Here is a 63747-nt window from a genome sequence, read left to right as displayed (position 1 = left end):
TACTTAATACTTTAAAGTCGCATTTCGATTAACATGAAACACCTACTTAATATGCATGAAAAACCTGTAAATCCTTTAAGAAGATTTGCAGATAACGCCATTTCCACACAAATTTAAAAAAAAAAAAAAAAAAAAAAACAGAAGCTTTAGCCCAACTACAGAAATGAGGAAATAAACACCATAGTGTTTTCCGTGTTTGTTAAAAATTCGTTTAAGAAAGGGGGAAATGCTTCAATGTGGGAAGCAATAGTACTAACGATGCAAGATGCAACAAAGTTTCAAACCGTGAGGGAGATGAGATTTTTTTAAAAGTTATAAACTGAGGTAAATAACTAACGCTTATTACTAATTACCACAACGCTGATGTAAATAACTAATTATTTACCTCAGCGTGAGGTCTGATATTAATTATTCTTAATGATGCCAAAACGGCATCATATTGCGTTATACGAAGTGCAAAAGTTTACTGACATTTCACTTCAAGTGTCAATAAACTTTTGACACTTCTAATAAAGTGGTGCTGTGGTAACGGATTCCTTATGTAAGCTTCCTTATTGACATCCCAAGAGCTCAAAAAGCGATGAAATGTGACCGAGTCTTGCTTGCAAAAGTTATATAAAATTTGTTAAGTATTTTATCTCGCATGTTTTCCTGTATCGTCTTAGAGTACTGAACTTCAAAACGCATGCTCACACACTTCTGACCTAACCTTCCGCTTAACGTTAGTTGTAGAAACGCACACAAGCCATTCAAATTACTACATCATTTGTAAATTATCAAGGCTGTGATTCACCAAAAGGCATATCTCTTTAAAAGTACTGTTTACAAAACTCAGTGCCGCAACTATTATGACGGCTATGGACTACTATCAGAAAATGCACCTTTGCTTTCTATAAATATTTATTGAATTATAATTATATTATATAATAAAATAATCATTATTGAATTATAATTATATTATATAATAAAATAATCATTATTAAATTATTAACCAAAAAGTTTTATATAAGAACTACAAGCTTATAATTTATTTAGATAATAGCAATGCATGTAGCTTTGATAATAAGGTACCTAAAGATTGCTTATAACCGCCGTGTATCTCTTAATAAGCCTTAACCCAGTGGTTTCAACCGGGGTGCCGCGGCACCTGAGAGTGCCGCAACAACATTCTAGGGGTGCCACGTAATTTGGGTTTAAGTTACTTAAACTTATTATTATTTTTTAATTTATATGTTTATTTCATTATAAAAAGATGTACAGTATCTTTTTAATTTTGTGGTGATTTATAATTGATGTTTACTTAGTACCTCTATATAAAGAATAAAATTATATACTGTATATATATAATTTATATTATGAAATGTAATAAATAAATATCATATAAATGTTATATATTTATTATAATAATATAATTATTATAATAAATATCATATAAATGTTATATTTTTAATATTTTATACATATATATATATATATATATATATATATATATATTAGTGATAAAAAAGGAAAGAAAGTTAAAACGACAGTAACTGTAACTAATATTTATGGGTCAATGCAGTTGCAAACAATCATGCAATACACCCATAATGTCTATAGAATATTAAGGATAATAGAAAATTATTAGAAAAAGTAAATCAATCCAATAATAATACCATCAGGGACCTAAGAAAACGCAAAAAAAAAAAAATTATTATCGCTTTTTACCGACAATCTAGATGACTTTAACTGGGGCCAACCACCCAGAATGAAGGCAAAAAACGACAAGAGGTTCTCTGTTTATATATATATATACATATATATATAATATATTGAGAAAATTGAGTAGGGATGCCGCAAAATAAAATTACTTAGGGGTGCCGTTATTAAAAAAGGTTGAAAACCACTGCCTTAACCAGTCACGTATGTTGTATATCTTTACCGTATATTCCGGCGTATAAGTCGAATTTAAGTGCTAAAAATTCGTTTAAAAAAATTAAGATCAACTCTTTCATTCATCCATCCAATCCTTTTTCGCTTACCACTTAACTTAGTACAAACAGTTATGAATCAAATCAAGCAGCACACTTGAACGTACTGGAATGCCCTACATCATCGGGGGGGGGGGGGATCTACTTCTAAACGTGGTTTTGGCGCATTATAGCCTTAGTTGCTAATGCGCCAATAAAACCCAACAATCAACTTCTAAACGTGCTTTTTTTGTTAGATCTTCAGCCTCTTTCGCATTGTAATAAAACAGTACACTTTCGTAAATGAAAGGCTCAATGTGCCGAAGTCTTAAAAAGTAAAGAGAGGACTTTTCAAATAGATGAGAAAACTCTACAGAAGAACACCAAGATTACAAAAATATATACAGTATATAGTATGATTGATAACTATGATGAATATTTAAAAAAAAAAAAAAAAAAAAAAAAAAAAAAAAAAACGAATGTTTCTTTTTTTCTGTAAAGTGCTCAAGTACGTATGACCATTTTATTAGGTACCCATACCTAATTAGCAAGTAAATCTTCCTTTAGGCCTCAGAACACCTAAATTCTGTTGTGGCATGGACTTAACGAGGTGTCGAGAGTGCACGACAGGGTTACTGGTCCATGTTGTTTCAACTAATTCCTGCAGTTGTTGCAAATTGGATGGTTGCGGATCGCTACTCCGAAGAGTTCGATCTACTTCATCCCACAGGTGCTCAACTAGATTGCCTGGGGGAGGGGAGACCACAATAGTCTGAATTAATTCTCATGTTCAAAGCCATTACAATTGTACAAAACTGGTTCCTGGAAGAAAACATTCGTGGATGGATACATTGCAGCCATGAAGAGATGTGCTTGGTCGTAAACAATATCCAGGTAACCTGTGGCATCTAAACGTTGCTCCACTGGTATCAACAGCCTAATATGTACCATAAAAACACTCCCAGGCAGATAGCATTGTTGACACCTAGTAGGATGAGTCCATGGACTCATGCTGTTTTCTCCATATTTTGATTTAATAGAAGGACATGGACACAGAATATGTTCTCCCATCAACGTGAAACAGCAGGAAATGGGATTATTTAGACCATTAAAATTTTTCCAATCATACAGCCCACTACCCAATCATTTCCAATCATATAGCCCACTATAATCGTACCTTCCTGTTTTATGCTGGCAGAAGTGGAACCCGATTCGGTGGTCGGCTGCAATATCCCATTTACCACAAGGTAAGTTGTGCTTTTTGAAATGCCGCTTTGGGTATCACTTTTATGCTGGGTTTTTGACTAACTGGTATTTTTGTTGCGATGCACAATTCTTGTCAGTTTCCATTGGCTTCTCGGATCAAAAAGTTGTTTCCAACCACAGGATCTGTGTTGGCTGGATGATATTCGATTATTGGACCAATCTCGATACACCTAAGACAGCAGTACATGAAAACCCCACAGGGTTCCTCTGTTTCCAATATACTCATACCAGAACGTCTTATGTCGAATATTGTGTTGTGTTCAAAGTCATGAAACGCTTTCGTCTTGCCCATTCTCGCACTGAAATGAACATATATAGCTCCCTACGTATCTGCTCGCCTATAATCACATGGTATGAACACGTGACGCTATTGTTGAAGGAACTTTTCATTTCATGAAAAGGGTACTTGTATCAAATAAATTCCAAAAACGGCAGCATGGCGAATGGCATATTAAACAGCAGTTTAATAGTATATTAAACACCAATATACATGCTTCTCTACTGTCCTCAGTGACAGCATAGCGGTTTCGCCACTTGTCACTCGTTTAGAAAGGTCTGGATTCGATCCCTATCATAGACTAAATGAATTCTGAAGTCCTCTTCAATCATGGCAGTAGCCTTCAGAAATACCTAATAAAGTAGATCCCTCCCTCCCTCCTTTTTATCTCAAAACAGCCTAGATTCCTCACTCTAGAAAGTGTTTTGAAGCGTGCGCAGAGGATGTTGGTTCATGTTAGCTCAAATGCTTTGCACAAATTTCGCAGAATGGATGTTTGCGGATCTGCACTCCATCTCATCCGCAAAGTGCTGAATTACGTTAAGACCTGTTGACTAGAGAGGTCACCACAGTAGGCTGAATTCACTCTCGTGTTCCTGGAACCAATTCTGTACAATTCTGCCTTTGTGACATGACGCATTATCCTGTTGGAAGAACCCATTCGCAAATGGGTACACTGCAACCATTAAGGGATGCACCTTAAATAATGCGCATGGCTTCCACGAACACGAGAAGTTCCAGAAACATGACAGGGGAGGGAGAGAATTCGGCCTAGTGCAGTGGTCTCATAGTCATCAAATCTCAATCCTGTGGAATTTGTTGGAACGAGCTCTTCGGAGTAGAATTCTGCAACCTTCCAATTTGCAATAACTGTGGGAAAAAATTGGGTCAACATAGACCAACGTTCCTATGGTACGTTTTACACTTTGTTCGGTCATACCACGACGAATTCAAGCTGTTCTGAAGGCTAAATGGGAGAACCTACTCGTTATCAATAAGTGTGGATATATGGGATGTGTTAGGGTAAATAAGAATAAGTGCATCTATACTTGCATGTATACCAATGCTAGAAGTATAGTAAATAAATTTGATGAATTTGAAGTGTTGGTCAAGACATCAAAGGCGGATATTGTTGGGATAGCAGAGACGTGGTTTCACATAGATATAAGGAATGCAGAACTGGAATTTGGGGAGTACAATTTGTACAGAAAGGACAGACAGGATAGGAAGGGAGGAGGTGTTATGCTGCTAATTAAGAAAAACAAAATCAAAAGAAGTGCATCCAGTTTATATGGATGAACAGTGCACTGTTGGGTCAGTTTGGTGTGACTTAAGCACTGCGAATGCAAAAATAAGAGTAGGAGTGTGTTATAGGCCTAATGACTCGAATGAGTACAATGAACAATTGTACAGAGAAATAGAGTGGGCCAGTAAATCAGAATGTCTTATAACGGGGAATTTTAACTTCACAGATATTGACTGGAACGTGTGGATTGGTCACTTGCACACTAGTACGACTTTTGTGGATTTATTGGATGATTGTTTTCTGCAGCAGCATGTTCGAGAGGCAACCAGAGAGGGTAATACTCTTGATCTGGTTATCAGCAGTGATCATTCGTGTATTAAGAATTTGCTGATAAAGGAATCACTAGGTGGCAGTGATCACAGTGTACTGATGTGGGATTTACTTAAAGATATAATTACAATCAGGGGTAAAGGAAAGGGTTTTTGCTTCCGTAAAGGTGAGTACAGTTCTCTCAGACAGTTTTTAAATTCTGTACAGTGGGATCAACTGATGATGTTACCAACAGCAAAATCTAAGTGGGAAGCATTCAAGTAATTAATCGTGGAAGCTACTAAAAGTTTCATACCTATTAAGAAACATTGTTCAAGGTTTAGGCCTAAATGGTTGTCAAATGAACTAATGAGACTCGTGGCAGAGAAGAAAAATGCATGGGATGCATATAAATTATCAGGTGACACAGAAGCCTACGGCAGATATAATCTAGTCTGTAATCAAGTCACAAAGGAGGTTAAGCAGGCGAAGGCAGATTACGAGAAATCTTTGGCAAAGAATGCTAAGAAAAACAGCAAGGATTTCTTTACTTATATAAACTCTAAAAGGAAGGGGATGAATCTGATTGGGCCATTTGATATCGATGGTTTGACTGTTGATGATCCTGCTCAGATAGCAAACAAACTGAATGAGTATTTTGCATCTACATTCACACATGAGGAGTTATAAGGTTTGAAAATGCCAGAAGGTTATTAAATTGTAGCAGGGTGCTTAATGATTTTGTAATAACGGAGAGCAAAGTGGAAGACAAATTGTTGAAGTTAAACATAAGAAAGGCACCTGGGGTGCATGGGATCTATCCAGTTATATTAAAGGAGGCGGCAAAGGAAGTAAGCAAACCCTTAGCCATAATTATGAGAGTATCCTTGTACTCAGGGGAGATCCCCACGGACTGGAGATGTGCAAATGTATCCCCAATTCACAAAGGGGAATCGAAGGGTGACACGAGTAATTACAGACCAGTTAGTTTAACTTCTGTTCCGGGTAAAATAATGGAGTCACTGGTTAAAGATGCATTGCAGGATCATCTGACAAGACTGCAGCAATAATTCAGACACAGCATGGGTTTGTTAAGAGAAAGACTTGTCTGACAAATATGATTGGTTATTATGATGTGGTTACAAAGGAACTGGATGCAAAAAATAATTTTGATATCATATACTTGAATTTCAGGAAAGCTTTTGACACTATTGACCATGGAAGACTACTGTACAAATTGGAGCAGAATAGTATTAAGGGTAAGTTGCTACAATGGATAAAAGGATGGTTGAGTGGGAGAATACAGAGAATGGTAATCAATGGGTACTACTTTTCGTGGACTAATGTTATTAGTGGAGTCCCACAGGGTTCGGTGTTGGGTCCACTGTTGTTTTGTATTTCAATGATATTGATGAAGGTGTATCATGCTTAGTGTCGAAGTTTGGAGATGATACAAAAGTTGGTAGGGTTGTTAATGGCAGTGTGCTACTGCAACAGGATCTAGAAAATTTGGGCAATGGGCTGAGGAAGGGCAACTGAAGTTTAACCTTGACAAATGCAAAGTACTGCATATGGGTAGAAGTAACCCCAGAGAAACGTACCTACTGTGTGGTACTACACTTAAGGTGGTAGAAAACGAAAAAGACATGGGAGTAATTGTGCAATCATATGAAGTTTTCTGAGCGATGCAGACAGGCTGCCAGGGCAGGTAATGGGTTTTGTCAATGATATATAGGAATTTTTCTAGCAGGGAAAAGGAGGTGATTGTCCCTCTGTATAAGGCAATGGTCAGCCCACGCTTTGAATACTGCATACAGGTCTGGAGGCCTCATTTTAATTTTTGGAAGGATGTAGATTTGCTTGAGCGTGTACAGAGAAGGGCAACAAGATTGGCGAGGGAAATGAAGGGATCCTCTCTGCAAATTGCAGTGGCTGGAGACTAGGCACCTGCGAGGTGATCTGATTGAGGTGTATAAGGCTTGAATGGATTGAGAACGCTGAATTCTGATGGGATTCTTCCACTTGTTCAGATTACGAACCTAAGGGGGCATAAATTCAAATTGAGGAAAGATAGAGGTAGAATTGATGTGCGGAAATTTGCCTTTAGCTAGCGGGTGGTTAATTGCTGGAACAAAATTGCATCTGTCGTTGTAGAAGTTGATAGGTTAAATAAATTTAAGGAGGAACTGGACAAACATTTATAGGGATTTGTTTTGTAATTTTTTTTTTTTTTTTTTTTTTTGGCTGATGCCGCATAAGCTCATACACTTGCTTTCATGCATCACATGCCACTACTACTACTACGCTTAGTTTAGCATGTTTTTGTTCAGCTATAAGTCAGAGATGTAACATTAACGGTTCTGTTTAAAAATAATAATTTTAGTAATTGAAAATAAAATAAATATTTATCCAATAAAATATAAACTATGATTATTTGATCTGTGGCCTTCAAAGAATTTGACCTTGATAGTGATTACTCTGAGGAATGCATACATTCCACTATCGAAGGGCTTACCTATACATACTACGTTACCTACCAAAAACACATTACGTCAAATAGCAGATGCAAATTGAGTTCAGGTAAATATTACAACGGAAAATGAATAAAAAAAAAACATCGGAGGCTATTCAGATGTTTCGCATTACTCAGACTTCAGTGCTAATATCGAGTTTAACAACCTAGTGTCCCCACGACCCACGTCGAGAAGGGAAAACAACTGCATCCTCCTGAGCATAAACATGATAACTACCTGTATACACCTGTTGTTTAACGAGTTCAAAAGACTATTACAATAGCAATGGGTGGGTCCTGCGGAGCTAGCAACGATATCCCCGTTCTGTGCAACGCAAAACAAAACTACCCACGTGTTAACGATTCAATTCCATATCACAAGGTATGTGTCGAAGCCGACCTTTGCTGCTAAACCCCCTTTTTTATGGGATACGCCATGTGACCACCTACAATACTTAGCCAACTACAACTGCACGCACTAGTAGAATAGCATCTACAGGAGCAAATTTTCCCACGTTTTGCTACCTAAATACTTTCTACATTGGTTTAACAGAAATTAAAGCGAACTACGTAAAAATTTCTGAATTTTTAGGAAGAAAATGTAAAAATTCAGAAATACTGTTTATATACTCGCTGAATACACACCTATATAAACACTAAATTACTTGAGTCGGATCTGCGCTTGAAAGAACTGAGACTATGACGTCGATCTCGATATAGAAGAATGCGAGTTGTTAAAAGATTTGTAAGAAGGGAATTTGATTAATTCTAGAATTGATGAGGACGAGTTTTTAAGTTGTAAGATACGATTCTCGAAGACGATTAAGAAAGGACGAAGCGGGAACTGGATAATGGATGCGAGTTTGGAAATCCGTAATTATCTAGAGCGATCGGGATATATTTCTTGGGTAGGGGAGCCACAAATTTAGAAGCTGTTATGTTAATATTTGAAAAGCTGTTACTTCCTGCAATAAGAGACCACTGCTTCAGTGACAGGCCGTCACATCTCCACACCTCACTGCGCCAACGATCTATTATAACAAACCTGCTTGACACACTGTTTGGTATTCAACATGCCATCAGTAAGAGATCCCAAATAGACAATCTTTTTTTTTTACATAAAATCAGCTTTCGACGACGTGGCAATTCAAACACTACTACATATATTACAGAATTATTTCAAGGCAACCAACTCATTAATCTCCATCTTCCGCAACCTCCTTAACGAAAGGATACTCATTATAACCCATAGTCACTACCAGACTATGATAACTGTAAGAAGAGGAGTACCACAAGGTGGGGGCTTGTCTACCACGCTCTTTGCACTTATCTTAGAACCATTTCTAGCAACGTTTACAAACTTCAGCTCTTATGCTGACGACTTAAAGCTGTTCGTAATCTCTGATGACATTAAAAGCGTTACTGCACAAATTAATCAACTTGTTGACTACTTACATATGGCAGGGCTCCAACTAAATCAAAAAAGTCCTCCCAAATATCTATCACCAAGAAGTGGAGAAAAAATTATATTCTAGCCGTAATAAATGACAATAAAGTCACCAAGGTACCATCCCACAAGAATCTTGGTTCACCTGGGATGAAAACCTTACTTTCTAAGACCATTTCATATTATTATTATTATTATTATTAATAGCCATATGTGCAAGGAAGCCTGAGGCTAATGCTGCACCAGACAAAAAAAATTTTCCGAGTACCCTGTGAGAGAGAAAAGAGAGGAATCACCAAGAATATATACAAAAGAAAACATATGCAGTCTTCCGGGCGATCCGCCAGGAGCTTGTTGTTTATCAGAATACATCCCTCATTTTTCAAATACATTGAAAGATGCATCACGCCCATCGCTTTATACGCATCTGAGTTATGGTCCTCAGCCCCATCAAGTATTGCAAAGAAATTCCTGGCGCATTATAGCCTTAGTAGCTAATGCGCCAATAAAAACAAAACCAACAGCAAAGAAATTCCTGGCAATTGAATATTGGGTTCTGAGGTGGTTGAACAGGATCCATAGTAACCCAGTCACCATCTCTAAATCTATACTACGTGCAAGCAAGCATGAATATTACACCAATAGGATAGATTACCCCAACGTGCAATAAATCATCTCAGCATCAAGTATCCATCCTAGAGAGCGGCATAATCGACGTTATAGGTCGACTCTTACCAACCTTGTCTGCCTTAGAGACATGTTCCCAGCAAGTGTTATTGAACATTTCAACCAGCTGAAAATTGACCCCAACAAACTATTGGATGAGAAGAAATATAGGAAGAACATTCGATACAGTAAGTCCAAGCCACGTAGCTTCGGACTTACATTACGTTAGACAAAATAAGAGAAGCGGTGAAGGGATCGGCACCAATGAAGTCAACTATAATAACCAAGGCTAAGAAACACATCAGTTTTTACAGTACAATAACATGCGTTTTTTCTTCCTTTTATGTTTTCTTATGTGCCACTCCGGCTACTTAATATTTTTCTTCATTCTTCTGAGGATATTATGCGGTTTTTGTAATTTTGGCATATCAGGGATATAGTAGCAATATTATATTAGTCATTCCCGAGTTCGTAAAATTCGACTTACGTAAAAAGTCCTGTAACGTACTCTTACGTATGTCGGGGACTTACTGTATTTTTGGATTAACCGGGAAATCGATTATCTGGGAATTTCTTTTTACCATCTATCCCGGAAAATCGAGAGTCTACTGTATATGTTTTTCTAATTATGTTTTTTTATAAATCTATGTACACCCTTCTAGCTGTACAGGGAGTGAAATCAAACTTAATAAACTGAATAATAATAACAACATTGTTATTTTAAGGAAATTGTGTTTGTATTGCACAAAGGGTGGCCACTCTTACCAAGAATGCCCAGAGAAGAAGAGGAAACCAATTTGTACGAGATGCCAAGCTATGAATTGTTCTTTGTCACATTCGGTACAAATTCTGCAATGTCTTTGTTATCTAAGAACTCTGGAGTATTACGAAAACATGATCACACTGATGGATTTTTTTGGGATCCCCCTCTCTTTCCATAAGGGGAAAGAACTTGATTGGTACCATTAACAGGAAAGGATATATGGTAGAACCCTGGCCCAGCTCCACGTGCCACAGTTGGCAACCGGTTGGTGGCAGTTTCTGCTACCATCTGAGCGAAGTGGCTAGTCACTCGACACGAACAACATAACCAAACATTACACTATAATACATTTACACCACTACACTGATTGGCCTTTATCAATACAGTATCAGCACGAAATACACTACGGAGTTCCTATAGCTTTGTCGGGGCCTCATAACGCAATATTAAAAAAAAAAAAAAAAAAAAACATATATATATATATATATATATATATATATATATATATATATATATATATATATCTTGGTGGTTAATATACAGATACAACATTATACGAGTTCGTATGAGCTAGTGGTGACAGTACTTTCTGATGTTCTTTTAATAGTTATTTGTTATTCTTGAGGCCTCCAGAAAGTATAGAGATTATTTTCGTTGCATTAACTGTTGCCAATTTATTTGCAGGAAATATTCCTCTTAATGGTAGTGAGGTTTTCAGGGATAAAAATAAGACGTAAATGGTGATAAATGTAGTGCCTGCAGTTCCTTAACAATGGCCATCACTGAGGAAGCATCCATCCTTCCAATGATTAGTTTATTATGTGTTTTGCACAAACATGGATTCAATACAGTAACTGATCGTCCTCGTAGCAGGTCGATTACAGATTAACTCGAATTGCGTCGCTTATTTCGAAAAATGTTTTAAAAAATGCAATTCATGTACATACGAATTGCGTAACTGGAGAGACTCTTGCATATCATCCTTATCATCAGTGGCACGATACATCGCATTTTGGCACTAGTTTTCGAAGGTCCAGATTCGATTCCCGTTCACTGGAGGAATTTCTAAATTTCTCTTCAATCGAGGCTTCAGTCAGCCGATCTAAGGCGGAAAGAGCAAGTTTTTTCATTCAGCATAACATGCAAATCTCCGCGTGAATTCACCTCTACTGGCAAATACAAAACAAGGATATCAGCGACAAGTTCTGTGCTATTCAAATAATAATTTGAATTTGTACATAATCCTCTGAATTTTGTACACCCTTTACGCGAATTGGAAGATACCTATTCTGTATTAAAAACTAACATATGTTAGCGCTCTTTTAGCAGTTTCAAAAACAACGACATGCCTATTATCTTCGGTCCGCCAAAATAAATATAAGGGGTACATACTACAAGGCCTCCGTAGCCGAGTGGTCAGGAGCGGGAGTGCAGTAGCACATGCCCTTTGAGTAGACCGGGATTCAAGCCCCTAACTGCTTAATACGGTCGATCTGCCAACCCGCACTGGACCGGCGTGGCAGATATGGTTCATTTCCCTCAGCATGAATTGTTGAGGAGGCTTCCATCCTGCAGTGGGTTGATATAATGACTGCAGTTTATCTTTTTATTATTATTATTTTTTTTTTTTACTACATGAAAAATCTAAATGTGGCTGACTGGTTGGTTGTTGTAGAGTTTTAGGCGCATCAGTGACAGACCATACATATTATATCTATAAAAACTGCGTGTGTTCTGTGGTTGATTTGCCGTTTGCTGGCCGAAAAACCTGAATTTTCTGAAGGAAAGCCATGCTACCCTCGCCTGAGACCAACTAACTCAGCCATGTTGTGACAAAGGCCCATAAAAATTCCTCACGACATTGACGGGATTCGAACCCGAGTCTTTTCTACAAGGTGTGGGGAGGACGGTGATGATTATATCAACTGTGCTATCAACGAGGGCTGAAATGTGGCATTAAAGTACCATGACAAAAATGCAAAACTATATAAATTTATTGTGTATAAATTCTACCCTTTCACGAAACGGAGCGATTCTTCAGTAATGCCATCAGATGTTTGTACCATGCAATATAATGCAGGAGAGAAAATAAGTAGGGATGTTGTATGTGTGCAATTCAGTGCGAAAACAGGCAAAGCGAAAGGCTTTCGGAAACAGCTTGTTGATGTGAGAGGCCAAGGAGGCTGACAAGATTTGTGCATGGTAACAGAAAGGATAGTCAGTCAAATAACTTGGCACAACAATGGTAACCAAAAAGCATTTCAGAACGCAAAACTAGTTGTACGTATTCCGACGACCGAATCTGCTACTGTTCACTACTGTCAACAACAAAAAAAAAAAAAAAAAAAAGTATTACGGTTATAGTGGGCCCAGGAACACCAACACTGGACAATGAAGGATTGTAAAAAACGTTTTTTGATGTCACAAATCCCGGTTCCTGATGTTTTATCATATTCGGGAGCGCTAGAATATGGAGAAAACAGCATGAGTCCACATGTCCTGCCAGGTTTAAACAATGTCGGCTGGTAACGGCGGTGTTATGGTGTAAAGAAAGTTTTCGTGGTGCACGCTCCGCTCCCTTGATACTAGTAGAGCAACGTTTAGAGCCAGGTGGGAAGGAGCAGCAGTGCGTAGCACATGCTTCTTGATTAGATCGGAGTTCGAGCCCGTGACCACCAAATACGGAGAATGCGGGTCAGGGAATGACCACCGCATATCCCAGGAGCAATATGACCTTAGTTACTAATGCTCCTAAAAACCAAATAACAATAACAACGTTTAGCTTCCACAGGTTATCTGGAAATAGTTTCCAACAAGGCGCATCCTTTCATGGCTAATGTGCCGCATAATGTGGCATCGCAAGGATGGAATTGCACAGAATTTATTCCAGAAACACGAGAGTAAATTCAGCCCAATACGGTGCCACCCCCCCCCCCCCCCAAAATCATCAGACTTCAATCTAACCGAGAAGCTGCAAATGAGGAGGAACAAGCTCTTCAGAGTAGAGATCCATAATCATGAAATATGCAACTATGGGAAGCAAATGACTCAACGTGGACCACCATACCTGTGACAAGCTTTCAAACAGCTCGTTGAGTCCATACTATGACGAATCAAAATTGTTCTATTTGATTAGGTTGACGTACCTAATGAAGTGGCCACTTCGTGTGTATTATATGAATTATAGATCATATAAGGCAAGGAAAACAGCTGCTACTTAAAGACACCTCCACTCATTCTAGTACATTCTAACAGCTTACTGCTAACAATATAATGGAGAACATAAACATATTCAATGGTTTATGCATAGGGGTAGATTTATACCCTCACGCCCCCCCAAATTTCGTTTGCCCCAATGAGATACTGTATTTAAAAATACGAATGACCGCCCGTCAGCAATTGCTTGTTTGTTTATTGGTAAATCCACCTATCCACTTATGCAATGAATGTCGTCATCGTAAAATCACGGATTAACATGAAGTTGTTTATTCTACAATTTTTAGAATAGGCGGCTCCTAGTGTTGTTGTGGCGTAGTGGGTAGTTGAATTTGCATCGAGCTGTTGTCTTAAGTGCTCGGGTAGGCTTAGAATAAATTAGCGAAATTATATGTCAATTCGGATGAACAATGGCCTTCGAGATACGCTATCTGTGTAAGGCACGAAGCAGAAACAGCGTCTACTGTGATAGCAAGTAGAGTGAATCGATGAGAGAGAGAGAGAGACGTTTATTGATGTAATCGTCGTCTTTTCAACAGAGTTCAATGTTATCAGTATTATGCGTCTCCTTGGATTCGTGCACCTCTTGGAAGCAATGAATTAAAAATATTATTCCTTTCTTCTTTCCACCGAAAACACTGGATGTGACTGAAATAGTTATATTGAAATAGTTACACTGTAACTATTTCAGTCTCCCTTAATCATTTCCTTGAAACTTTATTGAAAAGTTGTTAATTTAACAACCATGAAATTTCTGAAATTGCATCTGTAAGTTGTCATTACATTGGGACGGAAATGCCGAATCCATTTAGTGATGTAGTACTAAACGGTTTCGGACTATATATCAGATTCGAGTTATATATCATGATGAGGGTGCACTTAATTCTTGTAAGATGCTAAGAGTTCATTTCTTGTTTCTGTGTTTTGGTATCCTATTGATAACGGTTTTTAAAAAGTTTTTTTTTATTATTATTAAAATTTCCCCACCGCTTATTATAACGGTTTTTCTGTATACTGTAATTTCATTATTCCTAAAAATGTGCAGCTCTACATCAAACCCAAGAACATATCAGAAGGCAATATTAAAATCAAAATAATTTATTAAAATTAATAAAAAGTCTTTATTAACCGATAAATCAAGATTTTTTTTTATTTTTTAATGTTTAACTAAACACTTCTCAAATCTCTTAGTTCTGATGTACTTAAAATTTAGAAAAAAAACAAGGCTAAAATTGAAAGGTAAAACGTTGACATTCCATTGGGAAAGTAAAGTAATAACCCTGAATTAAATCTTCAATCTTTGTTAATAAGAACTATTTACAATAAATATGTCATATAATTAAAATTAGAGAAAATAAAATGAGAAAAAAGCAATAATACCGAAAGTAAACAAATTTTATCTGTTTAAATTTAATCACTTTCACCATTTTTTAAAATTTTTTTATTTATTTTATACCTAATCGCATTTTACTTCTGAATGTAAGGGCATGGAGAACAGAAATCCTGGAGTCACATAAGCTAGGCAATGGTTTTCAACCGGGGTGCCGCAACAACATTCCAGGGGTACCATGTAATTTGGGTTTAAGCTACTCAAACTTATATTTTTTAAAATGTATATGTTTATTTCATTATAAAAGGATGTACAGTATCTTTTTAATTTTGTGGTGATCTATAATTGATGTATACTGAATACCTCTATATAAAGAATAAAATTATATACTGTATATATATATAATTTGTATTATGAAATGTAATTTTTATAATTATATTATTGTAATAACTATCATATCACATATATATTTTTTAATATTATATATATATATATATATAGAGAGAGAGAGAGAGAGAGAATCGGATCTAACAGGCAGAAAATTGAGTAGGGGTGCCGCAAAACAAAATAAATTACTTAGGGGTGCCGTTATTAAAAAAAGGTTGAAAACCACTGAGCTAGGGGCCTTTGTTAGTAGGGAGAAGTAAAACAGTGGTGTATTCGGATCAGAACACGCCGGAAAAAAAGTACCGGAACGACGTTCCGGTACTTTTTTTCCTAAATGTTTGTTGTTTACAAGGTCCACCATTAGAATTATTATGAAACCCAAATTTTTATGTTGGAACTTGGTTGCGGTCTCATCGTTCTGCTGTTGACCAACAAACAAAAAGGGCAGTCACACAAGAATACGTAATCGATCCTGCATGGGAATTTCTATGATTCTTCTGAACAGTATTTTTTATATTATTTTGAAGTTTTCGTTTTCGTTTTTTTCTTTTCTGATTTTTTAAAATTTTTTGTCTTTATGTTTTTTACTTTTGAAATTTTTATTTAATAGTTATAAATAAATACTGAATAAATATTCTAATCTTTGACTTATTTATTTTTGCAAATGAAAAAAACGTTGGTAACTATTTGTAGTTAATCGACGAGCGTTCCGGTACTATTTTTTTAGCAATACACCTCTGTAAGTAAGTCATTATTCCTTTATACAAGATTTCATTTGAAATATTGTATTCGGGTCTGGACACCGAACCTAAAAAAACAGACAACTTTTGAAAAGGATTCAAAGAAGGGTGACCTGATTAATAATGAGTGCAAATGTAGTAGAACTGGAGTGTAGAACTGGATGCAGGGAATAACTTTGATATTATATACTTGGATCTTAGAAAGGCTTTTGATACTGTTGCACATGGAAGACTGCTGCACAAATTGGAGCAGTGTGGCATTGGAGGCAAGTTGCTGCTATGGATAAAGGGGTGGTTGAGGGGGAGAAGACAGAGAGTGGTAATCAATGGACACTGCTCATCATGGACTAATGTTATTAGTGGAGTCCCTCAGGGTTCAGTATTGGGGCCTTTATTGTTTTCTGTATTTATAAATGATATTGATGATGGTATATCAGGCTTAATGTCCAAGTTTGCAGACGATACGAAGGTTGGCAGGGTTGTCAAGGACACTACTGACACTATGCTGCTGCAACAGGATTTGGAAAGGTTGAGCAGATGGGCTTCGAGGTGGCAAATGAAGTTTAACATTGACAAATGTAAAGTACTACATATGGGAAACAGCAACCCCAGAGCAACGTATCAACTCTGTGGTACTACACTGACAGTGGTAGAGAATGAAAGGGACCTGGGGGTGGTGGTGCAGGCAGATATGAAGTTCTCTGAGCAGTGCAGACGAGCTGCAAGAGTAGCTCATGGTGTATTGTCAATGATATATAGGAATTTTTCTAGCAGGGATAAGGAGGTGATTATTCCCTTGTATAAGGCAATGGTCAGGCCACACCTAGAGTACTGTATACAGGCCTGGAGGCCTCATTTCAGGAAGGATGTAGAGCTGCTGGAACGAGTACAGAGAAGGGCAACTAGATTGGTGAATGGGACAAAGGGGTTCTCTTACGAAGAAAGGCTTAAGTTTTGCAAATTACAGTGTCTGGAAACTAGGCACCAGCGGGGTGATCTGATAGAGGTGTACAAAGCCTTGAATGGTTTGAGCATGCTCAATGCTGATGGGATTCTTCCTCTAGCTCAGAAAAATCACCTGAGAGGGCATAAATTCAAATTGAGGAAAGACAGATGTAGGATAGATGTGCGGAAATTTGCCTTTAGCCAGCGGGTGGTTGGTGGGTGGAACAGACTTCCATCCCTTGTCGTGGAAGTTGATAGCCTAAATAAGTTTAAGGCTCAGCTGGACAGGTATTTCGAACGAACAGAGGGGTGAAGTGGAAGTGGTTATTTTTATTTATTTATGTTACTTTTTTTTTTTTTTTTTTTTGGCTGATGCTGCATAAGCTTGCTTTCTTGCATCAAATGCCTCTACTAATGCTAATGCTAATGCTAATGCTAAATCAATGCACGTTTGAAGAACGGCTTAGGCGTGGACTGCAATGTTGGACAACTACACATCTAAGTAGATATCTGATTGAGACATAAAGCGCTGAAGAGTTTGAGTAAAATGAATGAGGAAGATGTTCTCCCTCGTACGTGAAACAAGATCTAGGAGAAACAAATATCAAATTCCAAGGAAATATCAGAAGATTGAATCTCATGAAATTCGCACATGGGTAGTGGGTTATCAAACCACCGGAATAAGTTGCCTCCCTAATGTGGTAAATTCAAAGTGGAATTAGATGGTTACGTTGTAGGAACGGGAATAGCATGAATATTTTCTTTTTTATTTTTTGGCTTATGCAGAAAAAGTCCGCTTCCTTGCATTATTTGACCTTTCTAATATCTCAGATTTTACATTAGTAGAGCCATATGGTGCAAGGAAGCCTAAGGCTGCACAGCCAAAAAAAAAAAAAAAAAAAAATAGATAATAACTTATCTTTCTTACTTTTATTTTTATATATATTTAATAATAGTTTAGGTTGATAATAATCAACCTAAACTAAAATTCGATCATTCTATTTAAAGATATTGGTAATTATTATTATTTTTTAATAACTGTTTTTCTTTTATTGCTTAGCAATAATTGCTCATAACTTTCTTTAATTTGGTAATAAATTTTTTGAAACATTTAAATATTTTTGACTTTTTTGAAAGATATTTGAAAATGTGTCCTGGTAAATGTTAGAAGTCAGTACCATAGTCATAAGTTTAGTATTATTTTTAAAAAAATCCACATGAGAAGGTAGTAAATCTTACCGTGGTCGTGTTAGGTTAATTTGTATAATAGCAATAAACATTAATATAATAAACATCATTCAAAGTAGCCTGCCTTCACAGTCAATGCATTATTTTCCCGAATTCCTTTCAGGAAGTGAAGGCACAGTGAAATAAATTCTTTACCTGTTTCAAAAGTTTTACAGTGTAGATAGACTAACTAGACTTTAATTAATTAAACAAAAAAAAAAAAAAAAATGAAGTGAAATCTGAGCTGCAAGCATGACAATCAATCAGCTTGTATAATAATTATATGAGACTGATTTCAATTTCTATCACTAGGCAAAGTTGAGAATGTTTTCCAAATGGGATGGGAAGAATTTTTATGAGCTGTTTTCAAATGGCTAAGTTAGGTGGTCTTGGGAAAATGTTGCATTGATTTCTCTCTCAAAATCTGGACTATTCATTCCACAGGCCATGCAACTTAACAACAAAATACATGTAATTTACTCACACAGAATACGTTGAAACCTTTGCACAAAATCTAAATAACCGATTCCTAGTAAACACTATTGATATCTTTACATAACCATTCTTCCAATTTTAGAAAGGTAATTTTCACAAAGCCCATGCGGTAGGTGGGGATCTTTCTCTGCACGAACAAGCCCTTTGTATCTATATTTCTTTATATGAAATTTTTAAAGTAGAAGGCAATTGAATTTAAGACAAATGGTCTTAAATTCAATTTAAGCTTTTATATTTATCAAAGCCAAGCATTCTGTAGTAAACGTAAATGCTGATCACTAGATAATGTACAAAACTGATTGTGGGTACCAACCAAAAAAACATTCTTCCAATAATTTGTCTAAACCAGGGATGCTCAACCTGTGGCACATGTGTTACTTGTGGCCCATGCAGCTCTTGTTAGTGGCTCATCTCCTGATGTGAAAAAATAATAATAATAAATAAATAACATAAAAGAACATATAGCCAGTTTGAAAAATCAGAAATGAAGCAACATGCATTTCATGTTGCTTCATTTATTCATGTATTTCTTCACATGGTTCATACAGTTGGGCTCTGGACAAGTTCTTTCTCTTTGAAAGACAATAACCGACACAGTTTATTTCAAATAGCCTCGGCTAAACTTCTGCCTGGTATTGCACATATTCCTCCCCCCTTTCTCTCTCACTCTTGTTTTCATATGTTTGGCTTGAAACAAAGGAAGCCGCAGATTGTTGCATTTACTGTCAACTTAAAAATAAGGAAAACATGGGTGGGATGTCAAATTATTTTTGGCACATGCATAGTGCATTGGGATCAAAAAAAAGTTTCATAAGTGCTATTTACCATAAATTGTGCTGTGGTTCCAATGTGATGAGAACCTTATTTACCAGCTCATATTTATACTGTCTTTTAGTTTTAATTTAGCAGAGGCACTAGTGAGAGTTTCTCACAACATCAGTTGTGTGAAATAAAAGTTTAACTTAGGTTAAATTTATTTTATAAATGTAAATTTTTTTTTTTTTTATTACAAGTGATTAGAATAAAAACATTTAATAGCACCAAGCAATGATCAGTAAGGGGGAATATTAATTCCAGTAACTCCCAGACCACCCTCAGTGGCCAGTAACACATTTTCAACATAATAAGTGGCACATTGCAGGAAAAGGTTGGCCTCCCATGGTCTAAACCTTTCTTAAATTTATTCAAACAACCCACCTCCATAATACTAAGTGGAATTTATTCCAACGCTTGATTCCTCTTTCTCTGAATTCAAATTTGCACACATCTATTCTCTACAACCATTCATTCCCAATTTAAATTTGTGTCCATATGTGTGTCACCTTAGTAAGATTAAAGCTGCCATCAGTACTTAGTTTACTTAAGTTATTTGGCTGCAAAGGAAAAATATTAGTGAAATAAGAGTACAAAAGGGAAATGCAAATCAAGCGTTAACTCTTGTGTGTACATTTTAAGAACAAGAGATTTGATATCAGGACCTGGAAACAAGACTGTTCGGGATTCTTTTAATCTCTAAAGAATTAATTATACATATATACAAATATATGTATATGTATATTGTATATATACAAATGCATATATACAAATAACAATAATTAAACCAAACAAAGTGTTATCAAATGAATTTCATTGTGTAAAAAAATGTTCTTTGTAAACTGCAGGAGTTTTAGTTTACTTACTTTATTTTATTGTAAAATAAGTAAACTAAAACTTCCACACAATTCAACAACTGGCAACATTTCTTCTAATCTCTTTCCATCTAAAAACAAAAGGAGGACTGAATTTGAGGAAAAGTAAGATACTGATTAGTGAACTTTGTCTTCAGATGAAGATGCAATAGAACCACTGCAATGTAATAGAGGATGAAGCATGAGTGGACAGAAGTTGCAATCAATGATATTGGAAAAAAGGCCAGAATGCTCATTCCCACTGAATAAGAGGAAAGTTTCTTAAGCTTGGATTTTTTCAAAATTAAATTTGGATTTATTAGTAACTTGTTTACAACTATTCAGTGATTTAGTGGAGGTAGCCTGAGATTTGGATGTAAGCCAAAATCTCAGCGATAGGTTGTTCTTCTCTTGAAGAGTCTTAGCATATTCATTAGAAAACAACAGTATAAATAAATCATGCATAGTATCTCAACAAAAGATGAGAATTCAGGGCAGAATGAGGAATAAACTGTAGTGCTCTGCCAAGAATGTTTATGGGGGTGGGAGGGGCCAATAAAGTAAACAGGAAAATCACTCCCAGGCCAATAACATATGTAGTGTGTTACCACTGCAAAAAAAAAAAAAAAAAAAACAGGCCAAAATTATTGGGAGCTGCTGTATCCCACTACAGCTAATCCACCCTTCTCCCAAGTAACTGTTGAATTTTATTAATACTTCTTATCCATTTGAAAAATTCAGTGTAGTATTTGATCTCTCCTAATATATAAACAAAAGTCAGGCACCTCAGGGAAATAATTAAAGTTAATATGAGAGGTCAGAGTCCAGTGTCATTAACAGGGTGGGTTACTGAAAGGAATCAAAAATTCATATTAATGTAATAGTTTATTATATTAATTTATGTAACTGTGTATAACTATTGTATTAATTTATTTATTATTGCATATAAAAAAATCAACTTCTATTTTAACTTAGAAAACTAAGTTGTGTTCTTTTATTTATTTTTTTTTGTTTTGCCAATATCTTAAAATGGATAATAATTAAACTAATAAAAATATTTGTCAAATTAAAATGAACATCACAAAAGTACAAGTACCATATTCTGTATTGCTGCCCAGTGCAAAACCAAAACAAATGTGGTATCCTTCAGGAATCATGACACTTGCCCTGAAACTGGTACTATCCTAGTCAAACTGACTATATATATATAAAATCAGAAGAAGAGGTACAGAGGATTCATTAGACACATATTTTATGTGTGTTTAATGAATACAGAAGTAAAGAAGCATACAGAAGATTATGCAGCTGTTAATGCCATATGAAAGGAGTGTAAATTTGAAATACAGGAACGAATATTTTAAAACGTAATGCATTGGAGATTAAAATTATGTGAATCAGCATGAAAATATGTTTGTGGTAAGGAAACGTTGCATTCTTTATGGTTTGGGAGAAAATTATTTTAAAATATATTCGACATAATTAATTAGAAATAATGGACATTAATTAGATATCGAAGAGGGAAGAAGAGGGATAATAGCACCACCTTATGAATAAATTCATTGACTGTAGATATAATAACTACTGGTGCGAATCTAATGAATAATATATATCCATTTATGTACATAGACAACCTCTGGAAACCGGGCGAAAACCAGTTGTAATCAGCCTTCTGCACTGTGGGGCTCTGATGTTTGTTTGTTATTTGGTTTTTAGGAGCATTAGCAACTAAGGCCATATTGCTCCAAGGATATGCGGTGGTCATTCCCTGACCTTTCCGCATCCTCCATATTTGGAGGTCACAGGCTCGAACCCCGGTCTAATCAAGAAGGAAGCGTGTGCTGCTCCTGCCCACCTGGCTACAGAGGTGCCAAGGGGGCTCTGCTGCAGTCATCTTTCCTCTTCAACAGCATCTCGTGGGATGCATGATGACTCTTCTTATGATTAAACCCGGCCCCTTTCAAAATTGGCCATGTGGTAGGCAATGGCATACCACCACATTATCTGATGCCACAGAGACCATAACAAAACCAACTCCAAAAACTGCTGTTAAAGGAAGACCTGCAACTAGATGGAAGGATAGGATCAGTGAACTTTTGGGCGTGACATTTTGCAATGCCGCTCATATAGCATATGAACAATGCAGTTGGAGGATTTTGTTGGTGGCCACAACAGTTCCTCAGGGAACTATGTGACTGGAAGAAGAAGATATATATATATATATACAGGAACTCCCCGACTTACGTAATACTCAACTTACGGAAATTCAACTTTACATAACTTTTTGCCGGCCGGTGCAAACTTAAAAAAAATCATGGAAACATATTTTGCATCCCATAGGAATAAATGGAGGTATCGAGAAAATATCGTAATGTGAACCCAATAACATCTTTTTTTTTTCTTTTTTTTTTTTGTAATTCATTCCAAGTCTTGGAAGTTGAAAATTTTGCTATATTACTAAACTATTAATCTCTCTAAAAGGTCATATTTATAATGGAAATTGCACTATCCTTTTATTGTTATCATATGTTCCCATTATAAGAATCAATTTTGAATGCCTTTGTGATATTTTTCTAAAGCACATTTCTAGAGGTCACGACCATAAATAAAATCAATTTGCACTTCCCAGTTTATTCAGCTTTTCTGTTAGTGCATCTAATTATAAACGGGTAGTAAACTCGATCTTATTGCATTTTTGATAATACCGATAACTGCAATTGTGTGGGTTTTTACACTATTATGGTGAAATGTGTTCCCCTTCACTGAAATCTTCAACCATATAAAAAACAAATTTTCAAAAACTTTTCCTCGTTCCTATTTACGTATTACAATAACGAAGGGAAAGCTTCCAATGAAAAGTGCAAGTGGTGGTAGTGCCAGGAAACAAAACAAAATCAATTTTAAAATGAAGATGAAAATGATTAGTATAAAGCATGACAAAGTTTGTTATCTATTGCAAGGATATTAGGTCTCGCGGCTTCAACAGTGAATACTATTTTAAAGGACAGTGTGCGTATAAAAGAACATGTCAAAGGATCAATGCACTTAAGATCATGATCACAAATCAGCGTTCAGGTGCTATATCGAAGATGGAACAGCTGTTAATAATATGGATGGAAAATCAGATTCAGAAGCAAATGTCCCTGAGTCTAATGACCATTCAAGCAAAAGCAACAAGTATTTATAAAGATATTAAGGATAAGTACGGCGAACCCCAACCCAAGTTTGTGGCAAGCAACGGGTGGTTTAATAGGTTCAAGCATCGCGCTGGTTTCCACAACGTTAAAGTATGCAGTGAAGTTGCCAGTGCCGATTCTGCAGCTGCAGAGAAATTTTGTGATGTGTTGGAAAGAATTATTGATGAAGGCAGCTATTCAACCAGCAAATTTTTAACGTTCACGAGACTGCTCTTGTATTGAAAAAAATGCCGGATCGAACATACATTGCCAAAGAAGAAATTATAATGCCAGGTTTGAAGGCGTCAAAAGATAGGGCCACACTCTTGCTTGGGGCTAATGCAGCGGGAGATTACAGATTAAAACCACTGCTTGTGTACCATTCTGGAAATCCTCGTGCATTTAAGGGCATCAAAGCCACCTTACCTGTGCATTTCCGATCGAACCAGAGAGAGCATGGATAACAATATCTCTGAGGATTGGTTTAAATGCTGCTTCGTTCCCAAGGTTGAAAAATATTGTAAAGACAACGGCATTCCTTTCAAGATTTTGCTTCTATTAGATAATGCTCCTGGACATCCTATGCATCTAGATGATTTCAATTTGAATGTGAGAGTCATATTTCTACCGCCAAACACAACTTCACTCATCCAACCTATAGATCAGAGTATTATTTCAAATTTAAAAGCATACTATTTACACACAACATTTTCTCAGGTATTGTCTGCAGTAGATGATAATAAGACCTAGGCAGAAATTACTAAAAGTTGTTTAAATGGCACATGGAAGAAAATATGCCCACGGCACGTAAAAGGCTCCGAAGGATTTGAAAAAGCCAAATCATATGAAGAGATTACAGATAAGGTTGTAAATATTGCAGGGCTACTTCAGTTGGCAGTTGATGCCAAAGACGTGGAGGAGTTAATAGAGGAAGAAGAGAAAGAATTATCTAACAAAGAACTTATTGACTTGCAGGCAGCGATAGTGAAAGAAGAAAATGCTGACGAAGCTCAAGATGAACCAAATGAGGAGCCGGGACACTTCATCATCAGAGAGATGGGAATGGCATTTCGTGAAATTGCATTGGCAATGGCAAGGTTTGAGAAGATGGATCCTGACATCAAACGATTCTTAAAAGTTAACAGAGGGGTGAATGATATGCTTGCTTGCTACAAAGAAATCTACAATGAAACGAAAAAAGCCACCATCCAGTCATCCATTAGTATGTTCTTTCATAAGGTTGAGTGGCTGACCCCTTCTAAATCTCCACAGCCCTCAACTTCCACAGCAGTGTACTTATCAGCTGACGTTGTCAATTCTGGCAACAAGGCTCGAGAAGTAAAACTTACTGATGTTATGCCTGTCTCCTCTTTTTTTGTAATTTTATAATTTTGATTAGAATTTCTGGCTGCATTTGTTCCTATTCAAGCAGAAAACTAAATTGTGCTAACAATTTAGTTTTCTGCATTTCAGTTATATCTGTTTTTCTTTTCCAGGTTTATTGAGCAGATTAGGGGAGGGACAGAAAATAACCATTCAGTAAAATTACATAAGCAAAACTAAACTATCATTAATTGTAACAGTCTCTAATCCACAAGCTATTCATTGAGTATGCACACTGTCAGCCAAACACAACATGCATTACATTTTTAATAGTACCACAGGATACTGACAGGCAAAGTTGAATGGCATATGTAGAAATGCTCACAGCTGTCACTCTAACTTGTAATAGAGATGGACACAAATGAGAATGTAGTACTTGCTATTCGATTTATGGTATGTGCAGCCACTGAATGGCTTTCACAGTCTATGCCTAGTAGAAAATGCCCACTGTTTCTGCTCACTATACATAGAGTACAGATCTCTTTTTTTTTTGATAATCTAAACTGCCCTTGAATATATGTCCCACGATTTCACCAGTCAGTTTTTCATTTATAAAGACATATCATTTGAAATGTCATGACAAGGAACTGAATTTATCATATTAATCAGAATTAAAATCTCATTTTAATGGTGAAATTAAATAACTGAATAATCACTTTTATTTCAAAGTTGGACATTTCTGAAAGATTCAGAAATGCTGTCCTAGACTTGGATTTGCCATGAATTTGGCCCTGTATGCTGTACCAGCTATTTGCTACACTATTGTGGTATTATAAGCACAGTGTAGCAACAAATAGCTGGTACAGCATACAGGGCCAAATTCATGCCAAATCCAAGTCTAGGGCAGCATTTCTGAATCTTTTCTTAACACAACCCACCTGAGATGCTTAAAAAAAAAAAAATCTGCAACCCATCATTTTACAAATTACTAGAATTCTCCATAACTAAATATATATACTTATATATTATTACATATTATATTTTAGTTTATTTTTAATGCAATCTTTGTGCTTTATCAAAAATTTCACGACCCACCCAGTATTTGAAGACTTTTCTGTGGCCCACCAGCCACTGGGTGATGACTGATAGATTGAGAAATACTGCGCCCAGGGCACATAATCTGGCAGAGTCCATGACAACTCCCAGTTCGGGCACTATTGTATGATCACATTATTTTTGAAATTAGGCATGTGTAAGCTGTTGCTTAAGGCCACAGTATATGCTGTGGTCATGATACCATTTTTAAAAAAAAGAGCCTCAAATTAGTGTTCCAAGCATCATTATTCGAAAAAATTTTTTTATCTCTTTTTCTTTCACGCTGTAGGGAACGATATACAGACGTGTTGTAGCTGTTACTGTTAATGAAACCTTTAAGAATTCCTAGTCTCTGATGAGATTTGAAACCAGACCTCTACAGGTGACAAAACCACTATGCTGTCACAGAGGATAGATGATCTGTGTAGGGGTCCATATACATATGTTTTGTCTGGGACTCACAAAAGGGCATTTTGTACATATTTGTAATGCAGTTAGCAAGCAATATGGTAACAAACAGTTCTTCAAGGCTTGAAGACAATGTAGCAACATGTGAAATGTAGCTAGAAACTAACATGGCAGCAGGTAGTTATAAAGCAGGACGTAAGGGAAAGGGCAACTGCTTGTTACTTCTACTTGGTTTTCAGACTCATTACTCTACAGTGCAATTTCAAACTGAAACATATGGCCTTATATATCTATATTGATCAAATCTTATGTAAGCAGCATTTAGTAAAGCAGCTACATTAATAAATCAGTTAGTCACATATACAGAAAATGTTCCATTTATCAATATACATAAAATACAGACCTTGCATCTATATATTTTATACTCCAGTCTTATTTCACTGTAATTACTAGTCTCATCCATGGATGGACTGGTCATATGAACTAAAACTTTGTTTTTAGATGAAAAAAAATTGTAAAAATACTAAAACAGGAATGCTATTAAATAAGGTCAGTTAGAAATATTCTAAACATAACTACTGATGCTAGGTTACTCCCGGTCTAGTCACCAAAATATTCAAATAAGCTGCTGTACCTTGGCTAACTCAGAGGTTCTCAAAGTGTGGGGTAAGCCCCCTACCCCACACATTAAATCCTCTGCTTGCTTGCCATAGTTTAATTATCCAATACTACCATCAAATTCAAACTTGGACAACATTGGTGTTTCTAGGAACTATATGTCAAATCTGTTTACTTGCATTTATTCTGGAAGGTGGGGGATGTGAAATTTATGAAATATCACTCAATAGTGATATGAGTAATCACTAATTTCATGTATTAATTTTATTGACTTCCCTGAAGATTACCGATGGCATTCACTTTCTCAGAACTTACTAATCTCAAGTATAATAACATTCTCTCTCACCTGTCATGTACAACTTATAGATTGTGCACTTCACATATGTAATATTAATTTCAAATTAACCTCAACTTTTAATATATTAAGTAAAATTAATATAAAAAAGAAAAATAAACTCTGATTTTACAAAAGAAAAAATTAGCAAATTCACTATTATACAAGATAATGATAAAAAAGTTCCAAAAATGAATTTATTAAAAGTGTCTGGTGTCAAATAAGAAAATTTTTATTTTATTTTGTAACTTAGAATGTCTAGAATTTTTTTTAACAATAGGTGACATTTTGATTGCACATGTAGAAAGTTTATTTTTATACATTGTTAACAGTAAATAATTGCATATTGACATTTTTCTGAATATGAAATTCTGTAAAATTTTACTTTGTGTTAGCATTATAGCATATGATGCAAAAATGTAAGCTTATACGGCATCAGCCAAAAAAAAAAAAAAAAATTACACCTCCCATTTCACCTATTTATTCCCTCCAACAGTTTGTCTAGTTCTTCCTTGAATTTATTTAAACCATCAACTTCCACAACAGATGGAAGTTTGTTCCAGCAATCAACCACCCACTGGCAAGAGGAAGAATCCCATCAGCATTGAGCTTGCTCAATCCATTCAAAACCTTAAACACTTCAATCAGATTACCTCGCAGGTGCCTAGTCTCCAGAAGCTGCAATTTACAGAACTAAAGTCTTTCTTGGTAAGAGCACCCCTTGGTTCCCCCTCACCAATCTTGTTACCCTTCTCTATACTCGTTCCAGCAGCTCCACATCCTTCATAAAATGTGGCCTCCAGATCTGTATGCAATACTCAAGATGTGACCACCATTGCCTTATACAGTGGGATAATCACCTCCTTATCCCTGCTAGCAAAATTCCTGTATATCATTGACAAAACCCCATGAGCTGTACTGGCAGTCTGTCTACATTGATCAGAGAACTTCATATCTGCTGCACAATTATCCCTAGGTCTTTTTCATTTACTATCCTGAGTGTAATACCACACAGTTGGTATGTTACTCTGGGGTTACTCTTACCCATATGCAGTATGTACTTTGCATTTATCAATGTTAAACTTCAATTGCCATTTCTCTGCCCATCTGCCTAACTTTTCTAGACCCTGTTGTAGTAGCATACTGTTATTAACCACCCTGCCAACTTTTGTATCATCTGCAAACTTGGACATTAAGCCTGATATGCCTCCATCAGTATCATTGATAAATATAGAAAACAACAAGGAAGAAATCTGCTTTAGAAACTGTACAAATGATTGCTGAAGCATACAGTGAAAAAGGTTTATCAAAAGGTAATGTATTTGAATGGCACAAGTTCTTCAAAGATCAGCATAATATTGAGAATAACAGCATGAGTCCATGCATGTAAATAAATTATGAAACTTGTCTCTTGCATTAGAAACATTATTCAAGTCAATCATCAAATAAGAACTGAAAGTATAGCTTCTCAAGTTGGAAAACCATATAGCAAGCAGTATCAATGCTGTTACATCTGATATTTCAAACATGAAAAAATTATGCAACTTCTTTGTTACCAAGTTTTTAGCAGCAGATCAGAGGAGAGAAATATATGCTCAACTTTTAAAAGAACAATTGAAATTTGTATCATGAACCAGCATTTTCCAAAACAGTGAGAAGATATAAAGTGTGATGTTGTGTTTAAGACCACACACAGCTTTTAAAATGCAAACATGAAATTTATGGAACCCTCTAAATGGAGTATCCCATGTTTTCCAAAAGAAAATTTGCATATATAGGTCTAAAAATAAAGTTATGCCACAATTATGTTTAAAATTTTTGTAATGTAATTTTTATTTTGTTAGTTTTATAATTATAATTTTGTTTTTTAATTTTATTATAAATTTCTTAATAAAAATAAAATTATTTTTATATTTCCATAAAAGCATACTTCAGTAAGAATTTATATCAAATCATGACTGTGACTGTATATTTAGATATTATTAAATACCTGAGGGTACAAACAGAAGAAAGAAATCTAATCTGTATGCAAGGAAAAATTTGAAATTATTCCATGAAAAATGTTCATATTCATTATGTAATAATAATTTCGGAATGCATTTCCAAACATTATAAGTGCCTTACAACATCTTCCTCATTCCAATAACCTAAGTGGTTTTTATGTTTCTATGATATACTATATGATTTTTATTTATTTTTTTTCTCAAACTTATAATTTGACAATGATTATTTTTCAGTGAGACATAATTATAGCAGCTACTGCAATGCAGTCTTGGAACTTTAGAAAAAAGAAATTTGAAGAAGCCTTTTTTATTATTATTTTTTTTTTAGAAATTACATAACTGATTGTGTAAATGGGCAAGATATAATTATCATTTCAAATATCATTTCAATAAATAAAAATTCAGTCCTGGAACTTTTTGATCCTACCATGTTTTACGGTTCAAATTTCTGACTACTGCACAGCTAATACTTCCGAATTTCTCAAGAATTATGCATAATATAATTTTTCATTGAGCATAAATAAATATATTGCAAAAAGAATTTGCAATTGAAAGTAAGTGACACGCAAATACGTTATGTTTTTGTATTATATTTGTTAAGCATATATAATAATGTGTACGTTTAAATCTATATAATTTTACATTTTGTTTTTGTTGTCAGATAACAGCAACTTGAAATGATAATTAACAAATGGATATAAATGGATCGGAGTTCAAATGATGCTTCGAATCAACGTAGCCTCAAAATTGTAATGGCACTGTAATAGTTCTTATATTTATGAGAACTACAAACTTTCCACTGTTAGCTTTTTACTATTAAAATCTTTCTCAGCATCGTCATTTTAGAAGTTTACTTTCAGCTATTCCGTATCACCAACATAGTGGCGAGCATTCAGCGAGATCTCAAGACCATCATCCTAATGATAAACAGAGTGCATTTCCAGACAAATAGAAGCATTAAACTGGCTAGCTACTATCTTCTCTTATGAATATTGGTTTGTTTTTGTCATTCACAGAAAAACAAAATTATTAACTTACCTTCTATGCATACCACATGCTCTCGTATTTGCTGAGCAAGAAGAGGATCGGGAATTACTTCTAACAAATCATAAATGGCATATATGCTGGGATGTACGCTTTCAAAACGTTGGATTTCTTGACGGATTGCGAGTGAATTACTATAAAACGGTGGTTGCATGTGTGTCCGTGTAGTCATTTTAAATGGCATTCATCTGTCACCTACAAATAGGTGAAGCCATGATTTAAAAAAAATAAACCACAAAAAAATGTATGCAATATCGTTGATATCAGTAAACAAAATAAAACCGGCACCGAGGTCAATCACTTCACCTCGACTACAGGACAGCGTGAAGACACGTTCAGACGGAAGCACGGTAGCTACATTTTATCCAAACGCATGCGTACTAACGAAAGGTTACACATCTTTTAATGACTATAAGAAGACAGTGAACTATGAATGGAGGAAGTGTTACAGTTTACGAATCAGAGATGACAACATTTAAAATCAACTTGCCGCAAAAGTACACATTAAAAAGTCATTTTTAAGGTTAAATGCAGCTACGCTGCCACGCAGTAAGTTAAGTAAAATTTGATAAGCATGACATATTAATTAAAGAACTATTATTAGTGTTCATATCAAGTTCTGCAACTGTTGTTTCCTTAAATAATTATGATCCATTGTATTATCAAAAATATGAACACATTCACGCTCAGTAACAATACAATACCCAGTGGGAGGTGTTACAAAAAAAAAATATAGCAATAAAAGTTCCGAAATTACATTGTTGACAAAATATATATACATATTTAAATTATTCATTAGTTGATATACGTCCCCCAGTGGCGGATCCAGAAAAAAAATGACAGTAGGGCACCATTTTGTGCCTTGTTTGTGCCCAAACAAGGCACAATGTTAATTAAACAAAATCCTATGTTAACAATGCAAAAAAAGTAGCTAAAGGGAATTTAAACGATTGGTGTATATTCTCCGAAAAACGACAGGAAGGTACGTTCCCTGGTGTCCCTACCCTGAATCCGCCACTGTACTTCCCCTTAATGGATAAAAGGTGTAAGTATTCCGTTATTCGTTGCAGTGGCAAGCCCAGAAATTCTGTTTAGAGGAAGAAGGGATGCTCATACTTTCCACATGAACAGTAAAATTGAACAATTAAAAAAATGTTCCTGGGAGCTTTAGCACCCCGTCAGCCCTCCCATGGTTTACTGTGTAATATAACTTCAGTACAAGCAGTGTATTAAGGATATGTACAGGGAAATTCATAATTCTCCGGCAAAATTCTGGGAACACATAAAGCAATCAATAATGAAAAGCACACTTATGAACCAGTGACGAAACCACAAATTTTGTCAGCCAGCGAGATTCTCGAAATCTATCCTCTGCTCTTTAGCAGCTATATCGAACCAACCGCAGACCTCACCCTCCAACTGTTTGGCCACCCGCAATGTCCGATTTGACTGCATGATAGTTTGCCTTTGTAATATGAACATGAGTCCGAAACCGAACTGAAATTTGCAAATCTATAAATATCAGTTATTACTGTGCTTGTTTTCACTTGTTCACATAGGACAAGCGCATATTATAATAGTAATGTCACAAACTTTGTTCCGGATTACAACGTTGATAATGAATGCCATCAAAACAGCTAGTAATGTGTTCGATTTATCGAATTTCGGGTATAGTAACATATATGCTACTGCACTTCAGTCATAATGAAAAACAATTCACAAATTATCAAACGGGCCTTTACCAACGCGAACTCTTAAATACTAGGATTTACAATATCACAACGGTCCGAAATAAAGTGAAATGTGCAGATATTTATTATTATTGTTATTATTATTATTATTACTGCTCTTATATTTCTCCCTGATTGGCGGTTCCCCCTCGTGACGGATATTGCTGCCAAGTACACAGGGTGGTTCTTGTTATGTCAGGGGTTACTGTTGGTCGAGGAACTCTGACTATCTTACATGTGTTCACGATTGCGTGTTTCTGGAGTTCCTTGTAGGTGTTCGCTGGGAGGCCTAATGCTGTTAGGCTGTTATGTAGGGTCTTTGGCACCATACCTGTGGTTGACACGATAATCGGGATGGTCGTTACTTGTTCCATATGTCACATCTCTTTGATCTCCTGTCTTAGGTTCGTGTACTTCCTGATTTTTTTTCCCATAGGTTTTCTGCAGGTTGCCAGTGTTGGGTACCGCTATGTCAATCAGATAGGTAGCCTTTTCCTTCTTGTCCACAAGGGTTATGTCCGGTCTGTTGTGCGGGATTGTCTTATTCGTTATTATGGCGCGGTCCCAGTACAGCTTGTAGGTTGGGGCCTCTAGTACTGCCTGGGGTACGTACTTGTAGTACGGTACACTTTCTTGGACCAACTGGTATTATTTTGCTAACTTCTGATGTATTATCCTGGCTACCTGGTTGTGTCTATGAGTGCACTCAGTCTGGGTGAGTGCACTCATAGACACAACGATCAGAAACGATCCACCACATCACCCCGCGGTGATGTGGTGGATCGTTTCTGAGGCCAGGTGGCATCGTCGACATGTGTCATCAAACACTCAGGCCTCCTTGGCGATGTATTTTCTATAGTTCCTGGTGTTTATTACCTGGTCTTGTATGGCGAGCAGGAATCCTTCTGTCTCGGGAAAGAGCGTCCCGCTCGTGAGCCATGCATTGGAAGCAATTTTATCTATGTGATCTTGATGGAGATCATTGCAGTGTCTGCCATGGAGTGTCTTCTCTGCCCATCTTTCTAGCTTCGTTTGTACCTCCTGGTTGGGCGGGGACTCCTCGCTTAGGTTGAGTGGGGTATACTGCTTGTCTATGTTCCTTATGGCCTGGTGGAGTGCTGCTGTGTGTTTCTGGAAGTAATCCTTCAGGTTAACTATCGCTGCCTTCTGTTGCTCAATGAGGTCTATCAGGCCCCTTCCTCCTTCCTCCCGAGCAATTGTCGGTCTCTCCACTGCAGATTTTGGGTGGTGTTGAGGGCTTATGGTCATGATGGTCTTTGTTTTTCTCATGATATCCTCCAGCTCAGCGTTAGTCCAATCTATGACCCCGAAGGAGTGTGTTAGCACTGGGACTGCATAGGTATTTATGGCTTTATCTGTGGTCCCTCCGTTCAGCTTTGCTTTCAGCAGGCTTCTGAATCTCTGACGATATTTTAGCAGTACCATTAGCATTTGGCATTAGTAGAGGCATATGATGCAAGAAAGCAAGCTTATGCAGCATCAGCCAAAAAAAAAAAAAAAAAAAAAAAAAATCACTCCCTTTTCACACCTCCTTTGGTTCGAAAAAACCTGTCCAGCTGAGCTTAACTTTATTTACCCTATCAACTTCCACAAGAAGGAATGGAAGTCTGTTCCACCAACCAACTACCCGCTTGTCTAGATGACTCTGCAGTGTTTCTTTAACCAGTGCCTCCATTAATTTTCCTGGAATAGAATTAAACTAACAGGTGGTCTATAATTACTTGTGTCAACCTTTGATCCTCTTTTGTGAATTGGGGTCACATTTGCACATCTCCAGTCCATGGGTACCTCCCCTGAGTCCAAAGAAGCTCTCATAATTATGACTAAGGGTTTGCTTACTTCCTTTGTTGCCTCTTTTAATAAAACTGGATAGATCCCATCCACTCCGGGTGCCTTTTTTATGTTTATCTTCAACAATTTCTCCTCCACTTTCCTCAGTTATTACAAAATCATTTAGCTCACTGCCAGAGTTTACTTCACCTCTGGCATTCCCCTTCCTGAATAAATCATGTGTGAATGTAGATGCAAAATACTCGTTTAGTTTGTTAGCCACCTGAGCAGGATCATCAACAGTTGAACCATCAATATCCAGTGGACCAATCTAACTCATCCCTTTCCTGCTGGAGTTTACATAGGTAAAGAACTCTTTTCTGTTTTTCTTTGCATCCTTTGCCAAGGATTTCTCATAATCTGCCTTTGCCTGCCTAATCTCCTTTGTGACTTGGTTACAGACCAGCTTATATAGTCTATCATAGGCTTCCATGTCACCCATTAATTTATATGTATCCCATGCATTTTTCTTCTCTGCCATATGTCTCATTAGTTCAACTGACATCCAGTTAGGCCTAAATCTTGAACAATATTTCTTAGTTGGTATGTAAAGCCTAGTAGCTTTCCAGATAAATTCTTTGAATGGTTCCCATTTTGAATTTTCAGTTGGTAATCATCATCAGGTGGTCCCACCGTATAGAATTTAAATTCTGTCTCAGACCATCGTAGTCGCCTTTACGAAAGCAAAAACCCTTCCCTTTACCCCTGATGGTAGTTACCTCTTTGAGTAAACCCCATTTCACCACACTGTGATCACTGCCACCTAGTCGATCCTTTATCTGCAGATTCTTAATGCATGAAGAATCACTACTGATAATCATATCAAGAGTATTACTCCCTCTAGTTGCCTCCCGAACATGCTGATGTAGGAAACAGTCATCGAATAAATGCACAAAAGCATTGCTAATGTGTGAGTGACCAACCCACAATTTCCAGTCAATATTTGGAAATTAAAATCCCCCATCATAAGACTCTCTGATTTACTGGCCCACTCTATTTCCCTATACAGTTTCTTATTATACTCAGCAGTCATTAGGCCTATAGCACCCGCCTTCTCTCAATTTTGATCTCCCAATGCTTATGTCACACCAAACTGACACTGGTATTATAGCGCATTATAGCCTTAGTTGCTAACACGCCAATAAAATCAAACCAACCAACCAAACTGACTCGACACTACACTGTTCAGCGATGTCGACTGGCTTCACTTCCTTGGATTTTATTTGTTTCTTAACTAATAGCATAACCCCTCCTCCGTTCCTATCCTGTCTATCCTTTCTGTACACATTGTACTCCCCAAATTCTAGTTCTGTATTCGTTATATCTGTGTGACACCACGTCTCTGAAATCCCAACAATATCAGCCTTTGATGTTTTGAGCAATCCCTCAAATTCATCAAATTTATTTACCAAACTCCTAGCATTGGTGTACACGCAAGTATAGATGCACATGTTCCTATTCTTAGCTACCCTAGCACAACCCATGTGTTTACTTGTACCGCAATGACTCCCAGCAGTCTCTGAAACACCCTGCATCTTGTTTTTCGGTAAGGTAGGCCTGAATTTCCTTGTGCTGTAACTGCTGAGCATGCATCATCGCCAAGTATTTGTAGGCCCCTCCCTCTGCCATGGCTTCGATCTCTTTACCACTCTGCAGCTCGTAGTTTAGGTTGACCAATATTCCCTGATGCAATCCGTGGGTCTTCCATTTGTCTAGACCAAATTTCATCCTAATATCATTGCTGAATTCTTCGGTGATCTGGAGTAGTTGTCGAATGTGCTTCTTGGTGTCAAGAAGCACATTCGACTTGATGTCAACCATGTACATCAGGTGGTGCGGGGTGTACAGGTCATTTCTTCCTTCTTTGAGGTTATATTCGTACTTGCTACTGTTGAGCATGCCAAATAGAGGGTTAAGTGCTAGACAGAACCACAACGGGCTAAGGGCATCTCCCTGAAAGATTTCTGTCCTGACGGGGATTGGCCTGGTTGTGATATTTTCGACCTTAATAGTGGTACTGCACTTCGCCATCGTTTCTCCTAGGAAGTTTGTCACTATCGGATTGACTTTGTAGATGTTCAGCGCCTCTATTAGTCAGCAATGAGGTTATTATTATTATTATTATTAGCCATATGGTGCAGAAGCCTGAGGCCTTTGCTGCAGCAGCCAAAAAAAAATTTCTGTGTTATCCTGAGAGAGAGAGAGAGAGAGAGAGAGAGAGAGAGAGAGAGAGAGAGAGAGAGAGAGAGAGAGAGAGAGAGAGAAGCAGAAGGGAATCACCAAGAAAGATAAGAATGATGATATCCAGCTCAGTACCCTGGGTGTGCCAATCCCATAATCACCAGATGTGAGCCCCTGGGGTTAATATACAGTACTTCGGTCAGATAAAAGGAAACAATAAAGGTTTTTAACAATTGGCTTTGGTAAAAGGCTGAAATTTTTGTTTTTTTTCTAACTTTTACTGTCTGATATGGTAAATCTTATAATATACCAGTTCTCTTTGATAAAGTCCCAAAACATCAACACATTTCCCTTTAGTAACCACTTTTACCGATCTGATGCGATAAATTCTAACAGGGGAGGTCTCAGAAAACAGTTAAGGACCTCTAGTTCCGCTTCACGATCAAAATAATGTAGATTTTTTTTACTGTATGCCACACGATTTTTAAAAATTAACAAGTACTCGGAACACTGCTTTAGTTCCCCCTTTAGAAAATCTTAGAACTATCTCAGAATCATATTTAAGAGTTCGCATTGGCAAAAGCTAGTTTGATAATCGAATTCGTGAATTCTTTTCTATTATCTAACCAAGGAACTGTATATTAAGCTCTCTGAATATAGCGATTATTTTACCCTGCCAATTTTGTGGGACTGCAGATATCGTCCTCGCGGAGTAGCACAGTGATTATAATTACCATACTCCTCCCCACACCATGTGGAAAAGGTCTGCGTCCGAATCACCTCAATGACAAGAGGAACTTTTATGTACCTTTTTCATACCGAGGCTGAGTCAGTCGATTTCAGGCGAAGATAGCTAATTTGTTTTCGTTCCGAAAAACAGGCAAGCCTGCAGAGAACGCACACAACTTACTGACATAATACAACTGGGTGGTTGGGTTTGCTCTCTTAAGTAATCCTAATAAGAAATACTTCTTTATTTATGACAAATATATCCTTCAATGACCGTGTTTAAAAATAGAAAAGTGAAGGAACCTAAAAATCATTGTTTCCCTTTAAGCACTATCAAATTATCACTTTTCCGAATTTTAAATGAGGGCATAGGGAGGATACATTCCCTATTCTCGAAAAGGGAAGCAATAATAATTTCCTGCTTCATTCACTTTTCCGATTTTTAACCAAGAATATAAGGGTTAATATCTGACGTCCCCGCAAAGTTGCCTGTTTTACTCTGTGTATAAGAGATGCACAAGTGTAAAATAGATAAATTAATGCACCATTACGTGGAACGTATTTCAGACATTTTATCAAGATGAACTGGTAAATCATAAGATATACCGGATTTATGGATTTAGAATAACGAACATATAATTTTTTTCTTTCTACGAATATGCAGTTACTCTGATTCCGAAGTTACATGTTTATTAACCAGTTCCATTAACCATACCCAATTTCCACAACACCAAATGGAAATTAAATTTTAGAATGAAAATTTTGTCAGAAAAAAATATTTTACTAAAGATATTTGAAATGCAAAATAATAAGTGCCTATTAAACAAAATGTCAGAGCAAAACAAAGCTTTATTGATTTTTTGGTCTGAACTTTCACTTTCTCCGAAGAGTGTGTCATTTCACGAAACACTTTAAACCTGTTTCGTGTTTCGGTAACTTCTCTGAATTTTTACATCTATTCACACACATGGGGAATGATTGGTGTCTCCATCCAATTTATTCCACTCATCGCCGCACGTGAATACTTTACAGGGTTGGTTAGCTGAGATGTAAAGTGGCTGATAACCCCAGGGGCTCGCATCTCGTGATTATGGGCTTGGCACATCTAGGGTCCTGAACTGGATATCTCTCTCTCTCTCTCTCTCTCTCTCTCTCTCTCTCTCTCTCTCTCTCTCTCTCTCTCTCTCTCTCTCAGGGAAACTCGGGAATTTTTTTTTGGCTGGTGCGGCATAAGCCTCAGTCTTCCTTGCACCATGTAGCTAATATTAATAAGAATAATAATAATATTGGCTAAGACCTACTGAAATTATATCTAGTTCCGTATTTAATGAAGAAACCATCCTTTCGGTTGCCTCTTAAAAAAAAATCATATTACGGTTATCCAAGAACACTCTCATCCACCTAAGTATATACTGGTATACTTAGGTGTATAAACTTAAGGACCAGTCAGGTTTTCACCTGTAGCTTCTCATAGGAGTGGCCTGAATTCGGGAAAAGCATACCAAAGGAACCTCGTGAGGTACAGAAATGATGAAGAATAGAACACCGACACAACAACGGAAACAAAACAGTACAGAGAGACTTTATTCAAAAATGACAACATAGCACTGGCTGTCATGATACAGATGCATCACTGCCAAAGATGGAACAAAGGAAAGAGGTGGTCCTCAGTAGGAAATACGGCCACCCTTAATGTTGATGCAGGCTTTGCGCTGCCTGTCCATACTTAGAACAATGTTTTTTAATAAGTTCTTGCGGTAACATCGTCCATTCCTCTGTCAGCTCCATCTTCAGCTGGTGATCATTTTCTGGTGAGTCTGGACGTGCCACTCGGCGTCTTCCCAGAGCGTCCCATGTGTGTTAGATGGGATTTAGATCGCTGGAACGGGCAGGCCAATCCATACGAACAATGTCCTTACTTTCCAAAAGCATATCACAGTTGCAATGGGATGGCGTGTGGCATTATCATCCATAAACACGAACTCAGGGCCAATGGCATCTCGGAACAGACGCACATGGGGAAAGATTACCTCAATACAGTAGCGTGCACCGGTTACAGTACCTCCTTCCAGTATCTGGAGTTGTGTACGTCCATCCAAGATAACACCTCCCCCAGACGAGAACACCTCGACCACCATACCATATCGATCCCTTCAATAATGTTTGCAGGGTGCTACCGTGTGCCAACCTCTCGCCAGATTAGCTTACGTCCATAATCACTGCTGAGACTGAATATACTCTCATCAATGAAGAGTACCTTACCCCATTGCGCTGCTGCCCAGTCCTTATGTTCGATGCACCACTGTAAACGTTCTCTCCGATGGGCAGGTGTTAAAGGGACACAGCGTACTGGCCGTCAGGCAAACAGTTCACCTTTGTGGAATCGGCTGGCCACAGTAAACCGCGATATCCTGCGTCCTCTACTCCTCCTGTGCAGCTGGTTTGCAATGGATCCCGCTGTCTGGTCTCTGTCCCTCTTGGCCTGTAGGAGTAAATAGCGGTTATTATTGGGCGTTGTTTTTCGTGGACGACCACCAGTCCTTCGAACAGCTGTACCTGTCGTTCTTAAGGCCGACCACGCACGTAAGATGATGCTATGAGCGATATCGAACTCTGCAGCCACACTCCTCGAACTTCGACCTTTCTCGAGCTTTCCAATTATTCGACCCCGGGTAAAGTCATCCAGATATTGTCTACTCGCCATTTCGTTGTCTGTAGCACTGTATGAAACCAATCGAACTTCTGTAACAATCGTGCTCTCCATTCGATAATTTGCACTTAACTGCTGAACTGCTGCTTTTATTTGTTTATGTGAGCCCTCTCATCACGAATCAAATTTCTGCCTGTGCATCAGCTTTCTACTGAATGGCCACAGTTATGCAAATCGCTACAGGCTGTTTCGTTTGATTTTGTGGTTGTAACATTTAGAAATAGTGTTGGTCCTTAAGTTTTGCACACCAGTGTATTATGTCTATAAATTGCATGCTTCTCTATTCTGGTTGCCTGTTTTTCTAGGGGAAAAACCAGAGTTTCCGGGAAGAAAAACAGAGTCCACTTCTGAGACCGACTAACTTAGCTACAGCATAAAAGTTCCTTGCGTTATTGATAGGATTGGAAAACGGGACTTTCCGCTCTGGTGTTCAGAGGAAGCTAATTGTAATCACCGTGCTATCTGTAAGACCTTTTTTTGGTCTCTGTTACTTGTGATTTTGACGCAATAAAAGATTTAGTGTTGTAAGAAGGCCACCTAGACGTTTTGATCTGGTATACCTTAGGACCATAAGACGAAGAAGAAGAATTTTAGGCAACACCTGACTGCGTTTTATGATATACAAAATAGGATATTCTCTGGCTGAAAGAAGATTTACCCATATCTATTCTATAACCATCCTTTTTCAATTTAAGTTTACGCCCTTTCATGTCTCATTTCCGAGAAAGAGTACGGATGCCATTAGCATTTAGTTTACTCAATTCTTTTACAGCCTAAAATACTTCAAACAGGTCTCATCGCAGCTGCCTGGTTTCCAAGTGCTGCAATGAAGCCTTTTCTGGTTGTTGTTGTTGTTGTTGTGGATTTTGTAGTTTTAGGAGCATCAGCGACTAATGCCATATTACTCCGCGTCTGTAAATTGCATGTGTTCTATGGTTGAAATTTTTAACGAAGTCGGGAAAATCTTGCTGAACTCTCCTTCCGTACACTCAAAAACTGATCGCCACGTGTAGGAACTACAATCTTAATCAGCCTTTACCAGTATGTAAGACTGGAAAGTTCTGTCACTGAACTCTTAATCTTACTCAATGGCTGTTGATGCAAATCCACCTCAGAGTATATCTGCTCTCACATTCTAATAAAATCTTAACAAATCTAATGATTTTGTAATAACTGAGCAAAGTGGAGACGAAATTGTTGAAGTTAAACATACGAAAGGCACCTAGGGTGTGTGGGATCTATCCAGCTATATTAAAGGAGGCGGCAAAGGAAGTAAGCAAGCGCTTAAACATAATTATGAGAGCATTCTTGGACTCAAGGGTAGTCCCCACGGCTGGAGATGTGCAAATGTGCCCCCAATTCACAAATGGGGATCAAAGGGTGACACAAGTAATTACAGACCTGTTATTTTAATTTCTGTTCCAGGGAAAATAATGGAGTCATTGGTTAAACAAGCATTGCAGGATCATCTAGACAAGACTACAGTAATAATTCAGACACAGAATGGGTTTGTTAAGGGACACAAAGGACTGGATGTGAAAAATAATTTTGATATCATATACTTGGATTTCAGGAAAGCTTTTGATACTGTTGCACATGGAAGACTACTGTACAAATTGGAGCAGTACGGCATTAAGGGTAAGTTGCTAAAGTGGATAAAAGGATGGTTGAGTTGGAGAAGACAGAGAGTGGTAATCAATGGACAATGCTCTTCATGGACCAATGTTATTAGTGGAGTCCCGCAGGGTTCGGTGTTGGGCCCATTGTTGTTTTGTATATTTCAAGCTTAATTAATGTCATAGTTTGCAGATGATACAAAGGTTGGCAGGGGTGTTAATAACAGTAATGACAGTATGCTGTTGCAACAGGATCTGGAAAAGTTGGGCAGATGGGCTGAGAAGTGAGAAAAGTTTAACATGTTGGACAGACAACTTATGTGATCGAGACCCACTAATATTCGTAAAAATCGAACAATGCTATATTATTGTGATTTTCTCTTGTAGAGTATCTGAGTCATCATTTTGAATTAAAGTCAATGTCTTGAGAATTAACCAAATCAAAAATAAAAATAGAATGCTAAATATAATAAATGGGATCGTAAGATTATATTTCAAGTCAGGAAATCTCTTACCTGAAATATTTTTCAGGAATAACTGCATCCACGTAAGATGTAATCGGAATAGATGGAAATTGTTTCAAAGACCTGCTTAACAGAAGGGAACACCTTGCAACAAGACAAAGGAATAAAAAAAAGCTTTTACCCTAAATCCATGCATGCATGGATTTTGGGTAAAACATTGATTTAAATTCAAAATGAGGACTCAGATTCTCTACAGAAAATCGCAATACTATAGCCGCTGTCCGATTTTTACGAATATTAGCGGGTCTCGATCACATAAGTTGTCTGTCCAACATGTCTAATAAAGTTTCAAGACAACAGATTCCCATAATGTTTTATACAATGTCAATGTGAAGTTTAACATTGACGAATGTAAAGTACTATGTATGGGCAGCAGTAACCCCAGAGAAATCTGCTAACTAGTAACCTGGAATTTGGTGTTACATTCAGAGTAGTAGAGAATGAAAGAGACCTGAGGGTAATTGTGCAGACAGATATGAAGTTTTCTGACAGTGCAGACAGGCTGCCACAGTAGGTCATGAGGTATTGTCAATGTTATACAGGAACTTTACTAGCAGGGATAAGGAGGTGATTATCTCCTTGTATAAGGCAATGGTCAGGCCACACCTTGAGTGTTGCGTACAGGGCTGGAAGCCTCATTTTAGGAAGAATGTAGAGTTACTAGAACGTGTTCAGAGAAGGGCAACCAGACTTGTGAGGGGAACAAAGGGGCGCTCTTACGAAGAAAGGCTTCAGTTCTGCAAATTGCCGCATCTGGAGCCTAGGCACCTGCGAGGTGATCTTATTGAGGTGTATAAGGCCTTGATGGGTTGAGCACGCTGAATTCTGATGGGATCCTTCCACTTGTTCAGATTACGAACCTAAGGGGGCATAAATTCAAATTGAGGAAAGACAGTTGTAGAATAGATGTGAGAAAATTTGCCTCTAGCTGGCGGCTAGTTAATTGCTTGAACAAACTTCCATCTGTCATTGTGGAAGTTGATAGCTTAAATAAATTCAAGGAAGAAGTGGACAAACTTTTGAAGCGAATGGATGAGTGAAATAGGAAGTTTTTATTATTATTACTTTTTTTTTTTTTTGGCTGATACTGTATTAGTTTGTTTTCTTACATCACATGTCTCTACTAATGCTAATGAATCAAAATTGTGAACTTTTCGGAAATCTTTTTCCACATGCTTGTCCATTCAGCTATTAACACTAGTGGCATTTATATTAATGATATATTTATATGATTTGTAGAGGCCGCTTTGTTAACCGAGAATGATTTAAGTGTGGTGGAATGCTACTTTTTGATATGTAGTATTGCTATATTAGCTGTTAAGTGTGTTTTAGCTTCGGACAGTGCAGATGATTTCTTCGTAGGAATAACTTCTGGTGTCGAAAAACAGCGACATGTATATATTAATTATTACGCGCCAATTTGAAACTCACCCAAGTCATGTGAAGATTATTAATTCAGATGTTAGTCAAAGAATTTAAGTATGGAAATTAAAACTTATTGAATTTAATCGTTATGCATTTTGACATAAGTTCATTATGAACAGCGATACCACGAAATGTTCAGCAACGGAATGTGGAGATGGAAAAACTGGCCATTCCGACTTGTGGTTTTCCTTGCCGGATCACATCATTCGGGTAATTGGAAGTGCTGAGGTAGAAATTTCTCCAGATCGTGCAAGAATAAATATCACCGTAACAAATACTAAACAGACTACCGAAGATGTGTCAAGAAGTGTGAAAAAACGCGTTGATTATATTATTCATACATTATTATCATTCGGTGCTAAGGTGAGATTTTCTTCTCTTAATTGTGAAATACATTGAGATTGAAGTAGAGAATTGACCAATACGGCATAATTCTATTGGTATGCAGTATAGTTGACTTCTCCAATCATTCACCGTATACAAAAAAAAAAAAAAAATTCGAAAGGCAGGTAGCATGCAATTAAAGCCCGTCTCCAGCTGATCGTGTGGAAGCCACAATGTAGGAAAATCGTTACTTGCGTAGCCTGAATTAAGCTTTGATGTGTTACTTGGGGACCCGTTTATTTTGAGACTAATGGCTCCCTCGATTGGGGCCCCTGGTGCAGCACATTCGATGCACCCCCGATTTGCACTCCCCTAAGTATTAAATATAACTCTTCCTTAGTTCTGACATTCATTTTAGTAATAGTAATGAGGCATGTGATGCAAGAAAGCAAGCATGAACTTATGCAGCATCAGCCAAAAAAAAATCACACAACCACTCCCTCTAAAAGTTGTCCAGTTCCTCCTTGAATTTATTTAAGCTATCAACTTCCACAACAACAGATGAAAGTTTGTTCCAGCAATTAATCACACACTGACCCCCATGACCTGCTCTTGCAGCCTGTCTGCATTGCTCAGAAAACTTCATATCTGATTGCACAATTACCCATATGCAGTACTTTGCATTTGTCGATGTTAAACTTCAGTTGCCACTTCTCGGCCCATCTGCCCAAATTTTCTAGATCCTGTTGCAGTAGCACACTGTCATTAACAACCCTCCCGACCTTTTCCATGATTAATTACAAAATGCTCGAAATAGTAACCAGCATTGACATCGTAGCATTTTAGAAAATTGTTTTAAAAAGTTTTAACAGCTGGGAGACCTTGATTAATTAATTTAAATTTTAAAAAGTATACTTTTAAACTTAATTTTTTTTAAAAAAGGAAATGGTCATCCAGCCCAATTGGAGCACTGATTAAAATGAGAGCAAGAGCAGATCAAGCTTTCATGCTTTGGTAAGTGACAGCACAGGAAACAAGGGAATTACAATCTTGGCAGAAGGAGAGAATATACCCAGATAAACCCTTGTAATAGAAGAATTAACTCTTTGTAATTTAAAATCCATACGAGCACTGAACTGGACAAAATATGTCCAGTTCAGTGCTCTATTCCTATCAAGAGAATCAAACCACAGCAGAAGCTTTTGCTTGAATTTAAATTTTTTTCCATATGGAGAGACCATCTTAGGTGGAAATTCTCTATAGAATGGCATATTCAACTGTTTTTTTTTTTTAGGTGGGTGCAGTAGAGCCACTTAATAATGCACGAAAATTAACCCCTCTATAAGTAAGCACTTATAGGTAAGTTTATAAGTGACTTCATTAATTCTTTTTAATGAGAATGGCTGCCCATATCAAAGAATTTGTGAGCAGCACAACTATTTGCCACTGTTGTTTCCTTAAAGCAACAGGTTAATGAATTGTTTAGTCTATAATCAGTAACAATCAATTAGAAAAACTTGCAACTGCAAGGTAGGCCGGAAGTAGGTACATCATTGACTTCTTTAATACATATTTGCTGTGCTCCAATTATGGAGGACTATTTTGAATTTAGTTTAAGATCCTTTTCTATAATGATACAGTCAATTATTCTTTCTTCGTGTAAACTACACGGAGGCTATCTTTATGCCAAAATACTGTTTGTTTGTTTGTTATTTGGTTTTTAGGAGCATTAGCAACTAAGGCCATATTGCTCCGGGGATATGGGGATATGCGGTGATCATTCCCTGAACTTTCCGCATCCTCCGTATTTGGTGGTCACGGGCTCGAACCCCAGTCTAATCAAGAAGCGTGTGCTACACACTGCTGCTCCTGCCCACCTGGCTACGGAGACGCCGTGCATAGAGTAGTGGTGGCAATAACAACTGCTGTAACTTCAAGGATCAGTAGTATGCTTTTTTAAATGTACTACTTTAATTTTTTTTGTTTACATTATTTCTTTTATATTTAGAGTTATGTACTTTGTGTAAAAGTGGAATTGTGCGCATGATATAAAATTATAGTAAAAATGTTTGGTAAAGTTGACATTTATCTTAAGCAAGCTGAAGCATCTCTATACTTTAAACCTTTTCACAAAATGGAGCACTCTTTTAGTAATAGCATCATGTGTTTATGCCATTGATATAACAGGTGGGCAGATATATAGGAATGCTGTATGTGTGCAATTTATTGGAAGGATGGGCAAGATAATATGCGTGACTATGACATGGCATGCCATGGCACTTGACACTAGATGCACTAGTATGTGTATCTTGCAAACTGTTGTTGGGATTTTCACATATGACTGTTTCAGGTGATTGGTCCAGTAGCCAAATAACATTCAGCCAATGTTCAATCCTGTGGTTGGAAATAGCCCATTAGCATGAGAAGCAAGTGGAGGCTGACAAATCTTTATAGCAGGGGTTCTCAAACTGTGCATCGCGGTGCCCTGGGGAGGCACTATAATTTAATAGGAGCGTCGCTGACGCTGTAATAGTTTATGTAAGATTTCCATGGCAAATAAAAATGTATTAAGAATAATTTTTTTTTTTTTTACTCTTAGATATCTACTACTATTTGATCTGTATTATTAATATAAATAATTATAGAAAATATTTGGGGTAGTTTTGACGAAGAGAACGTATCAACACATTAATATTTATTGTATTAACATATTAAAAATAAGAAATTGCACAATTATATATGTTTTACTTCAAGGGAGGCACCAGGAAAATTTTACAGGTCAAGGGAGGTGTGGGCTAAAAGTTTGAGAACCACTGCTTTATAGGGTAACATAACAGCTACTATCAACCAAATAATAACTCAGTATAACAGTGGTAACCAAAGAGACATTTTAGAATGCATAATTTTTTATACCTTGTCATGGATGGGGTATTGTAGTCCAAATCAGGTTCCACTCCTGCCATTAAAAAACAAGAAGATAGTTACAGTGAGCTCAGCAATACCAACACAGGACAAATGTTTCTATGTCGTTGTATCCATCTGTGAATGGGTTCTTCCAACAGGAAAATGCATCATATCATGAGACCCAAACTGTGCAAAACTGGTTCCCTGAACATTAGGGTGTAGAGATCTGTACCCATCCAAATTTGCAAAAACTGTGGGAATCAGCTGAAATAAAGGCATGCTTTTCAACTTCAAATTAAGTACATGATATGATAAATTCAGACCATTCTGAGGGCTAAATGCACCCTACTTGGTATTAGGTAGGTGTCTTTAAAGTAGCCACTATGTATATCGTATAAAAATTACACATGCAATTTTGAAATATGCAGCTTCCTTCAGGAATGCATCTGTTGTAGTAGTAGTAGAGGCATGTGATGCAAGAAAGCAAGCATATGAGCTTATGTAGCATCAGCCAAAAAAACAATTTCACATGTCCATTCCCTCTAAAAGTTTGTCCAGTTCCTCCTTGAATCTATTTAAAGCTTTCAACTTCCACAACGACAGATGGAAGTTTGTTCTAGCAATCAACTACCCACTGGCTAAAGGCAAATTGCTGCACATCTATTCTACAACTGTCTTTCCTCAATTTGAATTTATGTCCCCTCAGGTTCGTAATCTGAGTAAGCAGAAGAATTCCATCACAATTGAGCCTGCTCAACCCATTCACGGCCTTATACATGACAGATCACCTTGTAGGTGCCTAGTTTCCAGATGCTGCAATTTGCAGAACTTAAGCTTTTCTTTAGAGTAATAGAACTCCTTCGTTTCTCTCACCAATCTTGTTGCCCTTCTCTGTACTCACTCAAGCAACTCTACATCCTTACTAAAATGAGACCTCCAGATCTGTAAGCAGTACTCAAGGCATGGCCTGACCATTATCTTATACAATGGGATAATCATCCTTTTCCCTACTAGCAAAATTCCTGCATATCATTGACAACACCCAATGACCTCTTCTGGCAGCCTGTCTGCACTGCTCAGAAAACTTCATACCTGACTGCACAATTACTCCCGGGTCGTTTTCATTTTCTAACACCCTAAGTGTAGTACCACTTAGTTGGTACATTTCTCTGAGGTTACTTCTACACATATGCAGCACTTTGCATTTGTCAATGTTAAACTTCAGTTGCCACTTCTCAGCCAATCTGCCCAAGTTTTCTAGATCCTGTTGCTGTAGCACACTGCCATTACTGTCATTAACAACCTTGCCAACCTTAGTATCATCTGCAAACTTAGATATTCAGCATGAAATACCTTCATCAATATCATTGATAAATATGCAAAACAACATTGGGCTCAACACCGAACCCTGGGGGACTACTAATAACATCAGTCCACAAAGAGCAGTGTCCATTGATTACTACTCTCTGTCTTCTCCCACTCAACCACTCTTTTATCTATTGTAGCAACTTGCCCTTAATACCATACAGCTCCAATTTGTACAGTAGTCTTTCATGCCCAACAGTATCAAAAGCTTTCCTGAAATCCAAGTATATGATATCAAAATTATTTTGATATTTGACCAATCAACTTGGTCAGACAGGTCTTCTCCTTAACAAACCCATGCTGTGTCTGAACTATAACTGCAGTCTTGTACAGATAATCTTGCAGTGATTCTTTAACCAGCGACTCCATTATTTTACTGAGCAGAAGTTGAACTAACAGGTCTATATTTACTCATGTCACCCTTTGATCCCCTCTGCGAATTGAGGGTACATTTACACATCTCCAGTCCGTAGGGACTTCCCCTGATTCCAAGGATGCTCTCATAATTATGGATAAGGGTTTGCTTACTTCCTTTGCTGCCTCCTTTAATATAACTGGATAGATCCCATCCATCTCAGGTGCCTTTATATTTAACTTCAACAATTTCTTCTCCACTCTGCTCTCAGTTATTACAAAATCATTAAGCTCCCTGTTGGAGTTTAATAAGCTTGTATCCTACACTTCTTTAAAGAATTCCTCATGTGTGAATGTAGATGCAAATACTCATTCAGTTTGTCAGCTATCTCAGCAGGATCTTCAACAATCGATATCAAGTGGACCAATCTGATTCAGTCCCTTCCTTCTAGAGTTTATAAAGGTAAAGAAGTCCTTGCTGGTTTTCTTAGCATCCTTTGCCAAAGATTTCTCGCACTCTGCCCTCACTTGCCTAACCTAGTATGTGACTTGATTACAGACTAGCTTATATCTACCATACGCTTCTGTTGTCTGATAATTTATATGCATCCCATGCATTTTTATTCTCTGCCACGAGTCTCATTAGTTCATATGACATTCATTTAGGCCTAAACCTTGAATAGTATTTCTTAATCGGTATGAAAAGCAGAGTCGCTTCCAAGATTAATACCTTGAATGCCTCTCAATTAGAATTTGCTGTTGGCAACATCATCAGTTGGTCCCACTGTATAGAATTTAAAAACTGTCTGAGAACACTGTAGTGACCTTTAGAAAAGCAAAAACCCTTCCATTTACCCCCGATGGTAATTATATATTTATCAGTACACTGTGATCACTGCCACCGAATAATCACTGCTGATCACCAGATCAAGAGTATTACTCTCTCTGGTTGCCTCTCGAACATGCTGCTGCAGAAAACAATAAATCCACAAAAGTCTTGCTAGTGTATGTGTGTGACCAACCCACAAGTTTCAGTCAATATCTGGGGAGTTCAAATTCTTCATTATGAGACATTCTGATTTTCTGGCCTGCTATATTTCTCTATATAACTGTTAGTCATACTCATTAAAGTCATTAGGCCTACAACACACTCCTACTCTCAATTTTGCATTCCCAGTGCTTATGTCACACCAAATTGCCTCAACATTGCACTGTCCATGTTTGTCAATGGATGCATTTCTTTAGATTTTGTGTGTTTCTTAATTAATAGCTTGACTCCTCCTCCCTTCTTATCCTGTCTGTACACATTGAACTCCCCTAATTCCTGTTCTGCACTGTTTATATCTGCGCAACACATCTCTGATATCCCAACAATATTTGCCTTTTATGTCAAGATCAGCACTTCAAATTCATTAAATTTATTTACTATACTCCTGGCATAGGTGTACATGCAAGTATAAATGCTCCTATTCTTATCCTTAGTTACCCTAATACAGCCCATTTATTTATTTATTTCATGATGACTCCCACCAGTTCCCGAAACCCCCAGTACCCTGCCCTCCAGGCTGCTGCTCATTCTAATAGCAGTGCAAGACTCACTTTCACCTCTGCTTGTGGCTACTGTTAATCTTTTAGTCTGTGAATCCATTGTATGCATTGTTTAATACAATGCATAAAATGGATGCATTGTATTAAATGTTTATATATAATGTTTTTATTAAATAATGTTTAATACAGTGCATCCTCTTGTATTAAGGAATGGTATTGCTGTATTATATAACCAGCAATGAAGATTTGTTTTCCTGTGATATACAAAAATTAAAAAAACATAATAAAAAATAAATAAACAGAACTGTATAAAGTTCGCAGGTACCTTATTAGTGAATGGGAGTTAGGTAATATTGGGAATGGATTTATACAGCTGAAGCCTCTATGTCTAACACTGAGAACATACATTTTTGTCCTGATATCATGAACAGCAAGGTCGATTGTTGAAGCAGTAGAAAGTGCAGCATAATCTAATGAATCCGCTTTTTGTTCAAGATGGCATGGAAAATTTACTGCAGCGTAGTATCAGGCTCTGTCAACTCTTGATTGTATCCAAGCATTGTTGTCGCAATCAGAACAACAATGCCTGTTAATATTAATAAATTATTGTACCACAGAGCAAAAATGGAAAGAAAATGACAGGTTGCAGTTAAAAATACATTTAATGTTACATAAAAATATGTTGATGTTCACACGAACAAAAACAAAGCACAAGTAAAAATAATACAGGAAAGTAATACATAGCTTTCGCACTGGAATGCTTCCATCACTTGTGACCATTAATCTAAAATTTAGAACTCTATGTGCGTGCCATGGCAGTCATGTATGATGAATTACACGTATGTAACAATTAGCTGTTAGAAGGGAAAGCTTGTAGTTGTAGCTGTAATGCCTGGGAACGTTGTAAATGCCGATATTTGTCAGCCAAGATTATAGTTACCTCAGTAATGGGATGGACACGACATCCTCTGTTTCGGTTAAAGGAATCGCTACAGCATGAGATATGCAGTGACTCCAACCAGGCACGGCGACAGTAATGGCAGGACCAATCAATAATTATGACATCGCGGCGTGGGTCAGTGTCATGCTGGGTCAACCAGAAGTGCTCAGCAATGGCTGAGTGCTCCATGTCCGCCAAACAGATAGCTTTTTCGTGTTCAGAAACACGACTGCTGAATCTTCTGCGTTTCCCCAACGTAGCAGCCAGTGCAGTCACGGCAGGAAATATAGTAGACTAATCCCCACTGCAGCAAGGGGGAACCGATGTTTTAACTCTTGAGATGAGGGATCTTAACTTCCTGCCTGGGAGTTGTAAGCACTTTATCCCATGAGCCTTTAAGATCTGTTGTGATAGGTTCGGGTAGAATGGGATAGAGGCGGTCGAAGTGGAGTCATTACTATGCATGGTCCTGTGGTTCGCTACATGGTCACGGGAAGGATATTGTCTGACTCCAGTTCGATGGTCTGTTGCCTTTCATTCAATTCATCATCGAAGTGGAGTCAGACAGTACCCTTCTATACTTGGATACCCTTGTCCGGTGTGTGGGGCACGCATTTGAAGACAGTCTATCACAAGCCGATGTGTGCTGGCCAGTTAACCAACTACCGGTCAGTACGCACACGCAGCCATCTTCTCGGCACAGCACAAGCCCTGCTAACCCGTGCCTGGACCTACTCTAGTTCTGTGGATGAGAGATGCACTGAGACTACTAGGGTTAAGACAAGATCTTGTGAGGTGCGGCTACCCACCAGTGCCCTACAGGCCTGTGACTACATAGCAACCCACAGGACCATGCACAGTAATTACTCCACCGTGACCGCCTCTATTCATTTCTACCTGAACCTATTACAACAGATTTCTAGAGTCTTAAAAGTACATGGGATAAAGTGTTTACAACTCCCGGGCAGGAAGTTGCGATCCCTCATCACAAGAGTGAAAACATCGGTTTCCCCTTGCTGCATTGTGGATTAGTGTACTGTATTTCCTGCCGTAACTGCACTGGCTGCTACAGTGGGGAAACTGGCAGAAGGCTCAGCAGTCGTGTTTCTGAACATGAAAAAGCTATCCATTTAGCGGACGTGGAGCACTCAGCCATTGCTGAACACTACTGGTCTACTCAGCACGATACTGACCCACGCCGCAATGTCATAATTATTGATTGGTCCCACCACTACCGTCGCCATGCCTGGTTGGAGTCGCTGCACATTTCATGCTGTACCGATTCCTTTAACAGAAACAGAGGATGTTGTGACCATCCCATTACCGAGACGACCATCCTTTTGGCTGACAAACATTGGCATTTCAAACGTTTCCAGGCATTACAGCTACAACTACAAGCTTTCCCTTCTAACAGCTAATTGTTACATGTAATTCATCATACATGACTGCCATAGCATGCCCATAGAGTTCTATGTTTTAGATTAATGGTCACAACTGATGAAGTACGCCTTCCAGTGCGAAAGCTATGTATTACTTTCCTTTATTATTTTTACTTGTTTTTGTTCGTGTGAACATCAACATATATTTATGTAACATTAAATGTATTTTTAACTGCAACCTGTCATTTTCTTTCTGTTTTTGCTCTGTGGCACAATAATTTATTAATATTAATATGAATCCAGAGCACAAAGTCCTTTTTGCTTATAACAATGCCTGTATACACAGGACAATGTTCCAAATATATGCAGTGAATATTTACTGAATTTGAATCCAGTGAAAAATTGTGGGCTCATTTGGAAATATTCATTGAAAAGTTATGTAAGAAACTTAATGAAATTGACTGACATCACCACGGATACCTTTGCACACATTTTGGAATCAATCCTAAAGAAGACTACTGCTGTCATATCTAAATGAAGACCAATTTCCTATTAACTGCATTTTCTGATATTTTGAAAATCAGGGTGTTATATGCAGATGAAACCTCCAGTGCTATATTTGGATCATGAAATTTATTTATGCTAACTGCCTAGTCAAAACTAGAATTCAACACAAATTAAAAAATAAATTACAAAATCTGTTTGATGCTTATGCTGTCATAATTAAACTGCACAAAAGTTCTCAATAATAGCACTGGAAATATGAGCACATATTAAGTGACAAAGACTTGCTATACTGTATTTGCATTAGTAGTCATGTGTGACAAGTCTGTATTGACATTTTTTTTATTAGTACAGGTCTGTGTTAAAGTCATCCAAGCTTTAAAATTTAATCACTTCATTATATGTAATTTTTGATAACTCAGTAAAAAGTTAACTTTTAATTACAGAAAATTTCACATGCTGCACATATACTGAGTTGTAACTCTGCACACATGCAGAGTTACAACTCAAGATATGGCAGGAGCTGCTCTAGCCATGAATAATTTTCTGTGGAGTCCAAGTTGATCTGTGTTACAATAAATTCTATAGTTTTAAGTTTTGAATTTTGGCTACAAACATAGAAGTGTCTTTGTATATACTTAATATCAAATTATTCAAGATATAAAAAAAAAAAAAAAAACCAGAAAAATTACTAGAACTATACGAAAACATATTTAATTATACTTTTACACTATATGAGCAAAACTATTTAAACGCCCTCCCATTAATACTGAGACTACTAGGTCAAAAGCCCCTATGCACACATATATGCCCAGACATACTATTATAAACTATTATTACTGTTCAGCAGCAGTACATTAGAAGCTGGTTGGGATGTGAATTAGAACATTATAGATTTTTAACATGGCATGATGGATGCCACTTCAGTAACCACTCTGTGTACATAACTGCAACTTTTTGGAACTTCCCACAAAATTGTGTGCAGGTTCAATGGTAAGGCGACTGTGCATAAATACAGCATCATGTTCACCAATGTGAAATGTTGTTCCTGACATTCATAGGCTCTAGAACAGCAACAGAAGATGCTATTGATGTGACAAATCTTGCTACACAATGTTTCATTCTGGTTGATGCATTTGGGTGTAGAAAATTGCCTGGAGTGCTTCTTGTTGGAATATATCATCTTGATCATGAAGTTTGGCAGATGCAGTCTGATGGGCTGTTTCAGACTTGGTCCATTGATGATAATGACTGAAACCATGAAGTACACAAACTGTTTGGACATTTTGGAAAATTATGGAAAGAGGCCTTGTCACTGTCGGCACAACAAATCTCATGTCATTAGAGAACTGCTTTATCTACAACCTAAGTTGTACTGGTCTGTTCAGAGCCTAGACTTCAACCCTATTGAACATCTGTGGGATCAGATTGCAACACTACAGCCAAAATGGCCATCATATAGCCATATCTTAATTCAAAACATACTTAAGGTGGCCCTCCTATATATTGGGGTTTTGAATTAAAAGCCTTCTTGAAACTACCTCTGTGTTACACATATGACTTGCCCTTTGTTATGTATGACCTGCCTACGTTTCATCCAATAAAAAAACAAATACCTTTAATAACAGCAATACTTTGTTATTGAAAAAAAAAAATGCCTAGACTACCAAATTTTCAATGTGGAGAAACATAAAGTGAGAAAAATCAAAGCCAAAATTTGGAGGAAAAATAATATATGGCCAGTGGTTGGCACATTATGTATACCAACATGGATTCCTTAGTTTTTTATGGCTATATTTTTCCAATTAAAAATGATGTGGATCAAAACTGAAGACTGTACTGGAGGTATATTAAAATTCATGATGACTTCATTCTAATAATGAATATTAACAAATATTTTGAGAAAGTTGTTTATAAACAGATATTACTATGGTTTGCTTGCTGGTGAATGTGTGTGTGGAGGGGAGGTTAATATTGCATAAACATTTATCAGTAGAGGGAGATCCTGATTACATTTTATGATTTTGAAATAATATTTATTACTGATAACTCAGACTTCATGAGGTATTTTGTCCAATTCACCACACTGAAAAGCAAGAATTTAAAAATTAAACTTTTCTGAACTTTTTATATAAGGTCTTGTGTATAGTGTAAAGTACAGCTAAACACAGTATATCAGAGCTGCTGCTTCTGCTTCACTAATCACCAGAATTATACAATATAAATATATTGTGTTTTCATGCAATTGCTATAAAATGTGTTCCACATATTAAAAAAAATTATAAATATAATAATCCACAAGCTAATGTTTCCATACACTGGCAAATTGTATTCCTTTGTTTTTAGGACAAGGATATAAGTATGACCCAGTCTCTTTTACGTCAAGATGCTGGCTCTTATCGAATGCAAGTGGATGTAGAATCTTTATTTAATAAAATTGAGGACTGTCAAGCAGTAGCTGTTTACCTTATCCAGAAGGTTGACAATACAGTCAGAATCACAACACCTCAGTTTTTTCATAGTTCTTCTGTTCAAAAAGCTTCCAGGTAATTTGATTTCAGAGCCATTTTTTGGATTCTGATCAGTATTTTTTAAGGTAATCTTTAGAAAAAAAAAAAAAAAAAAACCCTATTTCTCATTTGTTGATTATATGTATATTTGTTTCACATGAAGTTGAGTAAAATGCTTAACACTCAAACCTTTAAACATATTCCTACCCCCCAAACATTGATTTTGGTTTAAATAATGAGGTATGTCAGATCTGCAGAATAAGATTACAGTAAGCTGTAAGCTAAGCTTTTTTTTTTTTTTTTTTTTTTTTTTTCGATTTAACTGTATTTTACAACATCATTCAGCATTAGCATTAGTAGAGCATATGATGCAAAAAAAAAATAGCACAGCCAAAAAAAAACCCTTCCCATTTCACTCATCCATATTCATTCCAAATGTTTGTCTAGTTCTGCCTTGGCACCTCCGTAGCCAGGTGGGAAGGAGCAGCAGTGCGTAGCACACGCTTCTTGATTAGACCGGGGTTCGAGCCCGTCACCACCAAATACGGAGGATGCGGAAAGGTCAGGGAATGACCACCACATATCCCGGAGCAATATGGCCTTAGTTGCTAATGCTCCTAAAAACCAAAAACAACAGTTCTGGCTTGAATTTATTTAAGTTGTTGACCTGCACTACGACAGATGGAAGATTGTTCCACCTATCAACCACCCACTGGGCTAAAGGCAAATTTCCGCACATCTATTCTACTGTACAATTGTCTTTCCTCAATTTGAATTTATGCCCCCTCAGGTGAGTAATCTGAGCAAGAGGAAGAATGCCATTAACACTGAGCTTGCTCAATCCATTCAAGGCATTATACACCTCAATTAGATCAACTCACAGGTGCCTAGTCTCCAGAAGCTGCAAATTTACAGAAATTAAGCCTTTCTTGGTAACACCAACCTTTTGTTCAACTCACAAATCTCGTTGCCCCTTTGTACTCGTTCCAGCAGTTTTACATCCTTCCTAAAATGAGACCTCCAGACCCATATACAGTACTCATATACTCAAGGTGTGGCCTGACCATTGCCTTATAAAAGGGGACAATCAACCAGTTATCCCAGCTAGCAAAATTCCTGTATATCATTGACAAGACACCATGAGCTACCCTTGTAGCCTTTTTGCACTGTTCGGAAAATTTCATATCTGACTGCACAATTACCACCAGATTCTTTTCATTCTCCACTACCCTGAGTGTAGTACCACCCAGTTAATACGTTACTCTGGGGATACTGCTATCTATATGCAGTACTTTATATTTGTCATTGTTAAACTTCAGTTGCCACCTCTCAGCCCATCTGCTCAACTTTTCTAGATCCTGTTGCAGTAGCGTACTATCATTAACAACCCTGCCAACCTTTGTATTGTCTGCAAATTTAGCCATTAACCCTGATATACCTTGATCAATATCATTGATAAATACAGAAAACGACAATGGGCCCAACACCGAACCCTGGAGGACTCCACTAATAACATTAGTCCATGAAGAGCAGTGTCCATTGATAACCACTCTGTCTTCTCCCACTCAACCATCCTTTTATCCATTGTAACAACTTGCCCTTAATGCCATGCTGCTCCAATTTGTACAGTAGTCTTCCATGTGCCACAGTATCAAAAGCTTTACTAAAATCCAAGTATATGATATCAAAATTATTCTTTGCATCCAATTCCTTTGTCACCACATCATACTAATCAATCAAATTTTCCAGACAAGACTTCCCCTTAACAAACCCATGCTGTGTCTGAACTATGACTGCAGTCTTGTCTAGATGATCCTGATTGCTTTCTTAACCAGTGACTCCATTATTTTCCCTGGAACAAAAGTCAAACTAACAGGTCTGTAATTACTTGTGTCACCCTTTGATCCCCATTTGTGAATTGGGGGCACATTTGCACATCTCTAGTCCATGGGGACCTTCCCAGAGTCCAAGGAAGCTCTCATAATTATGGCTAAGGGTTTGCTTACTTCCTTGGCTGCCTCATAATTTGGTTAGATCACATCCACCTCTTATGTTTAATTTATGGTGCTTTTCTTATGTTTAACTTCAACAATTTCTCCTCCACTTTGCTCTCAGTTATTACAAAATCACTTAGCCCGCTGTTAGAGTTTGATAGGCATTCCCCCTGAAATAACTCCTCATGTGTGAATGTAGATGCAAAATTCAGTTTATCAGCTACCTGAGCATGATCATCAATAGTCAAACAATCTATGTTAAGTGGACAAATCTGATTCATCCCTTTCCTTCTAGAGTTTACATAAGTAAAGAAGTCCTTGCTGTTTTTCTTTCCATCCTTTGCCAAAGATTTCTCGTAATCTGTCTTCGCTTGCCTGATCTCCTTTGTGACTTCATTACAGACTCGCTTATAGCTGCCATAGACTTCTGTGTCACCTGATAATTTATATGCATCCCATGCATTTTTATTTTCTGCTACAAGCCACATTAATTCATCTGATATCCATTTAGGCCTAAAACCTTGAACAGTATTTTTTAGTTGGTATGAAACGCCTAGTATCATCCAAGATTAAGTCTGAAGGCCTCCCATTTAGAATTTACTGTTGGTAACATCATCAGTTGATCCCACTGTATAGAATTTAAAAACTCTCAGAGACCACTGTAGTCACCTTTATCAAAGCAAAAACCCTACCCCTTATCCCTGATGGTAGTTACATCTTTAAGTAAATCCCACATCAGTACACTGTGATCACTGCCACCTAGTGATTCCTTTATCTGCAGATTCTTAATGCTGATAATCAGATCAAGAGTATTACTCCCTCTGGTTGCCTCTTGGACATGTTGCTGAAGAAAACAGTCATCCAATAAATTCACAAAAGTCTTGCTAGTGTGCGAGTGACCAATCCACAAGTTCCAGTCAATATCTGGGAAGTTAAAATCCCCCATTATAACACAATCTAACCCACTCTATTACTCTGCAAAATTTACTCGTTATACTAATCAGATTCATTATGTCTATAACACACACCTACTCTCATTTTCCCTTTCCCAGTGCTTATGTCACACCACACTGACTCAACATTGCATTATCCACCAGTGTCAAATGGATGCACTTCCTTAGATTTTGTGTTTCTTAACTAACAGCATAACCCCCTCTTACCTTCCTGTCCTGTCTATCCTTTCTGTACACACTACTCCCCAAATTCCATTTCTGCACTGCTTATATCCGTGTGGCACCACATCTCTGATATCCCAACAATATCCACTTTTGATGTCTTGAACAGCACTTCAAACTCATTAAATTTATTAACCATACTTCTAGCATTGGTGTACATGCAAGTATACACACACGTATTCTTATTCTTAGTTATCCTAACACAACCCATGTATTTCCTTGTTCCATGATGACACCCAGCAGTCCTTGAAATTCCCAGTACCTCGCTTTGCAGGCTGCTGCTGCTCATTACAATAGAAGCTGTGCAAGAATCACTCTCACCTCTGCCTGTGACTATCATTAATCTATTAGTCTGTGAATCCCCCCCTCTCCAAGCTAGCAGTTTTCCGACCCACTTAACACTGCCTCAATAGCAACAGTAAATATTCTTGCACCCTTTCTATTTAAATGTATCCCATCCCTGTAGAAACAATCTCTCCTGTTAACAAGCACAGACTATGCTGAGAAAAATTCTACCCCATGAGCCTTGTCAATCAATTCGGCCCTCTTCAGAGCCGAATTGATTGACAACTTGTGACTTTTTTTCAACATTAACCTGTACTTGTTAAGTCTGCAGATCTACTACTCTTAATGCCATTAGTGCCGACATGTACAACAGTATCACCCTTTGTGCCCTTAAAAGATGATATCTTCTCTACAACGTCATCAACTTTTTCCCCTGGCAGACATACCCTGTTCCTATTCCACCTATCCTTTTTGCACAATATATTGTGCAAAAAGGATAGGTGGAATAAGTTAAGTTAACTAACAATAACTAGCTCCTGTGGGACCAGTGCATTCTGCCCTGACGGTTGCCACTGTGTTGCTGGATGATCAAGTGCAAGCTTTGGCACTGATGTGGGCAGCTGAGAGCTTGTGGGTCCCCCAACGTAAGTCCATCGAGGGCATCTACCCTGTCCTTCAAGCTCTCATAAAGTCCCATAACAACGCTGAGTTGGCGCCTAGCTTCACACTGCTTACATTGAGCACACACAAAGGCATCCTGCTTGGCAACATCATGTCCTCATGTCCCAGAACAGTCTGCAAACGTATCACAAGTTGCACATTTCTTTAGGCTGTGATGCATTAGAGAATTTCCCCCTTTGGTTCTCCCACGAGCCACAGCACACCCGCTACTTTGTGCACATTGCTTTGCTGCTCTAGTCTGGGGCATGATTTCTGTTTAAATATGATTTAATTAATTAACAATGAAAATGAATAAGGTTAATAAATTTAACTGAATTGATTTAATTTAGTATAGTATACTTGACTAAACAATATTATGTTAAGTCAAGCTAAGCTAATGCAGTAATACGTATTCTGCTATATAGTTTTACATTATACCGTAATGATCACAATGCTAAATTAGTTATATCCTTAACTAAATACAAAAGATATATGCCCAAAAAGTGATTAAAACCTTCAAAATACTTATTACAGTTAAAACCCTACTATTCTTCTATGCTACGATATTCCAGCCAAAACACCAATATGCTAGTGGTAAGAGTACGGTACGCCTATCTAATCTATTTGTAAAACACAAATTAATAAGTTAACTAATCAAAAAATACAATAGATATATGCCCAAGAGGTGATTAAACCCTTCAAAATACTTAATTGTTACAATTCAAACCTTACTATTTTTCTGAGCTACTTACTGGTTACACTACAATATTCCTACCTAAAACATCACTACAATAGCGTAGGAGTAGCGAGTTGTAACTTATAAAATCACTAGCTACATTTAAAAAAAATAAGCTAATGAATGCCACTAAGCCTATTTAATCTATTTGTAAAACACAAATTAATATGCTAACTAATCAAAAATACGATAAAATTTCAATTAAACTCATCGGCTTGCAGCAGCTACAGAAGTCTTAAAGCATTTAGAGATCCTTGGAAATGAATAACCTAAGTATACATACAATCACATCTTTGCATTAATGTCCCTATTTTATTGATCAGAAATTGAATGTGTGTGTGTGTGTGTGTGTGTGTGTGTGTGTGTGTGTGTTGCTGATATTAACAGCTATGATTGGGGGAAATACAGAGTGGCTTATCAATTGTTACAAATTGATCTTACAATAAAATTAAATGTATTGTGGCTGTAAAATTCTAATTATACAATTATAATTGGAATCTAAGTTCTTAATAAATCTACAAATTCAATTTGCAGATTTATTTTATTTTGTTACTTGCTCAGAAAAACTGAAGTCATTTATGAAAATGACCTGCTTGATGTGCAGAATAACCTAAATATACAATGTCTGTAATGCATCAGATCATTGTTTATTATGGCAACTGGGTTTCTTTGCTAATTTCATTGATTACATGCTGTAATTCATCAAGGATTTTTCTAACAGATTCAAAGTAATTGTTCAGAGTGGAAAAAGTACATCCAATTCCAAATGAAACCTTTTTTGAACTTTTATATCAATCATGCATTCTGAATGTTTATATGTATAGTGTACACAATTACAGTATTATTATTTTTTGGAAATTACATACATATAAGCATATCTTGTGTTATTTTTCTTTCATAAATTTATATGTTACTTATTTTTTAATGCAGAGTGATGATAGTGTGGGAGAAAGTATCCCACTATGTTTATTTTTTATGAAATCTTATGTTTGGCAACTTTCATTTCTGTCATTTTCATTACCATCCCCTCTGTGTGAAGGTCATAGCCTCTTAGTTGTGAGTTTGATTGTTTTGTACAGAGTTGTTTTTTATTTCAGGATAGAAATTCTCCCATGCCACTTCTAAGGTTGGCATAAAATTTCTTAGTTTTCTGCAGCTTGTTCTGCAAAGTTGAGTGATAATAGGTGATAATTTAAAATTTGTGAAAGGCTTGGTTATGGAGTTGGTTCAGAACCATACGAAGTTCAACGCTACATTGGTGAATTTATCTGAAAAGCTTTATGCCAAAATGAGAAAGTTCATAGAGGTTAATCATAGAGAAGACTTTTGTAAACTCCACCAAAGAAAGAAAATCAAGATGTGAATTGTCCAGAAGGTAAACAGAGTATGGACATAGATCCACTGGAAGGGTGCAGAGATGAGCAATGTTTTATGTGAGAGCACAAAAGAATATTCTTAACAAGAAAGATTGGGGATTCCGTAAATTGTAGTCTCTGAAAACTAGGCTTTGTAAGGTGACCTAATTGAAGTGTATAAAGCTTAAAAAGGGCTAAGTAAACTGAATGTTGATGGCATCTTTACTCTTTCTAGGATGAAGCATACAAGGGGGCATAAATCTGAACTGGAAAATGGTGGCTGCAGAATAGATGTGCAGAAATTTGCATTCAGCCAAAGAGTAATCAATTGTTGGAATAAATGTCCACCTAGTGTTGTGGAGGTGGGAAATTTGAATAATTTTAAAGAAGGTTTGGACAAATTGTTGGAAGAAATAGGCAAATGAATTATTTATTTTATTTATTTATTTTTTTGGCTGGTGCTATGCAAGTCTTATATCATATTGTGCCAGTACTAGTACTAATGAAAAGTATAGTGAAATGGTGTGAAAATACTATACATAATAAGCTGCAACAGTTGCAAGTCACAGCATAGCTGGATGGTTTAGTGTTTCAAAGTTTGACTGGACCTAATATACAAGTCTCAATAATGCTAGGTATTGTCCATAGCATAATATCAAAGGTGGGCTATATCCTACGTCTTATAGCTATAAATCCCAAGTGATGCTGTGTATGTGTGTGTTTTCAAAAATAACTTGCAGTATTAAATTAAGCTTGATTTATAGACTAATCCATGAAAAAGTCTAAAATAATATGTATTCAGTTTGTTTTTGAATGCCTGTCAACGTTTTGCTTTTGAAATGTAATTATTGAAGAAATAATCTTTATCACACAAAAACTGCTTTCCACTGCAGTTCATAACTCTGCACTTCACTGATTAAAAATAAAATAAAGTATGGAATACTTTTTTCTCCCATGCTACCACTCCAGGGTTAAGAAAAAAAAAAAAAAAAAAAAAATATATATATATATATATATACACATACAGTATTTTGATGTAAATATTGGGGGGGGGGAGAAGTCTCCTGGTTTTTAACTTATATAAAAATTTACCTCTGATAACAGTTCTACTGCCTTTATGTATTGGCATCTTTAATGTAGCACTTGGTCCAGCATTTTCACATTCTGTTGAAACAGGTGGCAGAAGTAGATGCCCATCCAAAATATCTAGTATAATGCAATTACTTTAGAAAAAGAAATTTAACTCTTCACTATGATTTTAATAATACATTATTTGGAGAGGTGAAGAGTGGAGATAAACATGCACGACTCTTCCCACCTAATGTGAATACCTGAGTATGTACTATATGTTATTTCCTTGAATTACCACATACATAGAAAAAAATTTTTTTTTTCCCTCAATTTTCCTCTCAATAATAAGGTTAAGAATGTTAGACAATGGAAAATATACAGTAAATGTGGTACACCACATTTGTGTTTCATTGACAAACAATCAGTAAAATTCCAAATATCTTTGATCTTTGTAAAACTTAAGTATACTTCTAAACTGACAGTTCTCCATGCTTCTATTAAGGAAGAAGGCAGCTGTTGATGCAGTAAAGAATGCTCATCAGAAAGCAACAGAAATGGCATCAGTCTTTGATATGATTATTGGAGAGCCACTGTTGATTGTTGAAGAATCAAATACCATTACAGCAAGGACTGAATCAACTAATCCAAAATATGTTTTGATGCCTGATGCAGTTCCTCTTCGCCTACATCTTGCTAGAGCTACTATGATTGCTGAAAGTACTGTAACTGTTAAGTTTGAAATTAAAAGTAAACATTGACTAAAGTACAGAACTTAATCAGAATTAAATTTAAGAATTTTGTAGATATTATTATATCAGCCTCCATAGCACTGCAGTATTGTGAATGCTGGCAAATTAATGATTTAATTTCTACAAAAGGCCAAAGCATTGTGCAAGCTTTGAAAAGAACCATTTTTATGAAATCTTGAAAAAAAATAAAAAAAATAAATAAAAGTTGTACACATTTGTAAATATAATGTAATTATTTATACAGGTGACCCCCCCCCCCCAACTTAGCGCTCATAATTCGTTCTGGAAAAACAGAGCGCTAAGTGAATCCGCGCTAAGCGAGCACTGCATTCCCATAAGGTAACATATGTATTTGTGAGTTTCGGTCGGTGCCATAGGATATTTCCTAATCAATAATAAACGGTAGTGAAAAAATGCACAAATGTCGGTCAAAATATTTAATATTCAAATATTTGTACATATAAAATATTCTGTTTACATAAGTATATAATTATGTGGTAACTACTTACGTATCAAAATTAAACTTAAAATTCCAATTAAAATCATGAATTTAATTGATCTAAATTGATTTGATTTAATTTAATTTAATCATGAAAAATGATTCTGAAAAATGAATTATGTTGATTTTGGGTTGTACTTTAGCCCTCTTCCTGGTAAACTAAAATGGGTTTTAATTTTAAATCCCCAG

The 63747-nt window shown here is 36.9% G+C and overlaps 1 protein-coding gene across 1 annotated transcript; it reads left to right on the top strand.

The window, feature by feature from the left end:
* Window positions 1-9763: 9763 nt before the first annotated feature.
* Window positions 9764-63068, top strand: LOC150075191 (interleukin-1 receptor-associated kinase 1-binding protein 1-like). Its single transcript, XM_090388394.1, has 5 exons — window positions 9764-9860; window positions 43021-43175; window positions 43312-43569; window positions 54871-55070; window positions 62813-63068. Exons 1-5 carry the CDS (start codon window positions 9764-9766, stop codon window positions 63066-63068), a joined length of 966 nt encoding a protein of 321 aa, XP_090244520.1.
* Window positions 63069-63747: the final 679 nt, after the last annotated feature.

This window comes from Mastigoproctus giganteus, chromosome 14 (assembly GCF_048544385.1).
Source record: "Mastigoproctus giganteus isolate SK-2022 chromosome 14, ASM4854438v1, whole genome shotgun sequence".
NCBI lineage: Eukaryota > Metazoa > Arthropoda > Arachnida > Uropygi > Thelyphonidae > Mastigoproctus > Mastigoproctus giganteus.
The sequence above is the reverse complement of the archived record's forward strand: the minus strand, read 5'-3'. Positions and strand labels throughout refer to the sequence as shown.

What these genes read in the sequence shown, in the direction of transcription:
- LOC150075191 (XM_090388394.1), top strand. Translation starts at nt 9,764, where the DNA reads ATGTTCCCAGCAAGTGTTATTGAACATTTCAACCAGCTGAAAATTGAC. An exon ending in TATTATCATTCGGTGCTAAG is followed by an intron (nt 43,570 to 54,870) that starts GTGAGATTTTCT and finishes CTTTGTTTTTAG; the next exon opens with GACAAGGATATAAGTATGAC. An exon ending in TCTGTTCAAAAAGCTTCCAG is followed by an intron (nt 55,071 to 62,812) that starts GTAATTTGATTT and finishes GCTTCTATTAAG; the next exon opens with GAAGAAGGCAGCTGTTGATG.